This window comes from Meleagris gallopavo, chromosome 20 (genome assembly GCF_000146605.3).
Source record: "Meleagris gallopavo isolate NT-WF06-2002-E0010 breed Aviagen turkey brand Nicholas breeding stock chromosome 20, Turkey_5.1, whole genome shotgun sequence".
Taxonomy (NCBI): Eukaryota; Metazoa; Chordata; class Aves; order Galliformes; family Phasianidae; genus Meleagris; species Meleagris gallopavo.
The window spans coordinates 5,906,551-5,975,661 of record NC_015030.2 but is presented as its reverse complement, the minus strand read 5'-3'; the positions used below and the strand labels follow the sequence as shown (position 1 = coordinate 5,975,661).

Genomic DNA, 69,111 nt, shown 5'->3' with positions numbered 1-69,111 from the left:
GCAAGAAAAGAAAAGAAAAGAAAAACAAAAAAAACCCTGACACAGTGCTTTTACTTGAAACGGATCTGAAAATTCCAGGAAGAGTGAGCTACAGCCTTTTGTATGGGTGATGGAATTCTTCTAAAGTTGTCTCTGACAGCTTGAATTCTTTTGTAGTCTGTGCTTTCTGGTGTATTGGCATCTGTAAAATGAATTTAGGAAAGAGAAGTAGAGAGGAAAGTGATTTTTGGAAAGGCAGCCACTACAAGTGCACAGTGTATGCTGGAATATTTGAAAATAGATGCACGTCTTCCTGCTGTACTTGGCATCATTAAGGATATCCAAGTTCCAGACGCCTGCCTTGATGATTGGGGTGCATGCCTACAGCCTGGGATGGGGTAACACACATGGCCAGCACGTTGTTGTGCATCTTCATCCTGTTCCTTATGAATTTGACTTTGGATCTTCAGTTAAACCACCAGTGTAATCTGAAATTAATATTTATTCAGTAGTTAATGGAGATGACCATCTTTTGGCTGAAGTCGTTACCTGAGTATTCGTAATGACATTACTAATGTAATGTAGTGATAATAATGGATTGGTCATTACAAAGCAATATTTAAAGAAATATCAATTCTGTCCAGTCTGGGTGCTATTAGGAATTAACGGTCGTTATGTGACTGATACAGCTGCCTATTGGTTACCATAAATTCCAACAATCCTGGAAATAACAAGAGGTTGACAAGCTATACTTTAGGGGCTGATTTGTATTTGTAGGAGTATTTATTTGTATTGCTGGAATCTTCTCAGAGATCTGAGTCTAATTATTGAAGAGAATTCCCTACAAATACAAATACAAAAAAAAAGCAAAATTAAACAGCAACTTCTCACTGCAATTTTTAATCTGTTGGATGTGAATGTTGAGGGTTGAGGAGGGAGAAAGGAACTGGATCCAAGTCACCAATATGCCATTGGTAACATTAGAGAGACAAAGCTAGTTTTCCTACTCAAGTCAGTCAGGTGGGTGACAGTGTGTGTTTGTATGCATGTATGTACATGTGTGTATATGTATTATTGCCCTCTAATGGATAGAATCTGAATGGCTCAGCTGTGCGTGCTTGTATGCGTTCCTGTAGCAAAACATTACTTTCAGGTTGTCTGGTATTTCCCACCCTAGAAGAATCTTGTAATTTGTTCTGATACATCTTTTGCAGGCAATGTTCCTTTAGTTTGTGAAAATAATTTGAAATTCAGCAGAAAGTCCCACAGTTCAGAGAAGGGCCTTTATTCTCTGAAGTTTTATTTAAGTTCTATTTCAGCCGAAGTACCACTGCTTAGAATTTGCCATCTTCTTTTCTTTAGTTTATTTATTTGTTTTCCGTGGTGTTAAAATAGTAACTGAATACGAACAGAAAGTGCAGGTTGGCTGGAAACTGGGTTTACAATTGTTTGTACTGAAACTTGGCCACTTCTGCACGTTCTTTATAGCAAAGCCCTAACACAGTTGTATTTTTTCCTAGCAGGACTGTTTTCATTCAATAAATATATTTGGGAGAATGGAATTTTCAAATTATGTTGCTTCTCTCTGAAGCCATAGACTTCTTTTTCAAAACTCCCAGCTCTTGCTTTTGCAGTGGGTAGCTCGATCTTGTTTTAGGTATTTGATGAAACATTGTGTTACCAAGAGCTTTCTTTGCCTCCATCGATTCTCACAAAGCTCTGCTAAGATATAGTACCCCCAGTGTTGCTATACATCAAGCTTTAGTTGAGTCCTTCATACTTCTATTACTTTATTATCTGATTAATAGCCGAGTCCAGCTTAGAGCAACAGAAAGAACAGTACATTAATCGAGTTCCCTTGTAGTGACTGCGTTTTCCTATGAATGACTTCCACAAGGTGAGAGATACAGTGAGAGGTGTGCTGTCCTAGCTTTCTCTGTGCATCCCCAGGGTTGGATGCTTCCCTTTGCCTGTACCAGCCCAGCTCACAGGCAGGCTTTGTCAGAGACTGCAGCAGTGAGCTGAGAGACTGCTCCTGGGAGCAAGGTAAATGGTTGCAGGTTTGGGGCTGCTGCAGTTTACATTCATGGTGAAAATAGGAAAAAAAAAAACCAACAAAACGCACATTTTGTCAGAGAGCTGAAAGAGCATCTTCTCAGCCCAAGACTGGAGACCTTATCTGCATTTATAAATATTGGTGTTTTTCTTCTGAACGTGTTTCCTAGCAATACGTGTTTTTTTGTTTGTTTTCAGAAGAGTTGTTTGCACTTACAATGCACTGGCAGCCATTGTTTGTATTGTTTAGGATCAAATGAGGGATTTTTCTGAATGTTATTTTGATTTGGTTTGATGACATTGTTTGCCAGTGAATTATGAAAGCTGTGATTGTTTGGTGCACAAGAAGGGCATAATGCGTTCCTCGGTCACATGCTTGCTTAATGCATGCACATTGTGATGGCAGTGGTAATAGCACCATTAAAGAACAAAAGGTAGCAACACATAGTAGCTCTGTATCTGGCCAATCCCCTCAAATTACCATAAATATTTGAGCAATCTGAATAGTTTTAGACTCTGTAGTAAAGCTTTCCTGTTCTTATCTGGCACCGAAGGAATGTGGAATAAAGTATTCCTTTAACCAAGTATAAAAATATGTATGCTATGCAGTTATAATCATATGTCATTAATCAGAAAATACTGCAGTAACTCTGACAAATTAAAAACACAAGGATGTGTCTGCAAGGGCTTTTTCAGTCATTAAAAAGCTGCTTCACCTCTCAGGCAAACTATTTAATGGCAACTTCTTGCTCAGTGTACTGACATCTTCAAAGGCTCTGACATCTGTCGGCCTTTGAACTACCATTAAAAATATTATCCCATTTCCATTCTTTTATGCCCATTTTTAATTATAGCCCTTCTTTCAAGTTAGGAACATGGTTGGTTTAAATGATGCTGTCCTTTCGTTTTCAGCCACCCAGCTGCGGTTTGAATAAATTGATGTAGAATCAAAGGCGGGACTTTAAAGGGAAAAGGTTTGATGGACTTGGACTCCGAACCAGATGAGGTTTTATGATGAAAAGGGTTTAATCCCAGCACAGGCATCGCTTCTATCAGTCGAGCAGTACAAAGCGATTCATATATATAGGTTCATGAGAAATGATCTATTTTTTTTTTAAACAGCACAGATCTCTTCAGGACTTGCAAATGTGGCATTAGCTAATATTCAGAGAGCTGATTTCCTTTCATCCACCAGAAGCTTATGATTATAGTACAGTTCTCGAATTGGAAATGAGAGCTGCAACACAGATTTAAAGCTATGCTGTCTGATTTGTATTCAATATACATGTCACTGCGGGACAAGCCAGTCTAGGCCGAGCTGGTTCAATAAAAGGAAAAACAGTTTCAGCATCTGCAATTCTTGGGGGGGAAGGTACCAATTAATTCTTACCTGCCCTACCCAAGTATTGTGTCGGATACTTAGCTTTCTGCTGTCTCTAAAACTGTGCAAGCAAACCCTTGCGACAATATTTCTTCGGCATCTTTTGCATCAGATGTTGAGAGCGAGTGCGTAGCATTAATCAGTAATGGCTTCTAATGCAGTCATTTACATGGGAGGCAACGTTTCCTCCCGTTCATGAGTTTCAAGAAGGCTTAGCAGAGACAGCTTTGCTAGTCCTTTATAGCAGTAGCCCTTATTAATGCAGTAATTAGGCGTGCATATGGAGAAATCTGAAATCTCTCAAAAAATTAATCAGGTGCTATTTGTCAAAAATACTGTCTCTTGGTACCAGAGAAATAATCTCTCTAATAGTTCCCTGATCTTTGTGCTTATGTTAGCTGAAGTGGGTGCATAGGCACGATTTCTTACATCTCAGCAATCAGATTGCATCCTTCAAAACAATGCTTCTTTCCAGAAAAGTAAAAGCAGTAGATTTCAAAAGTCATCAAATTATGTCCTCTTAAGAGCCCGGGCTTCATTGCTGTATAGAAGGACTGCTGCTGCTTCTGGTCAGCAGCTCCCTGCAGCCATCATTCCCTGCCAGGATTTGCAGTTTAGGGGTAATGCATTGGTTTTGATCTTCTGATCTCATAATGCCATTTAGAGCATGTTTTGTGTTGTTTTTTATGGGGGTGGTGGGAAGTGATGGTGTTGGTAAGTAAATATCAGCATGGAGCTGTATAAATGGCTACATTCAGTAGGTTATTTTATTTTCACATTAAATTTTCACATTTAGTACGTATTTAGATTTTTATCTTTAAACGTGTGTTTATGAAAAGAACAGCAGATTCAAAACAGTGGCATAAATAAGTCTGAAGGCATTCTGGCCCCGGGATGCAGTGGCCTGTTTGTCATTCAGAAAAGGGAAGTGGCATCAACTGAAGTCAAGGACAGAGAAGGATGAAAAGGATAGAGATCAATGTAAAAGTGCCAGAGGAAGATACTGAGCCAAAAATACTCTCAGTTTCAAGAAAGAAATGTTATGCACACAGACTTTATTTATTTTGTACAGATCATCCTGTGATTGATCTTGTCTTTCTGAACTGGGAGCTGTAGCACCATGCTTCCAAAAGGTCTCTGAACTCAGAACAGCCACTGCAGGGTTGCTGGGAATGGTGCAGCCTGCACTTGAGGATGAAGGTGCAGAGTGGGAGCCTGGAAGCAGTGCGGGCTGTGTGCTGTGCACCAAGGACACCAGAGGTGCTGGCAGCTGCTGCCCTTGGCTCTAGCCTGACATCTGGGTTGGAGTGCAGACTTGCTTCTCTAGCACTTTCATCTTCCTGTGGATCTGAGAAATTTAGCTGTTTGATGTAAGGATTGACTCTAAAGATAATCAGCTTGAAGATGTTTCTTCCAATGTGGTACTGATTTGAAAAAGGAGAAAGTCAAAATCAGCACTCAGATGTGTAATTTGGTGTCTTATTTATGTAAGCAGCTAATATACAGATAAGAGTTTACAACTACTGGTTAATTAGCAGAAATACAACTATTGTTACTGCCTTGCAGGAATGTCTTTGTGGGTTTATTTTGAAAGTGAGAAGCTGATCAGGTCTTTAAAGCCTAAACCTGTAAATAACAATTCAAAAAAATAAAATAAGAAATTCTGAAGCTACTGGATTTCAGGATTTCTGTCCACACATATATTCACTCGTGAGATTCAGACTGAGGACTTCAAGCTCGGTTAAAGATTGTCATCTTCATCTCCAGTATAGCAGTATGACATCAGTAGTGTGAAAGTGCATTAGATTCTTTAACAGAACAGAATAGTGTGCACAGACTTGTGCATTTAAGTCATCTTTAGACCAGAGGACAGCAGTGTTTGGCTCCTTAATTGACTTACTGTGATTATGTTGGAGTTTGGAAAAATTTATTTCTCCTTCGTTAAGAGTCAGGCCAGGACTTGGGCAGGATCATGTACTTTGAGTCTTCCTCGTGTCCTTCAGATTCCCATTGGGATGGACGTGGTGGTGAACATGGTCTAGTGTCCATGTTGTATTTCTACAGATATTCAGATGGGGGAAATGGGAATCCTCTTATGTAAAACAGCTTATTGCTTAGGTTTTTTAGTCTGTATCTTGCCTTATGTTTGTTCTGTTAAATTTTCAAACTAATGCCCTTTCCATTGCAGTCACCATAAAAGGCCCTGTGGGATGTGCAGGGTAACATTTCTGGTATGCTCTAAAGATGTGTGTGTTTTGAATGATAATTTGAACAAATGCAGCCAAAAGAGAAATGAGTGACTGCTTTCCTGTTTTCATTTTCCAACTTTCAGTGAAATTTTTTCATTAGTTGACAGGGTGAAGACATTTCTCCTAGACAATATGGTCTGTACCTCTCCTGGGGACAAATTAGGAATTATGTGTTTAATTTTGCTGCTTCATGGAGATGAATGTCTGTATTAATCCTTAAATCGGTAATGCATCATGTCTGCATTTAAATCAGAATTGCATGTTCAAGAAATGCTAATGCTTTTAAATTTAATACATGGAAATTTAGATGCAAATGTTTTTTGAAAGTTTTATCTAAGAGTATTTCTGTGTCCAGCTTCTCCCATCACAGTGATGGGTAGTTCTTCCCAGTCCACTGCAAAAATCTTTGCCTCTGTTCTCGTTTTTTGACTCACAAATCTGTTCCAAGTCACATACATTAAATCAGGTCATAAGAAACTCATCTGAAAGCAGTCTTCCAGGCAAGATGACCAAGTCTTTTACAGATCTTCAACTGTTAAATAGAAAAACTAGCATTTATCTCAGTTTCAACTCATTGACTAATCTCTTCCATCACCAGTGCACCGTATTGTTTAGCTCCACTCTCATCTTTTCCCCACGTAGGCCTGTTCTTCCATTTGGCTGAAAATCGTCTTAATAGGAAAGTACTGGCAATAACCAACCTACATGAAGTTCTGCTTTCTAGATGCTGTTAACTAAATTCGAATCGAATGTACTTATCTAAATGAAGAAATCAAAATAAGCTCCGTTAATTTGAAGCTCTTTGTGAAAGTGTGAAATGGATGTCTGATTTTCTTTCACTCTTTCTCTCCTTCCTCGCCTCTCTCCTCCCTCTTTTCTTATTATTTTTTTTTTAAGCCCAATAGTTTGTAGCTTAAATCCCATGGACATTTACTGGGATTTAGGCAGCCAACTGACATCTTTAAAAGTCCCGATCTATTTCAGTGCACTTCGTTGGGAAATAAAGATTGAAATTTGTATTTTTGCTGGATACCACATCACAGCAGATCATGAAAATGTGCAACTCCTTTCTCACATGTAGTCATAGATGTGGAAATAGGAACGTTGCCAATGTGTTCAATGCAACTGTTCCTACCGTTATTGGGATGCCACTGCCTTCATATTTCTTTTCAATCTCCCAAAATATATGGCAAAGTCGGTGAAGAGTTTGGAGTTTAAATTGCATATGGAAATGTTGTCTAAGCACATTTCTTTATAGGAATGACATGGATAGATTCTTTTTCATTATTTTTTATTGAAAACAGAGCTGAGCAGAAAGTAACTTCTCTTTATTGTTCTTCATGAGTCAACACTTGTTGGCTTAATCTGTAGAACAAGAGGAAACAAGATAGAGCAAGTACCATACGAAGAAATGAAATGTAGTCTGAAGAGATGCTGGACTTTTCTTAGGACTGACAAGCTCAGAAGTTGGGGGAAAAATGAAATTAGCCACAGTTTGAAAGTGGAGTGATGTTTTGCCTCCAGCAGCACTGTATGGCTATGAGAGTGCTACACCTGCCCCCAGCCCTAAAATACTACTGAGCTGGGTACAAAACAGGTAAGGTTGGTAGGAATGTACTTTGATCACATTCACAAATACTGGGCATTGTTCAGAGCATACGCAATATTGAAACAGTGCAAGTAAAGAATCTTACAAAGGAGTCTTGATGTTTAAAAGCACCTTAATGCTGTTAAAATTAATAGAATAAATATGCAAGGCAGCAGCTCAACACTTCACTTGGCAAGTCCTAGTGGGTGTTTTCAAAAGAGATGTCAGAGGTACATATGCAAAGGTGAGAAAAGCTGGGATTGTGTTGAGATGGAGTTGCTGTACCTTTGCATAAGCCCTGTAATACAAGGACTGAGATTTTACACAGCTGAATAGCAAACGTTTTACTGTTAGTGTTATGGTTGCCATCTGCACTGCTTCTGCATAAGGGGTTTTTTTTGACACCGAACATGCATCTGGTTCATTTTAGAGCTGCTACTCTTTGTATGCTGGGCAGCTTAGTGAGTACAACTATGATTTGCATAACGTTTTTCCTACAAGAAATACCTAAAATTGCTATAATGCAGTCTGATCTATAATCTGTGAGCATCTGATTTATGAATGTATTCATCACTTCATTCCCTCACTGAAATGCATTCCTCTACAAAGATGTCTTCTATTTAACTAATTGTGCAACAGCAGCAGTGTTATGGACAGACTTTTTTCCCCCCAAGGATGAGGAAACTTGGCTATGCATTTTAATGTATGCTTATGTAGCATTTTGTGCAGCTCTTTTGTATTGAAGTTCTACTTTTGCTGATGTTTTAGTGTTCCCAGCAAGAAGTAGGCTTGTGATCAGGATTAGGTGCAATACAATCAATATATTTCAGTGATTTTTTTTTTCCTTAAGGACAACTTGCTTTTTGGAAAATGATATCAGCAGTCTGAGGGGGTGAAGCCTACCTGTCGGTCATTGAACTGTTGGTCATTCTCACTTCATTTTACACCATTTTATTTATCTGTTTCCTTAATTACCACTTTTATGAGTCTGTGTGTTCTTACCCAAAGGCATTTAAACTTGACAGTGTAATAGATTGTGCTGTGAAAGCTAAATAGCTGTTTATTACTTATCCCTGCTAATTTGGGCTTTCCCACATCATTACCATGTGATAATGTCCATGATATTTCTGGAAGTAGCTTTCTGTACAAACCACTGCCTTTCTCACACTGCATTCAACCTTTCTTCCTGACCAAGAAATACAGCAAGAATGCATTAAATCATTTTTCACTTATAAAGTAATAATGGCAGAAATTTAACCATAATTAGCCATGCATTATTATGTTAATCGCTTGTGTATTACTTTGAATCTGCCATCTTGGTTCTACTTCCTTGCCTTTCCCTTTGTCCCTCTTATCACTTCCTTAATTTAATTTGTTTTTCACTTGAGAAAATGATGCTTGCTAGTGTTGATGCTCAGAGGTGTTTTATTTAGAAAATTACATTAAAAACTTGAGATTCAGTATTTTAATGGTTTGTGAATGATCAAAAATAGTTGTAGGGTGTAGATTTGGACTTCGTGTTTCTTCAGATTTGGATTGTAGCTTAAACAAAAAGAATTGCGGTGTACGTGTTGAGTCACTGTTGTGTCAGAAAGGAGCCACCAGCTTATCTGCAAGCTGGCTAACTTCTCCTGGCTGGGAGGAGGGCAGATGTGCTGGCCCAGGACTCAGGATGCTATGTGGACAAAAGGAGCAGAGAGCCACTGGGTTTGTACCTGGCCCTGAGAAACTGCTCTTTGTTGCCCAATTCCTTTATCTCTTAATGGTAAAAATCGTATGGATGGTTCCCAAAAAACAGAGATCAAGTGTAAATCTGATTCTTGCTGAGACTGCAATAGCAAGACTCATTAATTTAAACCAATTTTGTTTTGAACACAAACCAACGTTACGCATCTTTGAAGTTCTTATGGCTGTATTTTTTTCTTAGCTTAGAGCTGTAAACGAATATTATTTGTTTACTTTTTAGTACTCTTTTATGTTAGATACCCTGCTTTTTTTGTGGTGATAGAGAAACTTGTTCTGCTTCTCAGCACTTTACAAAGCTTTGTTTATTAATAAGAAACTTAAAGTACTTCAGATTCCCCATTTCCAACAGATAATCTGTTCTAAGTCATTTTACACTGAATGTGTCACCAGTTGCTCTGCTGACTCGAAGGGGATTCTTCTCCCACCTCTTCTGGAATGCTACGCTATAAAAGGGAGTCATTGTCACCACTGAATAACTCTCTGCTGCTTTGTTCCTTATTTTCCTTTTAATTCTTCTTCATCATCAAAGTGAGGTTTGTTTTTACTGCAGACTTCCTTTCCCTTACTGGACTGATGTCCTTTCAAAAATAATCCACTATCCAATAACAAATGTTATGTATACCTCATCCATCTCTGTCACATCGAGCCAGCATAACAAGACACAAAGAAACAAATCTCCCTTTCAGTGGGTACAGCTGGTGGTTTCATACGGTGTGCTGCTCAATGAGTGCACCAATTTTAGTGTTCTTCCAGGTGAGAAAATGCTGAGCAAGTGTTGGCTCACAGAAGCAGAAAGTGCATATTAGCTATTAAAGTAGGGTTGTTACTTGTGGACTAATATTTTAGGTTATAATCCTTAAAAGGATCGTGCTGATCATCAGCTGAGTCCATGGAATTGCTCAGATGTTTGTTTTCTTCTTTTAAGTTGCATCCAAGCAAAATTAAACACAGCAAAATAGAGAGCTGTGCACTCATCTCCAGCTGAAGCCAGGTGAGCCCACTGCAGAACACATTTGAAACTCAGCCTGAAGAGTTACTGTGATCCACTTGAAAAATGCAGGAGTCTTTAAAAGGAATGCACTATTTCAGCTGCCTGAGTACACTCAGCAGTGAGGAGCAATAACAGTTCCTATGGCTTTGTCTGCTGGGGGGAAGCTGCTGAAGCAACTCCTACATCACTTTAGATCTGAGCCACTGGGAATAAGGCTGAGTTTTATCTTAACTCCACGTTTCCCTGGTTTCGTGAGTTCAAACACTGTTGAGGGCATTTCAAAGTTATGTGTGGTGGTGGGCTAGATGTGGTTTGCTGTGTCATCCGGCGAGAGGGAGACAGTGAAGTCTGTGTGTTCCATCTCTGAGTGTGAAAGATTCAACCATGCTGCAGTTTCTTCCTTAGAAACTGATCCAAGTAAATGCTTCATTGGGCTGAAATAGAAGCTCTTGAAAAAATAAAAGGAATCCCCTATCAGTACAAGCTGGAGTATGTAAGGGAGGAAGGAGCACAGCCCTGCCAGCCAGAAAGGACGTCATGGGGGTACTGATGGGTGGCAGAAGAAGCTGTTTTACAGTAAGGATGATGAAACACTGGCACAGGTTGCCCAGATTTGTGATGGGTGCCCCGTCCCTGGAGACACTCAGCTCGGGTTGAATGAGGCTCTGAGCACCTGATGGAGCTGTAGGTGTCCCTGATCACATCGGGGGATTTGGACCAGATGGCCTTTAAGGATCCCTTCCAACTCAAACCACTTTATGATTCCATAATATATCTTCTTTTAATTGGAGTGTACTCATTCAGTTTATTTCTCGTCTCTGTGGCATGTAACTGAACTGAGTTTCAAACTTCAGCAACAGATTTTAATTTGAACTTTTTGCCAGCTTTATATTTTCTTATGCAATTTACTTTTTAAAATTAAGAGCACATGTTTTCCTTCCAAATAACGTGCAGTACATTTATTGACATTTTAAATAGGCAAAAGTGAGTGAGCAACCTTTTTTTCTTTCAAGTCTACTTTTTCCCTACAGGCAAATTGCTGTGGGCTTTTGACTCACTCTTTTTATGACGCTATTTTAGCACAGATATTCTTAGCTAGAATTCTAAGTTATCCCTTTGAAACAGGAATAGAAATCACCATCTCAGCTAGCAGTTTCTTCAGCTATAGGACTGTTACACATGCATGTGTGTACATACATACAGTGTGCCATAAAAATTCATGTGAAACCTCTACCTGTCATACAGTTGACTTTAAATACCTGTATTCCTGTTCCACCTGGGATATTCTGTGGGCTGGTGTTTTCTTTCAATTTGTTTTCCTTGATGTTGATGAAGTCATTGTACAGAATGCATGTATTGTCTGGACCATGCAACAGTTTGGTTTGCGTTGTTCACAAACATAGATTTGAGCATCCAGAAGAATTTAATTAGTGATGTTGAGAAGTGGGATTCAGTTTTACAAGCAGTCTAAACAAGCATCGTACAATCTCACCTATGAGAAGTGATATTTTATAATTGAATCTTTTGTGGTTCTTTTTCCCCCAAAATTAATGAAGAAAACCAAACCAAAATAACAATAACGACAAAATTCCTAGCAGCAGCAAAAAAACCTTACAGTTTTTCTGAAGTTTTATATTTCATGGATTTTCCACTGAAAATTATGTCATCTTGTGTTGTACTTTTTTTTCTGCTAATACTAATTTGCCCACATTTAAGTCTAATAATACTTTATTAAACCTGACAAGTGGAATAGCAGAATCCTAGTGATGGAAAGTTTGGGATTCATTTCCTGTAGCAGTTTTAAGATATCCGTGTCCCAGAAAGTTGTTTTCTGTCGCAAGTTGTTCGGGTGTAAGCTGCTTCTGCCAGCGACTTTGTTTATGGGAAAGAAATCTGGCTGTGAGAACCAGACTTATTTTAAGGTAATTGACAAGAACTGTGTCTGTGATCCCCAATGTAAGCTTTTCCCAGTCACTTTGGGGAGATTAGATGTCTCTTAACATCATCTTACTAGCAGTGAAGTTGCTCCAAAAGGACTCCCATAATCATATTAGTTTCGCTGCCATCACCCCGTCTTCAGATTCTTTCTTCTTTCTTAATAGAACCAAATCTGCTTTTGCCATCTATTAGGTCCAACATTAATGCTCTTTTGCATGTTAATTACTCTTACTTTACCTATAACATTCAGCTCAGTCTTGTGGCTCCCCAGTTTTGAATCTGGAAGCTTGGTGTCATTGCTTTCTCCATGTGGGAGTAGAAAATGCTGCATTGTGTTATTTAATTTTCCAGTGTCTTTATATAGGAATTATTGAGTATGAAATGGAGTAAATAACTCAGGCGTTCACTCATTTATCCTGGTTCATCATGTGATTTATGAATGATTTTTCCTTGTATTCTGAGTGAGCTTTGGCATGTTATCCTAAATATTTGAGCAAATTTCTTAGGAATCTTCTGAGTGATGTAATATCACAAAGTTTCTTTTACAGAGATGCAAGTTTGAAGAAGACTTTTTAAAACAAAGCGAGGATGGGAAATAATCTCTCAAGAAGAATAATTGTTACTGTTCCAGGCAAGGCTTCCATGGGAATGGCCATTAAAAAACTGAATGCTACATTTGTCACAACATACCATCCTCTAGAAATTGTAGCTGCTGTCTTCATCAGCGTAGCTCTTCTCTCCTTAAGTAAAAGGCGCTCACTCAAACATTTTGTTATGGTCTTGGGGTATACCGCTTCTCTGAAAGAACTGTTCTCTATTTCAGGTTATCCGTGATCTGGAAAACCAAATCCACAAGCTGAGGGAAGAGCTCATTCAGGTGAAAGCTCAGCAGAAGCAGCAGCTGATGGAGCTGAGCCTTCAGGGGGAGGAAGAAAGGCAGAGGGCAGCGCGAGATCGCAAGGCGGCGGTCAGTCAGCTGAAAGCAGAGACCGAAAGGATGGTGCTGGACCTGAAAAAGGTGCATGCTGCAGAGACAGAGAAGGCCTTGGACAAGGTAAGGAAATCATCTAGGGCTGCTTCTTGTGGCACAGCAAGTGGGGAGTGATCGCCTCAGAAGTCAGATAACCACAGGTGTACTGGTGTAAAAAGGTGTATGGGTCACTTGAGTTGAAAGATAACAAGGTAGTGTGCTGTGCTGCTGCATCGAGTGCCAGAATCACTGGGTGAGTATGGGAAGTTTTGTGATTCTGTAGTGAAAGTGTTCTGTCTGAAGATACGATGGCAGCAGTCACACTGTGGCTGTTACTCACCTTCTGGCTGCTCTGTGAGCAGGAAGGCCATGACATTAAAGTCCAGATGATTGCAAAGGGAAACCCAGCTGAGGACTAGGCTGGTTGCTTTAACTTCATTGGATTAGAGAGAGCAGAAAGGGCAGCTCTGTCTAACCACAATTTTTCTCCCTCCAAATGCTCCATCCCTGAAGGTGCTCAAGGTAGGATGGATGGGGCTCTGGCCAGCATCATCGAGTGGGTGGCAACCAGCCCATGTCAGGGGACTGGAACCGGGTGGGCCTTGAGGTCCCTTCCAACTTGAGCCATTTTATGAAAATAAGGGGAATTTGGGCTAAAATTGCAGGGAAGTAAGGTATAGTTGCTAACAGTGTCTGGACTACTTTTGTCTGTGTGCATCAGATGAGCAAGTGCTGTGTGAAAGATTTGAAAATAGAAATTAATGTTTCAGCTTCATCAAGGCTTCCATCCTTGTTCTGTTCAAAGGGGTCACTGCATATCAGTGCATTGATGGCTTCCTGGCAAACCCTACTTCACCAGCTTCTGAACTGAAGTGTTTTACTACAGGAGGGATGATATGAACTAAAACACATTAGTTTTTCTTCAAAGACTGAACTAAAAAAGCCTACCTAATATTAGTGGTAGACTAAGGGGTATGTGTAAGCAGATAATTGTTGAAGTATCTTTTATATTTGTTAATGTTATGAGTGATATATTTTATTGCCCACTGATGTACAGCGGCACAAATTAACAATCTGCATATATATACTGTCTGAATGGCCTTTGTGAAAGTGACATTTCATTTACCTGCGTCAGGTTCTTGGTCTGTAATTTTAAACAGCATTGGGAGGATTATGTTGGAAATCAGCCAGCCTGAAGCCATTAAAATGGCTGTGATCAACAATTCAGAATCTTTTCTGAATGTAAGGAAAGCTCCGCTTGGCATAATTATTTAAAGCCAAGGTCACACAAAGTATTTAAACCTTTGAAATTCATCATTAAAGGATTAATTTTAACTCAGGAAGACATTGTCATTTTTGCTTAAAAATGGAATTTGAATCTCAATTCTTTTCTTTCTTTGATCTTTTTTTACATGTGTAGTATAGCAAAAGAAAAGTTAACTTCTTTACATCCTCAAATTAAAGTTACAAATAATCCTTCATAGGGAAATATCTTTAATAGTCTTGAATTGTCATTTCTGTCAGAAATATATATTTTTTGAATTTGTTGGATTTTTTTCCCATTTTTCCAAATAAAATTGCTAATTTTAAGTCTTTATTAACTGCTATTAATTTAACCAACTCTCTCTCTCTTCCTTTTTTTTACCTCTAATCAGAAGAGCACACGTTGAGTAGAGAATAAGGGGGGGAAAAATCTGTTAGAAAGTCTTTCATAGACATGAAGAAATACCTTGCATTGCCTTTGTATCTCCCTCTAATGTTCTTCACTTCTGTTTTCCAAATGCAGAGCTGTAGAAATGGGCCACAAAATCCAAAAGTCAGAATAGCTAAATGGGTGCACTCTATTTAAAGGTCAAAAGTAACAATTTCAGCTAACTTACTTTCAAATCTTGAGCCTATTAAAACCCTTAGAATTTTAGATAGGGATTTTGTCTGAGGGAGGAAAAAGAATAAAGCACCTTAATTGCAGCATGAATCTTGAAGCTCGTTTTTAAAACAAGCAAGTCTCATTCCCCTGAAATGTAGGACAACATGGGAGAAAGTTTTGTCCTCCAAACGTAATTCTTTTTGCCAAGTCTTTAAAGAGTGTTTAAAAATCCAAGAGGAAGCAGGATTTCACTGTTTAGGCTTTGAAATAGTCATATGGATGTCCAGATTTCTGAAGGTCAGTTCATTCCCATGTGAAGGAGCTCGTTCCTTCTGGAACTGTTCTGTGAGTAATACTGATTCTTGTGTGTATTGCTTCATGAAATTGTGAAGAATTGTTTAAAAAAAAAAGAAAAACTGGCTAAAACTATAGTGGAAAAAAAAAGAGTACAAGGAGACATAGGAATCCTATGGTATTGCCCTCCCCACAGCCCTGATGCAGTGGGGATGGGAGGGAGGGCAGTGGGGAGAAGAGTTTGAAGAACTAATTTTTATTGCAAGCACACTGGGCATTTAAATATCTGTTGGTATTTGTAGACAGCTCTTCCATGTTTATGTAAGCAGTGTTCTTTACTGGGACCTTTGAAGTAGGGATTTTAAGCAGCAGAAAAGATGAAAAGTTGTTTACTGTAGAATTTTGGTTAATTCTGTTGGTGATTATGGCATACGATGCTGGAAGTTACCCCATAAAAGTAGTGTTGAACCTGTGATTCCAAAACCAACTATCTTTTGACAGTTATTCTATCTCTCCATCAGTAGGGAATGGTGAGTGGGAAAAAATATTTAACAAATTTCCAAATGATGCTGTGTAACCCATGCTATAGGAAAAGTAAATAAATGTATCCATTGTTGTGGAAGCAATTATAAAGGGAACAGGCCGTAACTTTCCAGGGACCCCCTCTGGGGCAGGCAGCATTTTCACTTAAACACCTCCTTGCACAAAAGTGAGCCACAGCTGACCAAAACAATGGACATTATAAATGGTGTTGAACCTGGTTTGGACAAATTGTGGCATTTCTGAAGTTTCCCTATGCTGATCACCATCCCATGAGCTCTTTGACCTCTGGAGAAGGTGGTGAGGGCTCTGCCTCAATGGGAATCAGCACAGAAGCTGTTGTGCCCCTGGGCTGCACTTGCCCTTGCTCACAGGTTGAAAGGGCTCAGGTCCAGCCTCTGGGGAAGGGGCACAGACACTCCCACCCCAGCACTTACATTCCTGGGGAGCATCTGCCCAGGACTCAGGTGTTGGAGAAGCCCTTATGTTATTTGTTGTTGGTTGTATGTAGTATGGTATGCTTCCATGTGCACAGTTTCATGCTGTTCTATCAAACTGGATGTGTTTGTGCTTTTCCTTGATTGGGTCTCACCACGTCTGAAGTCTCCCATGTTCATTTTGCATCTGCATCCTTCCTGGTGGTGTAAGCAGTATAGCTAAGGATATGGATATTCACAGGTCCGACGGGCATTTTGCATCGTTCCTATGTCTCCTTCCCTCAAAGAGCTGTGGTGTTGTTTCCTCCAGAAGGGGACAACAGGGCAGGAACTCCTTCCATTGATCTGTCCTCATTTTGTAAGCAGGGCTCTTGCCATCAGCCTGTGTGTGTGTGATATGGCAATAGGGCTGTGCTGCTGTAGGGCAGCATGGCACTTTGCTTTCAGCCTGGCTAGGTTGGGTGCCACAGCCAACGGTAGTCCTCGTATTGCTGACCTGTAAGATGTAATAAGATGTAACATGTCTATTGTGTTAGAACACAGAACCTCTTTATCAGATGTGGATAATAAGCAGTAATGTCCTTAAGGTCCGATAAGCTGCGCTGGACATTTGTGAGTCAGACAAATTGAAGATGATAGCATGGAGAATCTGAAGCTACTTATCATGTTCTTAGGACTTCTGCGCTTTCATAATATCTGTTATCTGTCTCTGACATAAAAATTACTTGACAGTTTCTCCAAATTATTTCTTGTATATTAGCTAAGGATTCTTAAATACCGATTCAGAGGAACACTTGCACTCAATCATAGTGATTTTGATTTGCTTTTAAAGCTGTCAACATATAGATTTAATTTGCTTAAATTTCATTATATCAACTTGATTATAGCGATTTCAGATACGGTGGTGATTTTTTTTTTCTATTTGAAGTCATACCTCATTACAATGAAATGAAACAAATTATTTAAGAATAAAAGAATAAACAGACACACTACTGCACTGAGGCTCCAGTAATGACTTTTCAGCAGCAGGGAGTCAGGTGTGTTAGAGGTTGCATCAGCAGCACTTGCAGCACCAGCACTGATGAGCCAGGTGGAACAAACCCTACAAAGCCTATGAACATTGTCAGGTTTGCCAGAAATTACTGAAAGAAAGAGACAAACTGCATTTCTAAGTGTGTGCAGATGTGAAGCTTGGCTAACACAACTGTTTGTAACATTCGTCTGTGGTATTTTCTTGGCAAAGCAAATGAGCATTCAGAAAGCATGACCCTAGCAGATCAGTAGACATGCTAACAATGCTCAAAGGAAGCAACCTTGGAACGCTGAAAGTATCTCATAAAAAAGCTCTCTGAGCAGTGTACATGACTAAACTGGAGCGGGAGAAAAGACTTTTTTTTCCTCTAGATAATTTTCAACATTTAGCTTTTTACTGACTTTTTTTCTGTAGTTAAATAGAGACTTTTTTGACTCATCCTATTAAACCTTTATGCGGGTTCCAGGAACATCTAATTCTTTTTCAGTGCTGCTTTTCTGTGGAGAAGTAATTTACATTTTTGTGCATTGACTAAAAAAAAGGAAAGTCCAGCACTTGAGTTACTTGGCTGCAATTCTTCTGTTAGGATACTTTTGTGAATTTCACAGATAGGAGCCCAGGAAAGTGTGCAGCCTGGCCAGGGCTGTGCAGACCACTCTGGTAGGTTTTAATGGTCTAGCAGTTACCTGTGCTCTGAGAGTTCTGTTACTTTAAATAAAATCTGACTGTTACCATGTTTTTTGGTCTATACCTGTTATAATCTACCTACATCTGGTGCTGAGTCTGTGTGAAGCTAAAATGCCTGTGAGATTTGAAGGTGAAAATTTGGAAGGTTAAATATTTAAAAGAATACGCATTAATATATCCTCTTAATTAGGAATTACTTCCTTAATTAGGGATAACTATTCTATATAATAGTTATGTTATTATGTTTTTGTAGCAGGGACTTTTTTGAGGAAAAAAAAATACAGGTGGTGTCCTATAATTGGATGCTCTTTTCTTGAAGAAGTTCTATGGCTTACAATGAAGGTACTGGTAATGTGCCCTAGAGACCATTTCAGCTCTTCTTTTATCATCAAGCTTCATGATGCTGGATTCAATAGCAGCCAAGCACAGCCCTCAGCTGCCATCCAACTGGACGTAACATTGGAACATTGGACACACATTCATACTGTGTACGTAGGAATATCTTTAATTCACAGTATCCGTGTTGGTACTATCGTCAGTGCTCATAAAGGTGTTGGACTGTTCAGCCCTGGCAAATAAATAGAAGGTGAAGGAAAACAATACAACATCTACAACGTCTTCAAGGAGATTACAGAGATCCTCTAAGAGATGTCCCATTAGAAGTATTGAGTTTCCCCTAAGTGACTATTTCTGCTCATAAAAAATAAGCATTGCATGCTTTCCATTAACTTACATTGTTTAATACAATCTCTGTAGATGCTGTTCTTCTTTGCTACTATACATTTCATTAACTACCCAAAATGGTGCCCTTTGCATCTATGACCTGATGGGAGCTGGACATCTCTGCAGCAGTTCTGTAGGTTCCTGCTTATGCTTTTTTGTGTGACTTAACTGTTAGATTTATCAGTCAGATTTATCAGTTTAACTTACAGTTGCCTACTCTCTGGTATACTAGCTGATTGAAATGTGAGACTTTGTTTTGTTGTCCTTTTTTTTTTTTCCTTTTTTTTAAATAGCTTTGCCAATTCACTCTTATTTAGATTTGTTGAATGAATGCCATCTGGTCTGGGTGCCTAGACATGGCAGTCAACGCAAGCCAAAGCAAATGTTACCCCATGAAATGTATCTGCTTAGGTCAGCATCTACATCAAACTTACTCATTATAGCTTTATTTGGAAGAAGGGTTCCATTATTAGGACCAAAATAACATAAAATATTTCTATTGCATATTGAAATTTTGGTACAATTTGAAGACATTGTTTATGTTTATTTGCTCTTTCTTCATCTGTCTATAATAGAGCAAAACTACAAGTGGCCTTTTTGTTTGTTTTTCCTTTTTGTAGAGAAAGAAGTATTTAGAAATTAGGGAAGGGATAAAAGCACTGCTATGAGTCCTTCAGAGTCTTTAACGTAAAGAAACAAAAGTGTTCCAGAATGACTTGCTTACAGCTGTAGAACATGTCACAGAGTAATACCCACCTTCATTAAATGGGTGAGAAAGAATTCTAATTGTTTTGAAGTTCTTGTGATCAGTCTGCATATGCTTCATTGTAACACGATACTAAAGTGCCTCAATTATGATTTGTATATTTTGGTGCCAGAAGGTTTTTTTCTTATGCTAAATTATTAAGTTCTGTCAGCTGCTGGGCTGTCATATAGAGATACAGTAAATCACATTATATTTTGTCATGGATTACACAGAGCAATAAATTTGGGAACAGAGATCAAAGTAGTTTCACAATCACATCTGAGTGTAGGAGGGGTGTTTAACTTGTAGAAAATCTGATTTAGGTGAAACTGTTGCAGTTCTTGTGTGAATTTGAAATGAATTTGGGTGTCTGGTTGAAAATGAATAAGGTACAAATCCCCAGGAGTTCTCCTGTATTGAGTTCACAAGAGTGAATTCTGACCTACAGCTGCAGGACGAAGAGCAGATAAATAATTAAACATTGGGCACATTAAGTGCCTCACAGTGTCTTATTTATGCTTTTAATTGCCTTTATGATTGAGCAATCCTGTTTTTAATTGGAACTTTTCTGGACTTGGGTACACTTAGTCATTGCTACAGAAATGCTTTCTGGCTCCGTGAAGTTGTAGTGCTCTTCTTGGAAAGCTTTGTTGTATTGAAAACTACAAAAAATAACCCCACATAATCTTGCTGAGGAACACTGATTCCTTCACATCATAGATTTGTTAGAGGATTTTGCCTTACTTTGAATGTTTGTCTTTCCTGCAGCAGAAGCTTGACTTCTCTTGGGCTGTCATCTGATGACATAACTTGGTAATGCCAAGTCTGTCCTTTTGTTACCAGTTTTTCCTTCTATTTATTTAACCAGATTTTCTCCCAATGTGATACTTGGGATCTTTTTTTGTAGTCCTGATCTTTTTATTAATTGCTTGTTATTGCTATAAATTTCAATTTAGAAAAGCAAACACAAATCTAAAAAATAAAAGCCACGTTCTTACTCTGTGTGGTCCTTTCAGGAGCCTTCTGGTCTCTCCTTGGTAAAAGGTAAGGAACACAGACTTGGCTGATACCAAACAATAAAGTGCATGAGCCTTAGAAATCTCTGAAATCTGGTGAAATTTTGTGTTATAAAGCTTGAAACCAAGTCAACTCCTGGATCATCTTGGTGCTGTTGCCCATGAGTTGTGGAAGAAGCATTAGCTTTGACTTGAACCATCAAAGAATATTTAGCAGCCTATCCCATCATGATTTTACTGGGTGTCAGCAGTTTGTGTACCAAAACCATCTGGGCCTGAGTGGATATAAAGTACTAAATAACCAATGCTCTGGATATAGCTTAAATAATCATTTAAATTTAGTTAGACAAGGAGAAAAACACAAAATATTTTAAAACGGCAGTTCAGGAATGTATAGAAGTTCAGAGCTGAGGGAAAACTATTCTTCATGTAGCACTAGGTGGGGAGTTTTTCATTCTCAACATCTTCACTAGGTGTGCTCGGCTCATCTGATTTGAATGCCATCACACAGCAGCCATCTGCCTCCAGGCTCCTCTGGCAAAATGTCACAGTACCTTCAGATTAAGATAGCATTTGCCATCTGTCCTGCAAATGCCTGACACGTGCATCAGTGCTGTCTTCTTATCAAGTGTATTTAAGGTATGGGATGATTTCGTATGGCAAGACTGAAGTATTAACCTGGTTGTAAAACCTTGCGTTGTATACAAGGCTTGTGTCTTGGGCCAAATCATGGAGCAGCCGTTAGGTAAGGTGCCAGGCTCACTGCAGCGTTGAATAGAAGTTGGTGCTAGTGGAGATGGAAATATTTAGATAGTAAATCTAAATACCTATTCACTTAGGTGAAGGTAGTAGTTGTATTCTAGTATGAGGATTGGATAATTCAGCATCGCACACCATGCAGTGGGAGTCTCACAGAAGAATTATTGGAAGAGTTAAATGGGTGTATTTAATTTCATTACTTAATTTCAGAATAATTAGAAGTACAACATTGGTTCAAATGAAAGGACTGGAAAAAAGAGTTTTCCCAAGGCACAAAGTGCCCAAGCAGTTTTTTAGTAGGGCCCCATTAAGCACAGAATTGCAATACGCTGCAGAAAGGCAATTCTCCATACATGTGGAGGGTCAAACCCATTTCTATTCATTCTTTTTTATTTTTTTGGAATGAAAAGTTCTTAGCACATGAATGAGAGCGCACTTGGTTTTTTCCCTTAAGATGCATGTTTTAAAAAAAAAAAAGAAGAGAAAGATTTACAGACCTACAAAAGTGGAACGTAAAATAGAAAATTAATAGGATTTGTGGGACAGATTGGGATTTCTATCATTCATTTTGAAAACCCTTGAAGTCATTTGGTACTTGACTAATTCTGTTAACATCATTTTGAATATTGAACTACTTTTAATAGTCTTTTTGGGAACTCAAATTACATATTTCAACTGGTATTCTGTTTTCACTGTTACACAGAGATTCAGCTTTCCATTTGTTATCTGACTGGTGGAGAGAGTGGCAGAAACAGAAAGGGTTTGGACAAAGGAGGCCATTCACTGTCATTACTGGAGGCACATAAAGAAAATACAAGTTTCAGACTCTGAAATCTTTATGTACAATCAAATGAATTTTAAATGGGATCTGCTGATCTCTGAAGTTTAAGCAGACGGTGTACACTGTTTTAACATCATTTGCTACATTTTGTCATTATTCAGATCATTTTCTTTTGACATCTGTCAAATGACACAATCTTGATTTTTGGTGCTTTAGCATAATGCTGTCACACTAACAGAGAAATATTCCAGAATCTGGAATGGTGTATTGCTGGTTGGGCTTTTTTTATGTGTGTCTGTGTGTTTTTTAAGGTAAATGGGCCCCATTTACATTTGTTCTTTGATGTTAAATTCTTTGCTGCACATCAGAGAACAGTTGCTTCTTCCCTGGAGCAAATTTTCTTTCTTCTTCTTCCCCCACCCTTTGATTTTTCTTTTTTTCCTCCAGTTTCCTTACAGTTTTATCTTACTAATTATGGAGGATCAGGTTATATATGGCCATCATTTAGCTAGTTGCAGGCATTTTGAGAAGTGCTTATTCCATAGCTGGTACCCTAAACAGATTTCTTAACTCTGCTTCTCTGGTAGCGAGTATGGGTGTTGTTTTGTATTGCTGAAATTGAAATCACATTGAAACACTACAGAATCCATTGCAAGACTGTGATGGATTCACACAGATGTGAACAGGATGGCACTGTGTCAGATCTGTCTGTGTTTGGGTTGCAGCAGTCAAGAGTTCGTATCAATTTTGTAGCACGACAGAAATCCTATTTCAAACTTTCCATCCAAAAATCGTCATTTTGGAGCTGAAAGATTTGCACAGATTTGTACCACTCTAAAATTAATAATCATATATGAACAGCTACGTTGTTGATAACCACTCGAGGCAGCCCAGATGTCAGCAGAACGCGTTGTCCTCATGCATGCACACCTTGCAGTGCCATGGGAGCAGCATCCCTGCACCTCCCCATCAGCTTTCAGCAGGTGCTTGGCTGTAGTGTGTTCAAACAAAGGTCATGTTCTATGGAATGGAACTGCATCTAAAAGCTTCCTATACATCTTACACCCTAAAAACTGCACGTGAAACTCTGTGTGTGAGCCGTGCCACAGTCTGTGTGTCCTTTGCCACAGTTTGGAGTACAGTCATATCGTGGTAGAAACTTTGCTACTTTATTCTTAGTAATGTGGCAAAAATGAAAGTCAGATGGAGTCAGAATGGCACCCATTAGTTCAGATATCACATCTGTATTTCCAGTGCTGTTTTTAACGCTTATGTGAAATATTTGGTTGAAGTCGGTGCAATTTTGCTCGGCAACCACAATAGGATGCTTTAAGGCTTCTTATAGAATTATGGTTGGTTTTTAAAACCAATTAACTGTAACCAGGACATAATCTTTTTAATGCACAAGTCCTCACTCTGTAATATAAAGTAACTGCATGTAAAATTGTCATAATCAGATAATTTTAGCTAAAACGTGTATTAACTGTGTGAAACTAAACAGAAGTTAATTTTTTGAATCGGTGGGATTCCTCTATGGCTTATCCAATTTAAACCTTTTTATTATAGAAATGGATATTACAATTGATATTTCTGACAAGTTTTTGCCAAGCATGAATTTCAACAGCTACCTCTCACACACGGAAAACTAATTTAAGACCATTAACTATATTTGCAGTGCTGCCCATTGCTATAAAAAGAGTTAGACTTTAATGAATACTGGCTGACCCTCCGAGTGTTCACCTTCCAGTTGGCTTCTTATTCATTATGTTTCTGAAATAGCATGTAACCTGAAAGTGAGGAAATGCCCTTCAAGTAGTACAGAGGCAGCGTGTGCTTTGTGCAATGCACGAGATGAGCAGCCTGGGAGAAAAGAAGCCCAGGAAACTGCTGCTTGTGTACATTGTGCCATTTTAAACCTTCTCATTTGTCAAGATAAATGTAATATAAATCCACAGCTATGTGTATTTACTTTGCTGTAAGTCTTTTCTGACAGAAAAAGTAAGTAAAAAGCCCTTCTCTTTTTTATGTGGCTTCATGTGCCCAGGGGTGTAGGTTTATGCTTCCCCAGGCTGCAAAGCAACAGCTGATAGTCTGGAAATGTGTTAAATGTGCTTTAGCTGCAGGTTTGAAAAAGGGAAACGTTCTGTGATTCTGCAGTAAGAGAACACAATGGAAAAGAGTGTTTGTGTGCATGGCCATGAATTAGATCTTTTCAGCTGACCATTGGATACAAGTAGGAGAAACTGCCTTCTGCTGAGCATCGCAGTGCCATCTGTGCAGTTTGTGATGGTGCAGGAGCTGTGAGGTGTTATGGATCTGGGGAGAAAAGCTGCAGTCAGCAGTGGCCATAGGGGCTGGGTGGGCAGTTTCAGACAGCTAGGGCTGGTCTAAATGCACATTTGCCATCTCCAGGGGAGTTTTGGTACCTCTGGAAATCAAGCCCCTCAAATAAGGATGCAAATAAATGCAAGTGTTTGTTGTTGACTTGGAGAAAATGTACTGGTATTTTGCAGGTTGGTATTTGTTGAAGCCATTGCAAAATAAAACGCTGTAATTGCGTTTAGATGAACTTGTCGGATGTACTTTGTCTTCAGAGAGGAGGAAAACACTGAAACTCAGCATCTCCTTTGTATCCCCTCTGTCATGACTGTCTCAGGTTGTCCTGGTTCTGTGCAGTATGAACAAAGGAGTTTTGCTTTGTTTCTGAAAGCTGTAGGTTTGTTTTGGTTCTTTATTGAGATTTCTTCAGGAGGTTTTCAAGCTGCTTCTGTGGGAGATGGAGACTTTTACCCCAGGCATGCTGAGAGAGAGCAGCTGCAATGTGATCTGTGCAGTGCTTTGCTGGCTGGTAGCTCTGCCTTTCTGGGAGCAGCAGAAATTTAATCTATTGCAGACATTTATTTTTTTACTTTTTTTCCTAAACTGACACTTTCAGTCACTTTAGGATTTACCAACACTGCACATCATAGCCTGGATAAGAGTGCAGTGGAAGGAGTTAACGTGGGTGAGCCTGAGCACAAGGAGAAGTGTAGCACGGAGCTGACACAGCTCCTCCTGTGTTATTGCTCTCCTTATCATGCAGCCCTCACTGTGCTTTCCATGGCAGATATAAAAAAGGTGGAACTTTCTTTGTCTGATGCTCCAGAATCCTTATGTATGTTGTTTTAAACCAATGTGTGGTGCCACTATCTCTACTTACTAACTAACAAAACAACAACTTACTAATAACTAACAACAAAAAAGTGTTCTTGAAATACTTAATAATTGATTTTGATTAACCATTTATTAATACTGACTAACGCATGAAATATGAAGACTTCCATATGTTTCATAATCTCAGAATTTGAAGGGATTCAAGGCCTTAAATTGCAGCATTGTGTAAACTCACAGATTATGTTTAACTGGCTGTAATAGACTTGCACTAAGCTGCACCACGGAGCTGCATGATGCAGAGGATCTGAGCCTTGTCATGCTCTCCTGTAGCCCTTTGAAAACACTGTCTGCAATTTTAAGCCTCTACGTTTAAAGTCCACTAAAATCAGTATCAGCATTAGCTTGACCAAAGGGCCTCATGCTTGCAGAACCCAAGCTTAGCCTTACAGCTGGACCGACCCATGTGGGACAGAGAGGCTTTGAGGCCCTTTGGTGGCTGTGGTCCCCAACCTATGGGGCTGGCACATGAAACGGAGGGGACAGATCAAAGGTTGGAACACGGGATCGCATTTGTTTTTGAAAACTTAATCAGCTTAAATTTGTTTCAGAACTCTGCTTCGCAATGTTCCATCCCCTAAGAAAGTGTTTTCTTTAGGCATTTCTCCTCAGATTGTAGAGCCAAGAACATGAGAGCGCTGAGGAGTTCATGGGAGGGCAGTGATGTGATGCTGTGATGCAGTGGGACCTTGGAAGAGAAATGGGAATTAGAGTTGTGTCCTGAAATTAAACTGAAAATATGTTTTACTTATTGTTATCTAATTATTATGGAAAAGAAAGTATTTGAGGGAAACCCTTACAAGCTGTTTTCCCCCAGAAGTAAGGAAGCATATCCTTACTGGACTCCACTGTGCCTTGTTTTCAGTGGGTTTTGTTCTTAATCATTGAGCTGTGAATCACAGAATCACAGAATGGCCGAGTTGGAAGGGAGCTCAAGGATCATGAATCTCCAACCCCCTGCCACAGGCAGGGCCACCAATCTCCCCATTTAATACCAGCCCAGGCTGCCCAGGGCCCCATCCAACAAAAAGAAAAGCCAGGAGCAGGAAGGAGCTGTGGCCAAGGAGAGCCCACTTGGGCTGACATGCAGTTTGATCACAGCCTGGAACAAAGCAGGGGAGCTGGACTGGGGAAAAGGAAGCCATGATGTTGGGCTGCCCCGCATAGTCTGCTTGGTGCTGTACCCCTCTACAGCCTGTGCTGGGGCTTTTTCCTTCCGTCTTTCCTTCCTTTACAGTTGCATCACCCCAATAAACCGGTGGCTGTGTTCCTTCCTCCCCTTGCCACATGAATGCGCACTCTTCTCTCTCTCCCCCTTTTTTTAATTCCTCAGAACTCTTTATGTTTTTCTAATAATTGGCAGCAGAGGTACAATTTCTCCCCTCTTTCAAGCGATGAATAGCTGGCCCCAGATCAAAGGCGAGCCCTCGCGGTTTGCTGGCTGCCGCAGAAGGGCGTGGGGCTGGCGTGGGTCCCGGCTGGTGATGGGCACGGCGGCTCGGTGCCCGGGGGGGCTGCCAGCAGCACGCTGCTCACCCCAGCTCATCGGGTGCCTCTGTCTGTGTGTGTGTTTCAGGCCAACGGCCGACTGAAGCAGATGGAGAAGGAGTGCAGCCAGAAGCTGGCCAAGTCCTCGCAGGTAGGTGACGAGAAGACAGGAGCTTCCCATGAGCTCATTTGATTTGGAGACCTGATGAAAAGTGTAATTACTTCTGCTCTTAAGTGTAGGTCTTTATGATCAGGAGAAGCTGTAACCGTTTCCCAAATCAAATATACAGAGTCGTCCTTAAGATTTTAACCTTAGGAAAAGACAGAGACGTACAACTCGCTGTAAAAGATTTTATTTTTTGTTTTCTTCCATCTTTTGAGAACCCCCGGAGGATTGAGCCCTCTGTCTGGGAAATGCAGCCCCAGCAGCAGCCCCTGTAAGCAGCACAGCCCATGGAGCCCAGAGCCCTGCAGATACCAGAGCTGTATCTTTGTCACCAGGTGGGCTTTGCCCACAAGGCCCATGTTAGGGCTGCAGTTCCAGATGGGCATTCTGCTGGTTAGTATTGCTCTTACCCAATTTTTGTTCTGAGGGTGATGAGGCACTGGCACACACTGCCCAAAGAGGAGGTGGTGCCCATCCCTGGAGACGCTCAGGTCAGGCTGGATGGGCTCTGAGCGCCTGATAGAGCCGTGGGTGTCCCTGTTCGTGGCAGAGCAGTTGGACTAGATGCCCTTCCAACTCAAACGATTCAGTGAATCTAATTCAGCATTTTTGCCCAGAATAACATTTGGGAGAATGCAGTATCCTGAAAGCAAACAGTTTTTACATTGACTTTTTTCATTCTTTAGTGTAGTCTTTAGAACATGAAAGGTGAAAATGTGTGCTGAATTTGCATACATGCTTTAAAAAGCTAAGACAGGATGATTTCTAAATATTTCAGCTTTCAGTTTGATTGACAGGCAGTACTGAACTGTGAAAAATGATGGAGATGCAACCAGAAGTTAATCTTTTAATAATAAGAAAATTGCCACGAGGATTTACATGGAGGTGTCATTCTTTTCATTCCTCCCAACCTCAGCACAGTGCCTTCCTGTTACTTTCAAAGGCGTTTTCAGCAGTAGCAATAGCAGTCTACTCCTCTATTAAAATCAATAAAAGCACTATAAAGAAGAGTTTAGAACCCTCCAAACTAGAGAGGAGATCAATGACACAATGAGAAGAAATTGCAAAATCTAAAGTTTGCAAAACACTTCAAAATTTGTAAAGCTCTCGATTTCTACTTTTCAGCTACCTTTGGTAAAGCTTTAGAAAGAATAAGACTTGAAATGATGGGTCTGAATAGCAGAAAATTTGTGAAACCCAAAAAGTAACATCATGTGTGTCAGACCTTAAGGAAGAGTTCCTTGTCATTGCTAACTCGAATTTACCTTTGGTTTGTCACTTTTGTACCATTATCAGCTTCTCTGTGCCAGACATACTGGCTGAACAAAGTGGGTCTTGATCCATTTGTTAAAGACAGATGGACTAATTCAAGCATATCTCAATTTTTAAACAAGGGGCAAGAGAAATGGCTTTAATTGTTACAGTGGGAACACCTATGTAGCACAGTGCAAAGCAATAAATATCTAGTCTAAATGTCATAATAAATTTTGTCAGACTGAAATTTATTGGCCTGTAGAGTAGTCTCAAAATGGAAAAACTTGGAGGCATGTTTTTTTTAAGGTAGGCATTGCTGTAGCTAACACACACTGTTCTCTTTATTGGGGAGAGATGGACCCAGCAACCAGACCTGGCATTCCTCTGTGCTTTCTGGGGCAGACACAACACATACATCATATGTCAGGGCTATTTGGCACAATGAAGACGTTTTACTCTCATGTCTGAATTTCTTTACTTTTGTGGGTTTGAATCAAATCCCTAGTGTTTCTTGAGCATAGTCTTTTTTTTGCTCAGTATTAATAATGGGTCAATTGCAACTTTTCTTGTGGTCACGTTGCTGACAACATCCGTCTAATCTCATGCTCTGTGGCCTCTTGGAGCATTCACTTTTAACACCCACAGAAAGAAGATATTTCAAGAAATTTCCTCTGAAGCTTATGCAAAGTAAACAGATTTTTTTCTCCGAAAAGCACTGCATAAAGCAAATCTTTCTCCATCAATTCGTGCTGAAATTCCCTAGCATGTGTTTTAGAATTCCTATGCTAGCCCAGCATCTCAGCCCAGTAAAAACTTCAAATTTCACTTCTGTTATATTAATGGGTTATTTTATCTTTTTTTTTAAGTGACAAAACAAAATATACATAAATCTAGGAGATATCCATGTACGTTTTACTCAGGATCTGCTTTGCTCTGTAGGATCTTCAGGGCCAGTAAGACATAGAGAAATAAATTAAAGTTTTAAATCCTTTTCCTCTTCCCTGATGGTTCTAATACCATCACTTGTGGAATATTACTTATTACATCAGTTCCATCCCATTAGTAGTTGTTTTGCAACAGCTTTTTTCTTCCAAAATAATGGTGGCCTTAGTATAGTTCAGTGCTCTGTGGCGACGAGGAGCACTGCAAACTCATCTGAGTGCCCCACTGTTCCCTCCCTGGCTGCCTGTCTTGGAGCTGTTCTCATCTCCAGCAGTTGAACCTTGAGTCTGGATACGTACATTAAAGTCAGTGGCTCTCCCATGTGGTGCAGTGATGACTTCCCTGTCAGCATAACATTCTGTAAATAAGCCTGAAGGATCTGATGTAGTTATGACTTTCCACGGTGATTTAAAAAAGGAAAATAGTGAAACAAGTGCATTTCAACAAATTGGGAGTGAATGATGTAAGAAGAGTACTGCAAGGTCCTGGGTGTTCAATCAGGTCCTGCTGCATTGCCGAGCAGAGTGCATTCAGCAGCTCTGAAATGCCACCATGAAATTCAGCATTTCATCCCAGGAGGTGAACGTGGGCTCTATGGAGCTGGAAGGTATAACTGTAGGAAATGAACACAATTATCTTCCTGCAAATTTTCCACACTCATTTCGGGGCAGTGGAAAACTGCAAACTTCCTATATTTTGAAGATCACAGATATGCTTTGTTCTCATGAGTAAATATTTTGGAATGTCATAGTGGAAAACTCTTCCAAATACTTTGTGTTCAGCAGTTTTTGTTATTTGTAGCCTCACTATCTTCCTTTCCTCTGTATGACATTTCCTGCTTGCCAGTGTGCAATGTGTTAATTGAGAATATTTGGTTTGTGCAGCAATATGCCAATGCCATGCTCTTACCAAGCATAAAAACATGCAAAGTACATGCCTGTTATTGAAGAGAGATTTAGCATGCTGTTTTCTTTTTAGATCATAGCTGAACTTAAGACAACCATTTCCTCTCTGACAGAAGAGAACAGCCGGCAGCAGCTCGCTGCAGAACAGCGGCTCCAGGAAGTTGTACAACAGTTTGAAGATAAGAAGCAGCAGCTGATTACAGATAATAACAGAGCAATCAAGGTAATCTGGGGATTTTAGTCACTGATGCCACTAGCTGGGTTGGTGTAATTAACTGCACTGTTCTGCAGTGGGCAGATGAACGCAGGTATCTTTTCCTGCTAACACGGCACTGACTGATTCCATTCACTGGACTTTGGTCAGAAGTTGGGGTTTGGCAAGTCTAACCCATCCACTTCAGTCAAATGCTTGAAGCTTTCCTTTTCTCCTGATGTTAACTCAGGTATTGTAACAGGTTTCAGCACGTTCATATGGTGCATCACAGCAGCTTCCTTTTGGTTTTCACAAGAAGATGGCAGCGTTTGCGATTAAGGACACAATGAAGGAAAGCATGTTTTTAGTACTGTGAGGGGAATCAAGTTTGTTATTATCATCATTACCATTTCTCCATATTTTGTTTTGCATCAGAGTTGCATTCTCTGGCCCTTTATAAGCTTCTTTACAGAAGCATTAAGGGACTGCTGGTGTGAGTGTCCGGACTGTGTTCCTTGCTGCTCACACACCTTGCCTCCAGTCAGCTGCAGAGGACTCTTTTTAGATGTCTTTCCTCTCAGAGTAGTAAAGAGCAAAGGAAGATTCTTTGAAAAGCTGTAATCTGCTGGGCTTGACAGCTAAAGCACTTCATTAAAAATGGTGTAGTAGGAGAAAATGCTTTTTTTCTTAGTAAGGGCGTTTGCCAAACAAAGAATGATGCTGTTAAATCTAGGAACTCATGAAAAAACAACTCCTATAGTTCTTCTGACTTCTTGAGCTGAAAAGAAATGGTGGCAATTTTACATGTTGGAACTGTCTGGTGTTCACGTAGGCTACAATTAATGTTGTCTTCTAAATTTGAGTGGTTTGCATAATGAAATTAGGTTGACATTACTATTTCATTATTTGGAGAGTGCTTTTTTTCCTTTTACCGTGAACTATTTAATGATGTTTTTCTCTTCATTTGTGTGTGTATCTTGAGGAGCAGAATTTTCTTTCTGATCATTCTTTAGTCTATTCTGTCAAAGGTATGCATATATAACCCTTGGTTTTAATTTTTTATCCAAGTTGGACCAATGGAGGTAGGTTTTATTTTCTTTGGGATCTGCAAATAGGATACTGTTAAGTCCCATTATTTTGGAGTACAGTTGGGATGATCCCACTTATGAACATGCATTATTAGTTCCCCAGCATTCCAGTGGCCAACTGGGTGTACAAAAGCACTGTGACAGTGGAGCATCCTTCCAGTATTCCAATGTATTCCAGTCAGGAATACACTGAGATTCACCAGTTGTCATGCATTCTACCTTCAGAAGTTATAGCTTTGTAAAACATGTTTGAGACTGCTTGGCAGCTTCTTTTCTTCACACCTGGTGCTCGTGCTACTACTGGATTTATAGATTCACAAAAGTTACTTTTAATGGAAGCAATTCAGCTATTAGTAACAGCAGCTTTTGAACACTAATGGTTATGGATTCTATGAAATCCTTCTCCGTGTAAATGTGTTTTCTGCCATTATAGACTTAATTTAGACATCATGACTCAGAATATAATGAAATACATACAAACCAAAGGGGAATTGTGCACGGTGTTGCTGAGCTGTGTCCTGGTGAATTTTTGGCCCTGGTGTTGTGTTCTCTAAGATTTGGTCAACATGGGGAAGAAATTGCAGGAGATGTTATACTTAGAGATCTGGAACTTTTGTTCAGTATCATTAAGGTTGTAGTTGAAAAAAATCTTCCTTTGAAACCACTGATTTATTGGAAATGAATTGAAAGCCAGATATCTGAGCAGAAAATTCTTAGGAAGATGAACTGCTGCATATACTTCTACAAAAGTAAAGAGATGTTTTTAATATTCAATCACTTTGTATTTTTAAGAACCACACATACTTTCTAGACAAGCATATGCAGAAATACTTTGCTTTATGTTAGCCTGAGGCAAAAAAAACTGTTCCTGGTGAAGTGGAATCCTAGATGTACTGGGGATAGGGAAAGGAATCTATCCCAGGGTAAGCTGAAGACCATGAGAGTTGATTGAAGAAACATTTTAAAGACAAAGCAATTCTTAATATGTTATAAGCTTTACAGAGGACTTAATACAAGCTATTGAAAAGACTATCACTGAAAAACAGGCAATTGCTAAATATAACGTTGATTTAAGCTAACACTGAGGAACAGATTGCAATATACTTTATACGGTATTGGGTGACTTCCTGTAAGGCCTTCCACTTATTATTCTTTTCAAAGGGAGAAATATATTTTTACAGAAACCAACTGGCTCTCAGAGAAGTTCCACGTTTAGTCAGTAAAGTGATATCCAGATGTGGATGCCATTGTACATGATTTTGATGTTAATGCAAATTCCTGACTCTCTTCTAGTTTTCTAAGTCCTTATTATTTCATGATTGCATCCATCTCCTCAGTCTTGATTTTTCTTAATAGTATCTTAAGCATTAGCAAAAAAAGAATAAAAGAAACTTAAGAACATTTCGCTTCTTTTGACAACCTAAAAGCCCAATCTGAGCAACACTTTTAGTCTTCAGATGGCCTCAATTTGGGTCAGTTTGAGACATGCTTAAAGCACTTGGCATTCTGTATTGCAGTGTGATTTGTCTGGCCTAGGGCAAGCCAAGCTTCGTGCTGTCAGACTCATACAGTCAGGGTAGAAGCTTGGCTGGTGAACTTCCTTTCTTGTGGCTTAGGAGGTATCCACTTCGGATACCACCAAATTGCAACATCCAGCAGTAAGCATCCAAGTTGCAGTGATCTGACACAGTGCTGAGCAATGAGGTGACTGCTATTGCTGCCTCCTTCTGCTGGTGAATGTGAGCCTGCAGGGATTACGACAGGGGATGGCCCCAGGAGCACGGCTCCGTGCTGTGCACATCTCTTGGCTTTGAACTTTCCAGTGGGCCTGGTGTGGGGCAAAGCCAGCAATGCTCACCTGGTCTCGGTGCCATGCTGCTCCCCTAATGTGCTTACACATCAAAGATTAGGAACCACTGGATTAGTTGAGAGCACAGTTATATTAATGCCCTGCAGATGGTTGGAAAAGCTTCATAAGTTGTAGTGTCTGTTAACCTGTTTGTGATGCTTTATGCAGGGATTTTGGAAGGTTTTGGATGCTGAACTCCTGAGAATGTCTATGCGGGAGTTCTGTTGGTGATGTAAGTGCTGTGTAAACTTATTAAGGCTAAATTTAAACTAGCTGTCTTACATTCTGATTGCAATCTAGCCACAGCAGCCCAGAGCTCAGCACTGTCAAATGGTCAGAACGCTTACCTAACTGTTCTGATGCTGTTAGCAGTGGTTTCTGCCTGGATCCAGCTCTAGCATGTAGCTGATTGCATTGTAGAGAAACCTGCAGGTGATTTGTGAAACCCTAGCCTCTTTTTTTTTTTTTCTTTTTTTTCTTTTTCTGAAATTCTTTTGGATTCTGGGATTGAAAATGGTGCAGAGCTGCAAAACAGTCAGAATGTTTTAATGCAGAATTAGATGGCCAAGTGTGGACTCCACATCAAAAAGCAGTTTGTGGAAAGAAATGGATGATGGAGAGCATGCAGCGACAAACCCACAACAGAAAGGGAAGAGAATGATGCTTTTTTGCCAGAAGAACCACATTTGTTATTTGGCTCTTACTATTTATTCTAGAATTCTGTTATATCCCCTGAATTAACACCAAAATTTCATTAGCAAAACATGTTTTGAAGATGATATATTTCAACACTTTGTGTATCAGCCAAATCATGATCAGATTAATTCTGTTAACAAAAAGAACATAAAAGATTTCTAGGAAAGAATGTCATACAATAATGTTCTTCTTCAAGTGAAGAAGTTTGGAACAGTTGTTTTTCTTCGTTATGTTTTAAAATGTTGAGGGGAAAAAATCAAAAGTGTGACTTATAGCCATAGCAGCACAAAGGAGAAAACTTCTGGTTTGAACTTGTCCAGACTAATGTGGGCACTGAGTACTCTCAACAGGATCATATATGTGTTAGATGCTGCCCTATCTTGGAGCAAGAAAATAATTTCCTCTGTGCAAACGCTTGGCTGAGGCTTTATCAACACGGTGACATTTCTGAGTGCAGTTATCAGAAAATACTCTGCTGTCACTGTCCCTGTATGAGGTACCCCGCTTGTAATCCCCCTTCCCTTTCACCTTTGGTTCCAGCTAAAAGTAAAGCAAATAATTTTAAGCCTTGGGTTGTTTAAAGCATTCAGAACATTTCTTCAAGGGTACCTGATATCTTTGTTTCCAAAAAGTAGTTGTCAAAATATACTGGTGGTGTTTGCAAATCCCTCTGAACGCGGTATAGGAAAGAAACGATGTTTTTAAAAATGTTTTGAATAAACTCCTTTTAGTTATATTTTAATATCAGCCATGTTTATTAGCAAATTCCACTTGTAATTACAAATAATATTTGGTATTAAAAGAAAAAGCATGTCAGAACTGTGGGAACATGAGCTGAGTGATGGGAGTCCTGCAGAAATGTTTAGCCTGTTGTCCTGAAAGTACCTTTTGGAACGCTGGAATTACTTTGTATTTCCCAATGATGTTTTTAATAAGAAAAATTACAGTTTCTAGATTTTAAAGTCCCAGGCAAAGCTAGCAGTCAGCGTTTTAGGTGTCTTATTAGTGCTTCCGAAGGGAGAAGATGCATCAGAGAGCATGCAATGTAAATAGACCTGGTGTACTGTACAGAAAAGAAGCATTTTTGGTTCTGTCTTAGAAATGAGACAGCACAGTGTAGAGCCTTCACTCTGCCTGGGTTTGTGGCAGAGCTGGAAATTACCTCCAGCTCCTGAGCTCTGGTCAGGGGTGCATCCATCCCTTCTGCAAGGAGCTCGGGATCCAAGCAGTAACAGGGTTAGGGTTGGATTAGGGTCCAAGCAGTAAGAGAACTGCAGTGCTGCGTGGTTGGAGTGGCTCTTGGCAGTGAGGGAGCCCAGTGTGAGGCCACATCTAACAGCACACTTGCAGTCTGGTCAGACCCCTGTGAGAGCCCAGCCAGTTCCGCTCTTTACTTTTTTGTTAAAGCTTCTGACAAGTTTCCAAGCTGTGGCAAATAAAGGGGGAGTGATTTACATGTTCAGCATTTTCTTTGTGTGTACAGCAGAAGGACTGTACTAACTAGCTGCTCAGAAAGCTCTGGCCATGTGTAACTGATAGCACTGGAAGCATTAATAGGAAAAAAAAGCCCGGCAGGCTAACAACTAGAACCTAAAACTTCGGCTAAAGTGAGGGTGTATTATTTCAGTGACTTTTTGGCAATGAGTCTTGACTTGCTCTCTTCTCCACCTTACACTGGTGCATTAATGGTAGCTTTTATAATGTAGACTGCTGTTGAATAGCTGCACGAAGAGCTTTAGCCAGTAAGATGCATTATTTTTTAGTAAATCTTATTGTAATGTTTATCTTACCTTCTATGATTTTTTAGCGTATCAATGCCTGTAAAAAGGAGATGAGCATTTCACTGTTGAAACTGACACTGGCTCGTGTCGTACAAGACATCTGGTCAGAACATGCATTGCAATTTGGGATGGTTCCGTGACCACAGACATGCCAAATTCTGCCAGTCGTTGGGGATCTTCAGAGATGTGTTTGTCACCAAGTTCTCCAGAGGGGTCTCAAATCCCCCTAATTGCCTTTGTGGCAAAGCATTTGCATCCTAAACCATTTGGTGTGGTGAAATAAAGAGTTTTAAGGGACTATCTTGATGTTAAATACATTTAGTCATTCTTCATGGGTCTCTACTTCTTTGTTGCTGGCTTTAGTCTGTAATAATAGTCATAATTCTGCAGTGTCTTTATTAGTGGGGAATTACAAGGCGCCAACATAGAAATTTTTGTACCTTAGCATTGTAAAGTAGTCGTGAAAATTTACCGTGCAAATAACATTATCTTGCTCTTAATTTCCTATATCCCATTTGATCAGCAGGGGAACTCCAAACAGATAGGCAAATGAAATCTGCAGGGCGTTTCTGCTTTAGATTTCTCTTTTACACGGGGTCCAAGCTCAGAAGTACCTTCTTGTTGGTTTTTGTTGATGTGAACATTAGTTTGACCCAAATTTATGCTGCAAGAGAAATGAGGGTTTAGCCCCAAGCCTATTGGCTGTTGCTTACATTCTGTCTCATGATTCCCTTACATGGCTGTCTTTAAAAAGGCTGTATCAACACAATCATGAATGGTAATGGTAATAAAAAAAAGGCTTATTTTGTGTTATGGTTAATCAGCTATTAATAGCAACCAACATTTTAAAAAGTCCTCTCTCCTTTTCATAATCATATCTGTTTTTCTGCTGCCACAAATTATTTCATTGTATGAGGCACAGTACCTTCTCTTCAAAATTACAGGGTTTCAGATGTTTAGCCAATCAGGCAAGCTGAGTGGCTGAGCATCTGCAAGTACTTTATAATATCTTTGACATGCTTTGTGAGACAAAGAATTGAGTCATCTTTTTTTCCCGCAGCAAGCTTTGCACTCTGGCATTTTTCTCCACTTTTCATGTCTCAACACATTGAAGAACTTACCATGGCCAACAGCAAAATCAGACTTACAGGTTTTATAAAAGCCTAGAACCGGTGCTTGCCTCGTCTCTGAACTGCAGTCCAATTCTGTTGGGCAGGTTTAGAAGTTTGGATTTTTCCTACATTTTCATTGTTGTCCTCGGTGTTTTTCTTTCTCTGCAGAAGAAACTCCGCTGCCTGAGTGCTCTTTGTTCTCTCTCAGCCCTAAAGGGAGGCTGCATTTCATCTGTCAGTCCCCAAATTACAGAATTAAAGATGCCATAAATGCATGATAAAATATGAACTCTCATGTAGTGAAGCTATCGGTTTCTTCTAGCAAGGTAGACTACTATAATTTTTCTTTGGAAGAAAGATTTCAAAACAACCCATAAAATCACTGCTTTTAACTGCCAGAACTGGAGTTAAAACATGAGTGGGGTCCCTGTCTATTAGAAGGATGCAGAGAAAGCACTCTTAATGATGAGCATTAAATACTGACAACGTGAGCCTATGCTGGTAATGAAGATGAGCAGACAGGGTTTTTCTCTGCAATGTAAGAAATTGGAAATGAGCTTTTTTGAGGCTGTCTCGACAATTGCAGTTTATTGTGCTATTGCTTTTCAAAGATGCTTTACTCTCCAAAAAGCAGAGGGACTTTTATGAGGAGGAGAGAGCGGAGCTTAGAGAGGCAGAGCTGGGGAGAGATCCAAAGCTATGGGACACACTGCGTGGGAGATGAGCCCATGCTCAAATCCCTGGGACTTCGCTGAGAGGAAAAATAAAAAAGATAAAGATACAAACAAGTGTCTAACGTCCTCCAAACACAGGGCATCTGCAAAGCAGTCTGTGCATAGGACTGTGTAGACTTTCCAAAGGCTGTTCTTTGTTCCAGTTCCAGTGAGTTCCTGGAACACAGCCTCCTTCCCTGCTCCTGGAACAGCCTTGACTGCAGGGCTTCTCCAGCCGTGTAGGTGGAAACACAATATGTGTGAACTATATATTCAACCAACAAAAGATTGCTGGGGAAAAATGGCATCTTCAAAGCAAACCTTCCATAGTCCACAAACATTTATTACTCTGTAGTAAAGGTTTTAAAACCTGGCACAGTAACATGCATAGCAGGGTTTGGCAAACAGAGATCTGGGGATGTGGACCCAGTCTACTTATCAGCGTGTATTTCCCTAAGATATCTCTCTTATGGTGTGGCTGATCCCAGGAGTGAGATAAAATAGCAGCAGATTGCATTAGCTTATTCAAGCATGCCGACACGATTTCTAGTATTTGTGTAAACTTTCTTTTTTTTTTTTTTCTTTCAAAACTGTATGTTCTAATATAGTTTGCTATCATTTCTGTGCTAAATGTGGTGCTAGCTGCTCCAGGGATATCAGCAGGAGAAGAGCCACCGAGGATTTCAGCCTTATACGTTAAAATCTTCTTGCCAAAATTATTATTGACTTTAGAGATCTTCAGATTCCATTGAAAATTTTCTGCTGGCTCTCCACTTTTACATGCAGCTCTGTAACTTTAGCAGATCACATATCAGCATATTTTTAAAAATGACTTGCAAACACTTTGGAGTGGCAGATCACAGGAAAACAGCAATGTGCCTGTTAAACTTATCAACTTTTTGCACAGTAGTTGAGCCTTTCTTAAAAGTTACAAGAGAAAGCTGGTGAATCTGAGGCTGCATGGGAGAAGTGCCTGTATTTAGGGGCAGGGCAGCAGTGGAATCGAGGGGTCAGTAGCACTCTCACCATTTTTGGAAAATAGCGCATCTTCTAGAAAGCGATATTTTTCCTACAAATGAAAATACCTAGCTTCCTTAGCAGTAAAGGATTATTACAAAGGAAGACTAAAGGAAAGCAGCCAAAGCTGCCATATTTCTGCCACTTTCTTGCATCAGTGGAGTCGAGAAGAAAGGAACTTACCAAGTTACAGTACTGTGCTTGAAAAAGAAAAAAGTGGGTGAGGACTTTTATCTGTGTATTCAGTAGATCAGATGGCAAACTCACCCAGACAGCCTAGCAGGGGAGCAGCTTCTGCTCTTCTCAGTCAGCCCTGCATGATGTGAAGCAGCACCAAGTACATCAAAAGCTACAAATATGCATTGGGAGTAAAGTTTGGGGGTTTTAAAAACATCTGTCTAATTAGCATGGCTTCTATATTTGCAAGTTCTGGCTCTGACTTTCTCACAGTTCCAAGCTGAGCAGAAGTGGCTTTTTCATCTCACGAACTCGTGTAAGAGGTTAGACCTAAAAATACTGTCACCAAACTTGACCCTTCTGATCCTAGATATAATCCTATCTCATTTCCTTCTTGTATCAATCACTCTTTTGTGCCCTGATAGAAATGCACACTCGAGCAGCTAGCCAATTTTCTTCTGGAAAAAGAAAAAAAATGCAGATCATTTTAATTGAATGTTATTATCAGCCAGTTCTTGTGGTTTGACATGGATTCAAAATGAAGCAGTTCATCTGCTTAAAGAATGCATAGGCACTAGTATAACAACTTCAATAAGTTTTTGGATGCCTTCATCCTAAAGAAAATTTGACCTGTCCTTTAGTGGAAATTTTTTGTGCAATTGGCTGCCAAAATAGCACTAGAGCCCCAAAACTGAATAAAATTCTCTGTATCAAATTTTGCCTTCTTTCTCATTAAAATTTATACAGTAAACACTTTCATTTAGACCTGGTTCACCTTGCTGCCTTGCATTTCAAAGAGACTGCCTCAATGTCTTCGTATAGTGTACGAGAACATAAGGCAAAACAATAAGTTAGTTTCATTGAAAAGATGCATTCTTCTTTGAGCCTTTTGCATGTGGATTCTGCATTTAGAGCACATGCTCCATCTTGCATTGGGGTTTGGGATCCTTCCCTAGGAGTGGAGTATTGTCCCTGCTTCATGCACTGCCTACATTGTGCTCATTCTCTTCATTTATTAATAGAATTCAGTGCAGTATTTTATTTGTTAACCCTTGCAAACATGCATGAAGGAGGCTGTAGATTTGATGCTGAAGCTTGCAGAGAAGACTGGGAACTTCAAGGCTGAAGCTTCTCCGTAAACTCATCTCTAGACTTGTGTCTTTGACCTCTTCCAAATGCCTTTGGTCCTCCACTGAGAAAACCACCTCACGAAGCTTAAAGAACTCACCTGTTTTCTTCTTCAGGGTTCTATTAGGTTTATTCTCAAGCATATGGAATGAGTGTTGCTTGCAGGATAAGCTTAGGACTCTCAGTGAGCTTCTTGGCAAAAGTTCCCTATGCAACTGCCAGATAAGAAAGGATTGGAAAAGGAGTAAAGCAGAGATTCGTCAAGCGCAACAAAACCCATAGTCCTCTGACACAACCACTTTTTAACTACTTCTGTTACTAAAGCTGTTTCTGCTTACTTTTAGTTCAGATTTTCAAGGCACTAAAGTCAATAACTTCATCTGTCAATGTGTTAATGATTACAGAACCAAATTGGTCAGCACTGGTGGTGTTTGTGAGTGATCTAATCCGTTAATGGAACCAAACAATAGTGGTAAAGGTACCTGCTGGAACTGCCTTCATGAACGTTGGCCAACCAATCGTGAGAATCCCAAATTTGAATTTCTAATGTGTCTCCTACCTTTGGCACCTCAAGAGAGCTATATCCTCAGTGAAAAGAGCAGATTGCCAATTATGAAGAATTCATTAAGATTTGTTGAAGTTCAAAGCAAAAAGGCCAGTTCCTCACAGGTCAGGGCAACTCTTGTAGTGGTTCCTCCTTTGCCTCCAGCAGCAGCTCTTCTTCAGAACCTGTTTAGTTTTCTGCCAGCTCTGTTGGCAGGTGAAGAGAGCCCCACATCACATCTCCTTGCGAGTAGTTTTGTGCTGGAAGCCTATGCCCTGAATGTGCCGTTTTCCTGGCCCAGCATGGCATGAGATCTACATTTCAAAACTTGTCCATGTCAGCCTTAGAAGACAAAACCTTCAGTGCACCCTTTCACTCTGTTTTTTTGAGTTCTTCCATCAAGTCACAGCTCAGTTTCGCACCGGATTTGATCTCTCTTTAGAATATCAGGAAGAAATAACTCCTGCTGTGTAGAAAGGGAGGAAAGCATCCTGGGCCACATTCAGGTCATTTGTGATTCAAAACTGAAGGCCTTGTCTACTTTCTACATCACTGAGTGCCCATAAGTAGTCTTCAGTGTTCCATCTCGACCCTCTTACTGCTGTTATCTGTGTGATTCTCTTCTCACTCCCCATCCTTTCCACCAGCAGAGCCTAAAATGGAGGAGACACAGAGAGGATGTGCTTGGTTGGGCAGGAGGATGCCTATGAGCACCTGTCCTGCACCCAGCACTGCTGCTCCACTCCCAGCTTGCTATGGGAGAGAGCTTGGGAGTGCAAATGGGAGAAAGCTGAACGTGAAAAGGGAGTTTGTTTACTTACAGGAAACGTGGGAGTGGCTACGTGAAACTGTACAAAGAAAAATTTGGGCTACCAAATGTGAGATACCTGCAGACCAAGTCAAACTTCTGCAAGTAGCTTAGAGTAGAAATCTAAAATACGTATTTTGAATATGATTTATTTAATAATGATTTATTTTAGGGGCATCTGTCTGCCTTCAGATGCTTATGCTGTGTATAGTGCCTTTTCCTTTCTCCTATGCTCTACCAAGTCTCCTCTCCATCCTGAGCCACATGAAATGTGCTTCCAAACCAGGTTTGGCACTGCTGTGAACTCATTTGCCAACACCTGTGTCTAATAATCCAGCCTCCCTCAATATGTGTGAAGGCTGTCATGCCTCCTCCTCTGCAGAGGACAAGCTTATTGCTGCCTCCTTATCAGATCCCAAAGTATCGGAATTCTTAGTTCTTCCATGCCACGTCCTGTGTTGTTTTCCTCACAGTTTATGTCTCGTGTGATAAGGAATAGTTTTCTGAGTGTGCCTGAGGTAGCTGGAAAGCTGTGCTCGCTCTGCTATGCAGGTCTAATGAGGGACGTTAGTATGTAACAGCACAAATGAGAAACCGGTGGTGCTTCAGAACTTTATCTGTTTTCTGTTATTTTTAATGCTTTTGCATTTTAAAAATGTCATCTATATAAGAATATTTGGAACTACTTACACGTAAAGAAAATATGGAAAAATGAAAAGAGCCTGCCTTGCTTGTAGGCTTGCCAAGCAGGCTTGGCAGCTCTCGCTCTGCACTGATGGAGCATCGCTCAGCCGTCTGAGCTCCTGCAGCATTCCCTACCTGTACAGCAGCACTTCTAAAACCAGGAGAAGATTGGCTTGGGATATTGTCCTTGCTCAGAGCTTTCTGGGTGATGAGTGAAGTGTCCTACAGGGTGTGATAGTTATCAAAGACTTAAACAAGAAAAAGAAGCTAAATCAAAACTCCCTAGAAATCAGATCTTCCTTGTCATGACTGCAATAAGAGTTCTGGGCATTCAACAAAGAACATATCTTGAAGTCAAAAATAGCTGTGGCGTGTCTTTTCCCTTTCTCACCCTCTTCCAAGTTGACTTGCATATAAATTGCATCTAATTTGTCACTGGTAGCGGTGAAATTATCAGCATCAAAGCATCGATTGCAGGGTCCTGTTGTAAGTGCTGCAGCAGAGCTTCCTGCCCAGGGGTCTGCTCTGCCCACAGCGCGTTCTGCACGTTTTCTTATAGACCAAACAGCTCTGACAAGCAACTGCTTTTAAGGGAAGTGCAGCCACTGAGTTTAAGCTGCCCTCATGCTTTATTTTTTATCGGTGATTCCAGTTCAACAAAAAAGATGACTTTAGAGCTAAAGAAGTACAGTTCTAGGTGCTCCCAGAAAAGAGTTGTGCAAAAGATAGAGTCAAATACTTTAAATAGAAAGCTAGCAGAAACATTTGAATGGGTTGTAGAGCCTGGCGTTGTTCTTTGCTGTGTGCATATGTGTTTTTCTATCTAAAATATTTAGTGCAAATGTTCCAGAGCTCTAAAATGGAGGACGAAAAACTTCCAAAGAAACTGGGATAGATCTAACCCCTGTCTGATTCTTTGGAAAAAAGATGAGTGTAAAGGATTTTCGAGATGTTTAGAATCATTGGTATTATGACAGCACGCATCTCTGTCATAACATTACATGATTAACGAGATCAGAAACATTCTGGGATGTTCTGATCTGTTCTACTAATGCATCTTTTAAAAGTATAAAGTCAGCCCTCTGTAAAATAAATACTTGAAAAGCAGTTTTTGTTTTCCTCAGGCTGGTGAGATTAGAGTTTCGTAATCTGTTTGACCAGCTGCAGAGGATGTTCTTTTTCATTTTTTCTTTTTAAGTAAATGAGCTTCATCTCAACAAGACTAAAAAAACATCCAGCTTCAGAAATGCTCAGTTTTCCCTCATATATTTAAATGTGAGCAATTGCACTGTCATGTCTTGTTGCAAATGCAATTGGGATGGAGGTCATTAATAACTTTTCAAGACTTGGAATGAAGGAATTTCCAAGTTTCCAAGGGTACGTCCTCCCTAGTCAGAAACTTCCAGTTTTTGAATTAGAAACATAATCTGAGAAGATGCTGCCTTTCCCACCTTGCCTGCATGGGGTGTGCAGGCATGCAGGCGTCAGGCCAGCTCCTGCTCAGTTCACAAAGCAGTGCTTTGCTTGGCGAGTTAATATTTTTGATTAAGGTTACTTTGAAGGATGTAAAGACATTATTAGCTTTCTTCTGCGTGTGAGTATATACGGGGATGTGTATAATTTTCCATAGCGGGGAGAATTCCAGCAGTATCAGGCAGTCTGGTAGTTCATTGCACAACATGAATGGCTTTCTTTTGTTCATGCCGGGAATCAGATTAGCCCGTTGATTGGAAATAACTGAGCCTTTCATATTTTCTTTTTAAGAGAGCATAGCAGAATGTTTTGCAAAGCCCGTTACCAGTGTTTATGTTAGCAGGTTTTTGTGCATGGGGGACAAGGAATGTGTTTGGAAGGAGACCTTTGTAGAGCACCAGGGGTCCGCTGGGACCCCAGTTGTGTCTCCAGGTGTAACATTTCAGGACACTCACTTAAAGTGGCAGTTTGGTGATAAACGGGGTTGGGAACGGAGCGCCCGGCGGCGAGGAGATTGCCCTGTTCAGCTGCTGATTGATAAATATGCTTTATTGGGAGTCAGATGTTCAGGAAATTCTGCTCGATCCCCTGATGTTTGTTTTTGTGGAGCTGTTGGTAAGAATAGAGAGAGCAGCAAAACCAGATGTTTTACTTGTCCGTTTGTATCCACAATAGCAATTTTTCACTAGCAGAGCATCTCCACCAATGTGACGTTTTGGACATTCTTATGACATACCATCAAAGAATCAAGGAGTTGCCTGAAAACACAAAAGCCAGCATCAGGTCTTCCCAGGAAACTCGCTCAGTGCGTGGCAGACTCCTCTGTGCCATTGCCTTTTATTGCAGAGTTTTTAATAAAAAGCAAATGAGATGAGAATTGCTGGGGGCTCAGTGAGGTGCAGCTCTGCCTGCTCCGCGCTGCCGTTCGTCAGGCAGTGACCTGATTGGGAACGCTTCCTTTTGGTTTATAGTCTCCAAATCAGACTGAAAGGTTGACATGAAAAGTACCTGAAGTATTTTCTGTGTGCTCTGAGGCTGATAACAAACTTTGCAGTTCCGGTTTTAATAACGAAGGGGGGAGCTAAACTTCAAAAGATTTGTGATGAATGTTTTTTGACAATGCGTCAGCTGAACATTAGGCAGAATCTTGGTAAATCCCCTCATAAGTGGTTTAAAATGGAGTTTTGAACTTTTCCTTCATAACCGTATGCTTAAGATGTCATGGTATCTTTGGGTTTAAAAGATTTGTTCCATCAGTGTATGTGAACTGTTGGTGTTTCTGTCTGCACCTCGGAGAGCGGAAAGGGGAAAAGGTGCCATGGATCCGAGGGGTTGCAGGGAAGGACCAAAGGAACAGAGGGCTCCTGGTAAACACTATGGGAAAGGTCCCAGCTGACAACTATCCTAATGACTTCACTGCAACAACCTGAGGACAGACAGCAATGCTTGCACATGGCAACCACTCGTTGGGTTGTGTGGTTCATGAGAACAGCAAATGAAAGCGTTTACTGCTGCTCTCTGAGCCTCCTCCGTCCCCTCTCCTGTCACCTGTGCCACTCAAAACAAAGCCAAAACAATTCCTTCCCTGGCTCCTTGGAACACAATGCTGAACTTTACAGCGCATCCTGCTCTTTTCCTTGAACTGCTATCTTTGCTGGACTTGCTGTGCCCTATGACATCCTTTGCATTTCAGATGAATTCTGTTTATAGTGCAATGCAGTGAAGTCCTGACTCAGCAAAATGCTTTGGTCCTTGCCTAATTTTAAGCCCACAAATAGCTCTGTTGGTGCTGTCAGTGTGTAGGGGGTGTACGTCTGAGGACACTGCAGAAAAGTGGTCTAAAAATTTTGGTCAGCTACAAAAATATTTGCAGAAAATGACAAAAACACACCAATGTCTTAAAGGAACAGAAGAGGAAAGAATCCACGTGTTGACAGAACTAACAGTACTCTGGGAATCTCCAGAATTCCCAGATCTAGGTGGGTGTTAAGGGACTGCTCGGGAGCTTGTGTGAATGATCTGCTCAACAGGCAAAGTCTAAAATACACTGCCAGTCAACTCCTCCAAATAGATCATGAAAAATTAAAGCAGTGTAGCGTTAGGCCCAACCACACAGGGAAAAAATGTTTGAATAGACACTTCTTGTAGTTAAGTGACCTACTTGCAAAATTTTTCACTGCTACTAGAGAGGCTTAATTTTGTTCCTGGAGCCAAATTTTTCTCTTCCTTCCTGAACCCCTCTCTTTCTTCCCACGCTACCTCAAGGGAAGAACTTCTTGTACTTCACAACGGCATCTCCTACTGGCAAAGCACAGAAGCAATGGAGACAAACTAGAAGTGGCTGCTTGACGTGCCGAAATGTGCAGAGCCTACAGCTGTGCTTTGCAAGATCTCCACTCCCATTCTGAAGTGTCAGCAAAGTGGGCCACGTTTCCAAATTTCTTCAGTATATGGCAGTTCACGTTCTTCCAAGTGGGAGCTGCTGACTTTGCCTTGGAAAATTACACCTTGTACCTGATTCCTAAACAAAGGAACTTTTTTTTCTCTCATAACAATTAGTAGAAAATGGTCAACCAGCTCATTTGGGGACACTTTTTACAAGGAGCTAACAGTTACATTTTCATTCCAAGTTGTAATTCACGTTCACTGTTCATGAAATGGTGTTTAGTGGTTGACATCATACACTAGGCATGAAGGCTCCCAGGTCTGCAGCTCTGTTGTGTAGTAGGATGTGGACAAATCGGTCTTTGCAGGACTTCTCCCTTCTCCACCCACTTCTCCCATTCGCTTATTAGCAGCTTCACCCTAATGAAGCTGAACGTATGGTAGGAGGCTAGAAGGTCCCTGGAAGGAATGTGCTCAAGAAAGTTTAAATATTGCTTATGGTGTTTTAATTTCTATTCCTGGGGAGCAATAAAGCATAAATTTTCTGTACAGTCATAATAGCAATTGTAATGTTACCTGTAGGATGGAAAAATAATTTGAGTTATTAAATGCTGTAGCTATTTTCAGTACAAAATAATAGATTCTATTTTTCTGTTGCAGCAATGTTGGCTCCCTGCATATAGGTTGTGGAGAACTTTGTTTGCAAAAACAAAGCTATTGTTTTAACAAAAACCACAGAATTTTTGCCTTTCATATTGAATCAGTAGCATAATGAGTAGTGGAGCAATAGTTCAACATCAAAGGAGACTTTTTGGATATATAGTGTGTTGCAGCAACAGTGAAAAAGTTCCCACCAGAAAGGAATTTTTCCATATGCAAACAGCAAACATATGTATTAGGTTAAAGCCATCAGATTTCTCTTGCTTTCCACCAAAACCTTCAGAAGACTCAAGTACAGAGATTTTCAAACACACTGGAATGCAGCGTGGGGAGCAAGCACAGCGAGGTATGGAGCAGTGCACCAAACTCTGCTGAGTACCAGCAAGCACTGATGATACACCAACAATTTGGCTCCAACATCAGTGTTTTGCTTCTTAAAAATACGCTTTTTTGCTCTGATTGGTGGAGCAATATTGGTGATCTTCACAGATACGTTTCAGTATTTACCCTTAGCAGGAATAAACCCAGACATACTTGCTGGTCTCCATCAAGTATTTTGAAGAGAAATAACAATTACTTTAAAAAATGTGAGTAGAGAATGTGAGTTAGAAAATAAATGCCTAACAGTAATTCCAATGGGTTACTTGGCCTGCTTTCTTTAATTAAGGGTTGTGTTTGACACTGTAAATTGGGAGGCCACATGGTACAAAGTTCTTCCCAGACAGCCCATACCTACAGCTGCATGAAGAGAGAAAGGTGCTCAACACTGAGCATTTCTACAACATAATTGCAAAGCATCTCCACATATACTTCTGAAACTAAATTTGCTTTATTTTTTATTACCATTCACAGAGTTTTCTTTACGCTTCCAGAGGTAGGTTTTCTTCTTATGATCGGGGAGAGAAAACACATCAATGGATGTAATTTAAATTTAGAAGGCACTTAGAGGGGCCTTATATTCAGAATTATTGTTGGCACATGTTTTGAGGATGTAAAGTGGAAGCCTTCTTCTGTGGGCATTAGCTAGGAGATAATTAAATCTACTGTAGGTAATTATGGTAGCTTTTATTACTGCATCTTTCATTAACTAATTATATTAATTTAGTAATGTTTGAAAAATTCTTTGAAGATGAAAAGTGTTAACTATTACTATCTTTAGCAGAAGGTTTGCTAAATACTGAGGTCTTTTCTTGATACGGATGCACATCTGCAAGTGCAGAGTTGCTGTCAGAGCCAGTAAATGACATTGGTACGTCAAGAAGAGACTGCTGTTACATGGTGCAACCTGATGGCAAAGCGCTCTGGCTTTACTGCTGATATGTTTTGTTTCAAAGTGAAAATATATTGGTTTTTTAACAATTTTTAGGAGATTTTCCTTCTAAGTACCTCTTCTTTATTCAGCCTTCAGTAGCAGAGAGAGGAATCTACTGTCATTGTGATCATAGGGTGATGGGAGCACGAATAGTGCCCTGCTGGCACTCAAGAGCTCACCAAATGTAGGAAATGATTTTAGGTCAAAGGAAAAGAAATATCACTGTGCAGCACCTCCACAGTAATGATTGATACCGAGTAACTCCACATCACTGTGATTTTTGTTTATGTAAGTCTTCCAGAACTGAGTTTTCTTCCAGGGAATCCAACACTTCTCTTTTAAGATATCCTGTGATTAAAGGATAATCAAATCGGTTTTCAGATATTAAAGACTAAATCCTTTGAATATTCCCATTTCATACTTGTTCATGTGATTTGTAGAAATCTTTCTCTTACCAGCTTTTAGTTGATTCAGATTAAGCCTTGTAACTAATGCCAAAAATGTATTCCTGCCTTGAAAAGGGATTTTGTAATGCTGGCATCACACCCTTTGTCTCTGTGGCTCCCTGTCAAAACCACGTGCTTTACAAATTTAGGGTTTTTAAAGAAACACTTTGCAGCCACAATCTGGCACCCAGAGCTGGGCTGAGTCCCTCTGCTCCAGTGCACCATCCCAGCACCTCTGGAGCTGCACAGGCCAAGCTCTGCTTCTCCCTGTCTGCCCACCATTTTGCTGGTGATAACCAAGCCACCAAGTGCCTTCCAGGAGAAGAAGCTTGAGTGTTTACTGCTCCTTTCATATCAGTCAGTAACCAAGAATGTCCTGGACTGCTGTGACAGCCCTGCTCCCATCCACCAGCTCCACTTGAGATCCTGAAGTCTGACAGCAATATTTCAGTGGCAAGTTCTCAAACCCATCACTCTTCCACCCTTCTTGTGTCACTCAAAGTCATGTGTGATCAAAACATTTACATTATGAATTTATTTTAGGATCCTTTCCATTTTTTATAAATAAATCAAATGAATGTTCCTTTTATACAGCTGTAATTCACCCACATTGTTGCAGTAGAGCTTATTATCTCATTTACATTTTTAAGTGCTTTTCAAAGTGTAGGATATCTGGGCTGGAAAGCAAAACATTTCATTTCTTTGTTCTCAGGCCAACACAAAGCACTTCCAAGGTCAGGTATGGTGTAGACTTTCAACAACAAACATGTTTACATAGCATTTGAAAGCCAGTTTAACTGAAAGAAAAAAAAACCAACTGTCTTTGTAACTGTGATGTAAGTCAACGTAGCAAAGCTGAGAGAAGGGGATTCATTTTGTCCTTGGAAAAACTGAGCTTAATAAGTTTGGTTTTGTTTTCCATTCGGGAAATACTGCCTGTGACCCTCAGAAATTGGCCAGCGATTTTTACTTCTTTTCTGTGCCTTTTTCTTCATCTCAACAGTTGCTAAACATAAGCACTGTTTTTCTTTGGGCAAAATCTGACACTTTGAAGCTGTGCATTTTGAAACCAAACCAATCCTTTGTTTCGTTTTCCAACAGAGATGTTCTCTGTTGCACCTGGGGTAAGTCCTCTGCTGTTTGTAAGAGCATTCCGCATGCTGAAAACTTATCTGCCAGACGCAGACAAGATGTGATGGTGCTGGATAGCTTCAGAAATCGCTACCAGCATTCAGGCTCTGACCACTGCCTATGAAGCGTTTTGACAATAGAGAGAATTTTCAGTGTGATCTTCAAAAAGGCACATTATTCATGACAGCCATCACGGTTCCTCCTAGAAAATTACAATCATGGGCAGCAATCTTACTTGGTTCTAATTATTATCTTTAGAGATAATCACATGCAGGAATCTACAGCAACGATGAGATCTTGATGTTACTTTTTTTTTTTTTCCATGTGGCTTTGATCAAATTCTGATCTTTTGGTTTTGCTTTTTTGTCTTCGTGCTGATAGGAAGGCTGAAATATCCAGATGAGCGTTACGTCTAGGACATCCTTCATAAACAAAACCACTTTCTGCAAAGAGAGTGGTAGCAGAGCCTGTGTGCAAAGCATTAAAGTTTACCAACGATAGTCAAAAAATGGTAAAGCCATTTGTGGTTCATCACAAGTCTTTTCTTATTCAGTTCCAATACCAGTTGTGATTGGAAAAGCCTGCAAACTCATACAATATATTGGGTTAGACAATTGATGAATGGATAATAATATACTTTGTTACTCTTATATGCTATGGTTAAAAAACGAACAACCAAAAAATGCCCTTATTTCTAAATTGTGCTTGTTTAATACATTGTCTGCCCCTTTAATGGAACAAAATGTGTGCTCCATGCTGACAAATACTATCTAGAGTAGGTGGATTTCACAAAAACTCTGTGTCGTCTGAACTTCCCTAATTAAATTACTTTATGATGCATGACAAACCCACAGATTTAAAGGAACCTCTCATTTTGTGCTCTGCAGAGTATGTTTGTCTGTTGCAGAAAGTAAAAATGGGGAAATTAGGGAGTGGAACAGCACTGTGCTGATTCTTTGCCACAACGTGGTTGTTGTCTTTAACAGGAGCTCTTTGAGATCCCATTTTGTATTCGATACTTGCAGGGTTTTTTTGATGGAATGGAGCGATAGAAATTCATTCTCTGAGACAAAGGCACGCATGTATGCTCGTATGTGTGTGTGTGCTATCCCTCGATCTTCTTCAAAGTCATGTGAAAGTCAAACTTGCTCTTCAGTGCTAGGAGGGAATCCTCAGCCCTCACCTTGCCAAGCTGTTTGGGTTGTATGAGCTGATCACGTGGAAGCAGCAGAAGGCAGATTGTACTTTGTAGCTTGGCCAGGTGTGCTCTGTGAGTGTTCCTGAGAGGTGCTGGTCGTGCCTGGACGCTTTGGTGTTATGGGAAGACTGTTATCAAGTTAATTGGGCCTTTAGTGATCTTTGGTACATGGCCCTGCTCGTTCTGTGTTGCATTTCCACACTGCATGGATCTTTGTAGGTTTCACATCAAACTTGTTTGTGTTTTAAGTTACAATAGTAGAGGTACAAAAAGAAAATAATGAGCCTGCAGTTCACATGTTAAGTTTCATTATAATAATGCAAATTACTGGCACTGCAAGGCTTGTTGAGTATCAAGAGTTGAGTTGAGATACATGTTCAAGACTGGATTTTGGCATTTCTCAGAAGTGATGATAGCATAAAAGTCCCTGGGCAGATTTTAAGTTCATGCTTGGGTCTGGTTACATTTTTTGGCATTAGAACATGTAACAAACAGCCTTATAACTATAAGACTTTAAAGTTAATGCCTGGCATCACTTCAAAACAATGTGCAAAATCTATCATAAGTAGTCCTCTTATCTTATCTTATCTCCATAGCAATTTTATCCTGTAAATGATTTGAGAGCGCAGGGTTTCAGTGCTGTGGAAAAGAACAAGGGTTTTGCTGTTCAGTCTTTGTACCCCTGGTCCTGTTAACGGTGCTGGTTTACTCCTGGGTGTCCCATGTCGAGGAGGCAGCTCTCACTGTGCCGTGTGTTCTGCAGGACACGTGGGGTCACACTGGTCCCCACTGCAGCAACAAGTTCCCGGTGCTCCTCCAAACCCCGGTGTCCCTATGGCCATTCCCCAGGGCCAGCCCCTGCTCGGGTCCTGGCTGCCCCACGCCTTTCAGCTGATGGACAGCTCTGCCCCGATTTTCTGCCGTACAAAAGATAGCTCAAAGTATTCCTTTTCTGCTGCCACAGCTGCCTCTGTGCCGATGTCAATCTCACATCCACATTGTGCGCTTTGCTTCAAGTCAGCACTTGCAGCTAACAATGCCTTTATTCAAGCTGACAACATAACTAAGCTTTTAGTAAGTGTGTAAGTAAATGTTAAGTGTGTATTCAAACATCCAACAATGGCTAGGAAACTTTAAAAAAATATCTTTGAAACCTGGTATTGTTTGTTTGGTGTGTATCTGTTAGAAATAACACAGACTATCAGCTCCTTGGGGCATGACTTCTCCTTTGTTAAGCACATAACAAAAAGATCAAGGCTGCTAGGGACGGCCATAATAAAAATAAATATATAAGAGGAACAATAATGACAAAATAAAGTTGTCGATGCGTTTTATGAGTGAGGTTTAGAAGTGATCGTTCCTGAACTAAATAAAGACTGGATTGTTGTGGTAAAGGGACACGATTGTAATATCCTCTTATTTATTGCCTTTGATGCTGTGTCTGTAGGTCCCGTGCTGAATTCACCCCAGGGCAGGACGGAGCCCCGTGTCTCAGTGAGCGTCCCATGGCAGTAGCATGGAATGCATTTCCACTCAAATTCCAGACATAGATTTCCAGAGAGGATTGTTACTCAGGTTTAAAGGAAAGGTTATTGGTGCGCTGCAAAAGTGTTCCCAGGAAGCACAGGTTGTATAAATAGCATAATAGATGGTGGTGAAGCACTGGCACTGCTCAGAGCTGTTGGTGCCCCATCCCTGGAGGTGCCCGAGGCCATGGAGGGGGTTGGAACTGGATGATATTTAAGGTCCTTAAGCCATTCCATGTTTCTATGAGCCAGCGTCAAAGCACATTGCCTTTCAGTTTTTTGGGGGGTTTCTCACGTGTTCTGCACCCACTGGTGTTGTTTCAGGCCCTACAAGATGAAGCGGAGCGTTCCCGCAGCCAGGCACGGGCTGCAGAGAAGAAGCTGCAGCGCAGGGAGCTGGAGACCCACGAGCAGGTATGGGGCTGCCCCTGGGCAGGGAGCTGCGATGGAGAACGACAAGATCTTGCTTCAAAGCAAAAGCACATATTTTCCTGCAAAATTTTCAGCTAGCTTTCTTTTCTGTTTTTGTTAATAAAAGGGAATTAAACTGTCTGAACCCTACAGGCAAATACTTACCTCTTGCTCTCTATTTCAGGTTGGTATTTCAACTATCCAAGCTGTTAAATGATGCATTTATTTTAAAGTGACTATACTGCTATAACAGAGGGCTCCAAGACTATTCTAAGCCCTTGTTTGATGCTTGTATTGAGAGAATTATAATTGGACAATGACTGAAATAAAAAATAATCTTTACTGCTGATCTCATGCATCTATCATCCTAGTATGTTGTCTGTAAACAGTTCCACGTGATTAATGCTGCTAAAATTAATGCAGACACTTCCAGTGAAATCAGAGATGTAGTGTGCTTCAAGCAAAATAGTGTATGTAATTTACAGAGTAGTATTGAAACAAGAAAGCCTACGATCTGCATTTAAACCAGATTGACGTATTCAGGAAAACACACAGGCTGTGGATATCTGAATTGGAAAAGGGTTTACAGATCTCTGGTGCAAATGCAGTTTTGCAGCACTTCAGAACTTTATATGGTGATGAGCAACCAGTATCCACCATGTTCAGGTTAGGCTGGATGGGCTCTGAGCGCTGATGGAGCTGTGGGTGTCACTGCTCACTGCAGGGATTTGGACCAGATGGCCTTTAGGGGTCCCTTCCAACTCAAACCATTCTAGCAGCTGCTGGGCCAGTTTCATCCCTAACTGAAGGGCTCATGGCACTGGGGGAACTTGTGCAGTCAGGCAATGGCCTGCAAGCACTGCATTTTGGCTTCAGTCTCTTGGAAATGAAGGAAGACGTGTTATTTGGTGCATGGTTGTCTCTCTCAGAGAACAGCATTGGCCTGAACACAGTGATGACAATTCTCTTATGTATTTCCCACTGTAATGGTGTGGCCAGGCTACCTGTAAGCCTGTTCATCAGGCTTTAACAGCAGCTAACAACTTGTCAGCCCATTGGGGAGCTGAAGGATATAAGGCACGAACTCAGAACTCGCTTTCTGCTTTTACAAAATATTGTCTGAACCAGAATTGCATAAAACATCAAAATTTGCATTGGCACTGTCACAAAGGCTACTTTTCTGAGCTTTTACATGTCTATAAATAAGGAGGAGAGAGGGTTAAACAGCTTCTGTTTTTCATTAAAAAGAAAAATCTTGTGTTTTGATTCTTTAACAACAACAAACAAATGAATGAGACATGAAAAAACATTTTGTTGCGCTTTTAATTAAAACTAAAAAGCTGTTTCTCGTTACGGCTTGTTGGGTGGTATCAGCTCTTCATGTTTGCCTTCTTTCAGTGCAATGTCCTTAGAACTCAGCAGTGACTGACAGGTCCACAGGGCTCAGCTCTTCATTCCAGGAACCTTCTGCTGATTGCACAGAGTTAACCTTTACTATAATTATCCAGAGGGACAGAGTCAGCTTAGTGACATAAACTGTCGTGTAAATAACATTGTTGTGTTTCCAGTACTTTTATATTTAAGCCCCCAGGAATTCCCACTTGGATTAACCTAAATCATTTATCTTCTCCATGGTGATTCTCCTGTCTCTGCTAAGCGTGGCCCTCCAGGCAGTGGTGCACATGGTCAGTAACACTGCTGCTTGACTGCAGTCTCAGCATTGTGTATTATCATCTCTCTTCACGTTGCAGTGATCTATGTCTTTCAAAAATTAGATGCCTGACTTCCCAAGACATATAGAACTGCATTCATGGAGTATGGCAAGCTAGCTGTAAATGGAGTAAAACTCACCTTCGTATAACCTGTGTGTATGTAGGTTTATGGTGTATTGTCCCAAGGCAGTGGAAGCAGTCTGAGAAGGTTCCTAAGAAACGTGGGTGCAACCCAACCTTTTCCTTGCAAAGCAATGCTGAAGTTTCTTCTGTCTCAGGAATCTGAAAACCTGGGAACTGATCCCATGTAGATTACATCCTGCACTGCACTGTTGTGGTGCTGGTTGTCTCTGATCTGTGCGTGGATCTAATACAAGGCAACATTTCTGACAGGAAACAATTTGGAATTCTATTCATTCCTCAGTCTAACTGTAGAGCAGGATTGGGTATGATATTTCTAATTAAAGATAATACAGGGGAAAAAAAAGATTTCCGTGTTCATGAACAATCAAGCTAACATCGCGATAAGTATTCAAACCATAGGAATGCGCCTCCAAACAGTCAAGTCACAATTACAGCCTTAAAGGATAGAGCTTCTCTGAAGACAGAAAATCAGTTATGTCCAATTAATGAACGTTACTGAGGAATTGAAGGAGAATGCCAATACAGATTTCCAGCTCTTTACTTTCTTTTTTTTCTCAAATAGATTATTAAAAAGGGAGAAAGGAGTTATCTGAATAAAAGTGTTGTAGAAGTATTTGGAATAGAACAGAGCAGCTTAGTTTGTTAAGTGGATTTCACTTGCATTCCAATGAAAACAGGAGTGTTCATCGTAAAAGAGCTATGATTCAAAAGCATTCAGCAAGTATTCAGTTTTAATATTTATCATTCTGACTTGCTCATTTTTTTATGACTGCTGGATATTTACCACATTCAGCCTAACTTACTGTTTCCATGCCAACTAAATCTGTTTGTTCTCAGATGAAGGCCGTGATGCATCATTTTGAAATTTCAGCTGCTGTGTAGCACAGGGAACTTCTAACATTTGCCACACCTTATCTTTGATGGCAATTGTGCTATTGTCTGCAGATTTGGGGAGCTATGAGTAAAGGAACAGTGAGACAGCGATGAGCAAGATATGCCTACATCCAGGGTATGTGTCCCAAACGGTTCTTAGCACAACGAAGGCTGGAAGACCTGAGTAATATCCTTTTTCTTCAGGGCTTTTTGTCCATGTTTATTTTCAGGTTTGTTTTAAAGATATCACAGAGTTTTAAATGCAGTCAGATGAATTCACAGCAAGTCTTTGCCCCTACTTCCATTGTCTGGGTCTGCCTTTACAGCTCCACCATGGCTGCTCCCACAGCTTTGCCAGAGCTTGATATATGTTCTAGAAAAGTGACATGGAAGCAGTGGAACTTCCTCCCCCCTGGCCTTGGTGAATGCTGCAAGAAGTCTGCTTCCAAAGCAGCCTCTTCCTTGTCCCAAGGAAACTGATGTATACTTCCTTATACCTTTCATGGAGATAGATGTGCCTGTAGCTGCATGGCAGTGTTGACTGAGGCATGATAAAATTAGTGCTGTTATTACTTGGAGCCAGATTCTACCATTTTTATCTTGGCTCATACCTACCATATGTGCAATTCCATTGATGCACTCATTAATCAATAGTGCCCCCAAATTTAAGACTGAGATGGTTACAATAAATCAGAACTTTGCATTTGTCATAGTCAGTGGGTTCTTTCAGCATTTTAACAACCTACCATGAAAGAAATGCAGAATTAAACAGAATATAGTAAATTATACTGTAAACATGACATTTTAGAGCAGAAGGAGGAAGAAGCTGAGATTCAAGCACAGAAAAGCAGATTTTCAGGTGGGATTTGAAAGGAGCTGGAAATCAATGGAGTTGAAAGTTACCGGAGCTCCATACGGCAGAAACTGCAGGAGAGAAGGCTCTCACCATCTGTGAGCCTGTCAAAGGAAAGAGAGGAAGACCGTGATGATGTTTGTATGGAAGTCAGTGATCAAACATGAGCTTTGGTCATCAGACACAACTGGAAAATACACGACCGTATACCTACTACATAGGTCTGGATGAATCTTCGGAATGAAGTGGCCAGTTGGAGAAAGGCAGTGAAACAGAAAGTAGGGAACAGACAACTGAATGAAACAAGAGAATTTTTAACAAACAAGATTAGAAATATACCCCAGCATGCAGGAATTAGAGAGGTTTTTAAAATGTCAGTTTTCTAGCTCTTTGTCTTTAATGCAGGGAACACCAAAAGGAGAAGTGGCACTGCATGGAGGAGCCAGCTGGGTGACACCAGTGGTCAGTGAGCTATCCTATTCATTTCTTTCAGCTGGTGAGGTGCCTGAATGGAGCTAAAAAGGACAGAAAAGAAGTCTAGTTTTATGCAGATATTTATCACCGCCTACATTTTAAATTATTATTTTCTTTGCAATTGAATCAGCACCGATCCTGTCTTTAAAAGTACATCAGGGATGTAGAGCCGTGGTTACCACCCATGCTCAAAGTTTATGGACTCTTTCTGACCATAAATCTAGCAGCTTCTTTTCCAGTTGAGATGCTGGTTCCATTCTTGTTCTTGACAGAGGGGAAATGGTGATACTAAGTGTAGCTTCTGATTATTATCTACAAAGATTTGTTTGTTCACACAGACAGTGTGAGAATGCTGAGCTTCGTCCTGCCTGCTGCTGAGCTTTGTCAGCCCTTGCTGTCACTGGGGAGCCTTGGCACCTCTGCGTAACAGACCCTGAACCTTTGACTTGCTGATCCACCCCAGGGTGGAAGGGATTATGTGGAAGGTAACACATACTGGAATGTATGAGATACATAAATACTTTCCCATGGTGGTGTCAAAGATGCTTACAGCTTTATTTCAGACTTAATTATCTTGATAGCATATTAGAAATTCCCTACCCTCGACAGAGCCGTAAATGAGTACCATGTGTCTTCAGCCTTGGCCCAGCTTTAATTCCTGGGCTGGTTCAGTTTTCTGTTCTTATGCAGCAAGTGTTGTCAGCTGGGCTCCCTTTGCCCCATGGAGTGGAGCATCCCCACTGCAAAGGAGCAGTGCTGGCAGGGGCCGAAGAAAACATTGCTCAGGAGCAAGGCTGGCATCTGGATGAGTCATCGGGAAGGAGGGGAAGACGGGTCAAGGATCCTCCAAATCCCAACTGAAACAATAGAGGAGCCCTTAAGAGGGGGTGGCTGAGAGAGCAGAGTGAATTTTCTAGCCACAGCATTCCTGGTTGTTCCATGGTGTTGACAGTGAAAGCTTTTATTCCTCTCCAGCTCGCGTAATCCCAAGAATGCTATTCTTGCCATATGCAGCCCACTGGATTTTTTTCAAGTTTTGCCTGACTTCCCTTCCTCTGCAGTTATGAATCATATGGACTTGTATTGCTTAACTACAAACAGAGCATTTTCCAGGTGGGAGATCTTGGGTAAGAAAAGAAAGATATTGAAATACAAACCAGCAAAGTGCAAGGCCTCTTGGGTGCAGGTTGGAAGGAGCTGACTGAGCTGCTCACAGGAGGTCCCTGCAGCTCAGTAACACATCAAGGCAAATCTGTTTTGGATGCTCCAGTGGTTTACTAGCTAAAAACTGATAAACAAAGTGGACAGCTGTGCCACCAATTTATGCTTTTTTGGGTCTGTCAGAATAGAGTAGGTTCTCCAACGCTATTTTTGCTCAGTGGAGAGCAGGGTTGTGTACACTTGACAAAATAACTGGCTCTGGCTCCGCTGATCACACTCAGTTACCATTTGCAGCCGTGCTGTGTTTGTGCAATTTATAGCGTTCATTACTTTCCTTAAGAACTTGAGAACATTTGTATCAAATTGCATAATATTTCTTTAAACCTGTAGGAACTGTATTTCGACAGACAATTCTCAGTTCACATGCCTGAAGTAAGAGAGGTCATAGAAAAGCAGCGGATTTTCTTATTTGGCTGCTTTGTGAAAGGATGAATGGTGAGGCCTTGTTCTTTACTGAACAAAAAAATGATACATAATTTGATTATTCATTAGAAAAAAGGGTTTGAAAAGATTTCCAGTTGTAATTATTCTTTTACAAGAGAACCATGAGAGACCTGAACCTTCAGGAAGCTGCAGGTTTTGGTGGGTTTGGTTCCTTGGCCATAGAGCTGGGCCAGCTGTCCCCATGGGGCTGGTGGAGGAAGGTGCCCATGTGGGTTCTCAGCACTTCTGTGGGATTAGAGCTTTATTAACTGAGAGTTTGGGAGTGCTGAGAAGCAGAGGAGTCACTGCAATTAGGAAGAAGAGAACCAAGCTGCGATTAATTGTTACTTTGATATTCTCTGGGTTGTTTGTCTTTTTGTGTGTTTTTTAATTGGGATGGCATCGTAGTAATTTGTCCTTCTCTTGGCCTCTTCAGACTGCTTTCAGAAAATTATTTCAGCCATCTTCACATCACCTGAATGAAGCTGACCTACGCAGTATTATTATTATCCTCATTTAGAAGGCTGAGACTTCAGTCTGAGATGAAATGGTTTGCCTAAGGCTGAAGGAGTTATTTTTACCTTGTTGGTACCCTAACCTGTCTTCAGATTTATTACAACACATCTTTCATGTCTTCTCACAGAGATTTGTACTGTTGAACAGATGCATAAACTTTTTAGAGACTTCTCTTTTAAGCAGCATTATGACATCTTTTTAAGCCACGTTGTTTGAATAACGCAGGAAAGGACTTGAGAGAGGCAGGAAATAACTTATCTCATCTTACTCCTCTGAAATGCAGAGAAAATTTGATAATAATTACATGATCCTAATTATGCCTTTTGGTCACTATCGTAGTATTTCCTGGCACGTGGAATTATTATCCTTTACAAATGTTACAAACAGGCAGAAATTGAGATAGTAAAAACCCACAAAACCTGAGTTAAGTGAACTGCCTTTCGATTCTTATCTGACATACACTAAATGTTGACTTCATGCCCTTCAAGACAAGATATTCTTTTAAGGAACTTGAACAACTCATCTCTGGTCCCCTCATTTGCTTTGGCAATGTGTACTTCACTGTTTCATTAGCATTTTCCTTATGCTCCTCTGGTTTGAATCAAGTAATTACAATTGGGAGATCTGGAGAAGATTGCAGTGTTTTTGTTTTTTTAATGGTTTGAGAAGGGGATGTTGCACTATCTAGAGCCCCAGGGCCACTGGAAGGCAAACTCAGCATTGCAGACCTCTTGAAAGAAAAGGGAGAGCTGGCTCTGAGCAACCTGCCTAAGATACAGGGGCGTTGTGGCTGTATAGCAAAGCATAGAAGAGAAGCAGAATAGCCTCTGCTTTACAGGCTGTTCTGAGTACATGGGCAGAAGTACACCTGGTCATCCTGAAGCTGCTGCATTTCTCCTGGTTGTGCATAGGATATTGCTTTTTGAAGGAGAAGAGTGGCTACGGTGTGACCAGGTCATAATTGTGTGAATATTTGCCTCATCTTGATTCTAACTTATTGTGACTGACCATAGGTTACCTCTTTCTGGCAACTTCTGCTTTTGGTTCTTTCTCCTGACGCCAGAGATGATTGATGATAAAACCTTAAACCTCATATCCTAACCACCAACCTGAATAAACAAAGAACAGCGTGGCAGCTTCATATTAAAAGCTATAAAACCTTCCTGGGGGTTCGTGGATTAAAGCAGCTCACCAAAATGAACCTACAGCTTTCTCAGGACTGAATAACAACGAACCCAACAGTAACTGAAATAGAGCTGTCCTCATCCAGCAGATAAGGCCCTCCTGAGGGCTGAAGAATTGCAATTTTAAACATCTCTCAAGAGTGCAAGAGGAGACACAGTGCTCGAGGATCCTAGGGCTGCAGCTTGAAGCTATAAAAGAACAAGAAAGCCTTTAAGGCACACACATGCACACACAAAATCCCTGCAAGCATCAGTTTCCTTGGGTCAGAAATCAGTGTTAAAAAATAAAAACCTCCCCTCATTAAAATTAGCATATATTAGCCCACTGTGTGTCATTGTTCAGTTATAAGAAGTGATTCGGGTTTTTGCCATGCACTATTTTAATCTCTGGGGTCAATAAGCCTTGATAGTAACTTCAGCCAAAAATCTCAGCATGTTCTTTATCATAATGTGACAGGAAACAGCTGGGATCTTATTTTCATCTCACTGTGATGCAATTATGAGCGAGCACAGTTGAAAGCAACGTATTTTGTCTTAAGAAACAAACAAAATGCAGTTGTATCCCAAAGAACAGTTTTCACTGCAAGAAAAATGTTCATCTTCTTTCTGAAATAGAGTAAGAGATCAACTCCAAGAAATCCTTCTGCTACCAGGGCTAGGTTCTCATTTTGTCTTTCAGGAGACCCAGACTACACAGCTGTACTTTCAAGCCCTGCACGTGTTCCTTCCTGACTTTCCAAGAAACACCTTCATCAAAGGGGAGCGATCCCCTGGGTGCTTTGCAGAGTTAATAGCAAACGTTAAAGAGCATTGTGAAAGCACGTCTTTAGAGGACACTTGCAGATTAAACTATTAAAAACAGCGACCTGGTTGCAAGTTGCACAATTAGATCATTATTATTTCACTCACAGAGCTGTATTCAGCTTTTTGTTGCATCTTACAGCGAGGGACTCTTGCACCCAAAGAAGCTGCTGGGAGCCCGGGCTCAGCTCCTCACATCCTCAGTGCTCTACATGGAGCTGTGGTGCGAGTGTGACTGCATCAAGGTCCCCACCCAAATGAGCAGTTGGCTCAGAAAATATTTATGCTGGCAAAGCACCTATCCATAACTTTGTAAGCCTTTACAGAACGACTAGCACAAGTTTATCCGAGTAACTTTAAGAAACATAAATTTTGATCACTGGTTTATAAACAAGCAGAGTTCAGACAAGGTTTCCTGTCTTGCAGATCTTTTTCCTGTTATTTCTTTATATTTGCATAGTGGCATCAGTTGCAGTTCACAAGGAAAGCCTCTAATTGCCTATTTGCATAGAGATTTGGAGATTTCTGCGTGTCAGAATGACTCATAGGCAAAATTTTCCTGAAGTTTCATCAGATTGTTTTATTCCTTTTATATCGATAATTGCACTATGCATAATGCATAGTTTGGCATGCTCTGAGTTTTGCACAAGGTGGTAATTGGCACATTGTTCCGTGACCTTGCGTTCAGTCCCCACGTGTGCAAGCACGTGTGCTGCTTGTGGGATGGAGCTGGGAGGCTGAGGCTTTGACTTGTGCTTCCAATGCAAGCTAAGAAAATTTTGCTAAAATAGAATCAGCACAAAATGGTGTTGCTCTGTAAATGCATTAGATAAGAAAGAATCAATCTGAAAGTTTAAAAATATTTCCTGAATTAATCTGATATTGAACCCCCTTTTATCCTTTATTCACATATTCGGCTGCTAATCCAGAAAAAAACACCTAAGTACTTGCTTAATTTGAATTAAGCAGTTAATCCTATTGGAACTTAAGTATAGATGTGAGGCCCTGATTCAGCAAAGTAATAAAGTGTGCAGCAGTTCTGGGAGACTTGGTGGGCAAAGCCAGGAGAGACTCCCAGGACTCGTTTGTCAAGATTCAGCAAATCCAGGTGCACTGGGAGTTGCAAAGCACAGCCCTTCCAGTTGATCTGTCCTCGTGTAACAGCACTTCATGCTGTACTCAACGTCTGTTGGGTAAGGTTATGGACTAAAACCTTCTTTAGAAATGATTTTTACGTGAACATCTGGTGTCACAACGTGTCTAAGTAGCTGGAAGCTACTGGATGACATCTCATAACTGCACAGTAAAGCAAGCTAACATTTCTGCCTATTGTTTCCTTGCAAATTTCTAATGTGTTTAAAAACCATCTGGATGTGGTGCTCAGGGACATGATTTAAGAGTGGGCTGTTAGGGTTGTATGGTTAGGTTGAGGTTGGACTTTATCCAATCTGAGCAGTTCTATGATTCTGTGTGCTTATCCACTTGATAGTTCACTTCTGAACACAATAATGTTGATGTTATGGGGAGAAAGTTAATTGTACAAATGATGATATTAGTATTTTACATGAAATGGGCCAAGTTTTCTTGTCAGGTGGCCTTATCCAGTTACTTGCAACAAGTTAAAAAAACACTAGAGAAACTACTTTAACTTAGTTGATAAAGTGCAATTGAACCATGAACTGTGAAAAGGGCAAAGAACAATTTGTGGATTTTGTCTATAATAACTTTAAAGCAAGTTTTGAAATACTTACACTGGTATTAGCAGGCCATTCAGCCATATGCCTATATCCCCGTTGAGATAGATTTAGGAAACTAGTATTATTACTTCTGACCATCACCCGACAATTGTATTATTACTATTGTTTCCTTTCCATAACTATTTCCTTTTCATGTTTTCTTTTTCCTTTCTTCCTCTTTTATACATCTTTGGTTCTTTACAGGTCTCTGCTGATCTTTCTTCTTTCCTTTCCATTGATACAGTAATTCTGAGTTTACTTGGACTCCAAACTGAACAAAAGAAGCAAAAATAAAGTTACTCTCTAACCTTCAGAGTAGCCCTATTTATATATTTTTCTGTTCCTATACAGGTGACCCATATACGACAAGAATATGAAACTAAACTCAAAAGTCTAATGCCAGCATCTTTGAGGCAGGAACTTGAAGACACCATTGTATCTTTAAAATCTCAGGTAAATATTTATTATTTATCTTCAATTTTGGGGGGCTGGATAAAAACAATCTTGTCTAGGCAAGAAATTAGGCTATCTACAATTTAGCTAACATATTGAATAAATTTCAAAACCAGATTATGGCAGTGCTCCCAATCTTCTCAGTCACGTCCCCCACTTTCTTCACTTTGAGAGCTATCATATTGTATCTTCAGATGCCATATTTTGCTTCACTTCTGTAATGCTTTGTCTTAAATCCTGCAAAACACTAGCACATCTAGAGCAATACAGAACCGATATTTTTAATGTGTAATAGACACAAAACTGGCTAATAGAAATATCAGAATGTCATTGTAAATAAGGAACTACTAATGAACTTGGTATATTTCTAGTATTGAGTTCCCAAAGAGGTCTTTGGTGATGTTCTATTCAGTGAATGAGGAGCTGGAAGAAAGTTCTTCAGACATTTTTGTCATTGCCTGAACTCACAGACACAGAAAGGTCTGAGGAAGGATAAGTAATAATAAAGAGAAGTGATCATAGATGTGGGATAGTGGTAATCCAAATAAAACAGTCAGTGTTGGCAGATGGCCCCATGCAGAACTCTGGGATCTGTCCTGGCGACGGGAAGGGAAGAAATGAAGAAGTCTATGGCAGTGCTGGAGGTGCCTCAGGCTGCCCAGGGCTCCAGGAGCAGCAATGGCCCTGAGGACACAGCCTGCAAGTGTAGGCTTGACACAGCATTTTTCAAGCTGGTATAAATCTACAAGCTCTCCATTTCTCTTCCTTATACAGTCCCTCTATGGAGATGCCTGGTAATTAAATGTATTTGCTTTAGTGATCTTACTTTTCCTTCCTCCCTTCCTTCTTTCCTTCTTTCCTTCTTTTTTTTTCTTTTCTGTAAATGTAGAAGGGTATTTATGTTGCATTTTTTCCAAGCATGAGATGTTTCCCATGGCAAAATTTGCCTTTAACAGAAGTAGGAAATGTTCACAGGGGAAAGTTTCAAATTCCTATGTGTTGCTAATGACACAACTTTAATACTATGGTTATAGACACTCTGCTTATATGTCAAGGGATTCCTGATGGAAGTGATGCTCTTTCTCACTCAAATATTTATGGGAAATAAAGAATTAAGGATTAACTGGGGACATCAATTTCCACTTGATAGTAAAAAGCTATTTTTAAAGCGTTGTTGACCATTAGCACTGTCTGGCAGGAAGCATTGCACTGCAGCTAATGTAAGAATACTACATCTTTTAATGAGTTTTAAAAAAGGAGAAGTAAAATCTGATATCCACCTGCAAGGCTTTTGTAAGCAGCAGTGCATTTCAAAAGAGTAAAAGTAACTGCCCACACTAAAAGCTGGGTGTCATCCCAGAAATACATAGCTGCTGGCTGCATTGCCATTGGTACACTGCAGCCACAGACCACTCAGTAAGCAGGGCTCCTTCCTGAAGCACAGGTGTGCTGGTCTTTGAAAATTGTTGGAATTCCTGTTTCAAAACATCAGACAAGAAGGGCAGCAGAATCTCTGCACCTGTCAGGATTATTTATTGTTGGAGGGGGATGAAGAGGACAGGCTTGGTATAAGCACCAAGCAGCGATAAAAATAAACAGAAGGAAAATAACGTGTGCTTGGGCAACATTTTCAATAAATACCACTAAAAATAATGATCAGTTCTTGGTGAGTTCTCCAAAAGTGGCCACTGTATTGATAAACATTAATTTTCATACCCTACAAGAGCAGGTGAGTATCACAAGAACAGAAGTGTGGGGATCAGAACTCAGGTTTCGTACAGGCACTGGGGTACAGCTGGAGCCCCCAGCCCCTTGCATAATCCATATGCTGCCACAAGCTGAATGTAAAAACTGTTTTGACTCTTTTCTTAAAGTGGGTAGCATGCAGCAGGTGGTGTGCTGGGGATATACCTGACAATCTGCTGTGGAGTATTATCATTCATTCTAATATGCAGCTAAAGCATTATTGCATTTTATTTAGGCAGAATAGACAAGAAAAACACCTTTGTGAAATGAGTGTGAACTTATTTATTAGAATTTTGTACAGCATTTTCATGTGGGATGTATTTTGCAGGTAAATATTCTGCAGAAAAGAGCCTCTGTCCAGCAGGAAGAGCTGAACTCCTACCCCACCAGGAGGTATGGGACTTTCTTTCATCGATTTATACCGTTTCACACCTGTGGATTTCAATTATTGAAGTTTTACAGCTTAATTAAAACACTCAAATACGGTTGCAGTTTTAAAAGATCCTTATTTTCAGTAAACAAGGGCCTGAGAATTTTCCCAGTGCTTAGTCAGTACTATTAGAGCAAGATTAGAGAACACGCAGGTGCACTGCAAGTCTGGGCTTTGCCTCCATGTTCATGATGAGACAGAGTCTCAGTGCACAGCTGCAGCTCTGCGGTGATGCCACCTCCTTTTAAGATAGAAAACAGTGATGCAATGAATAATATTACAGATCACATCTTCAAAGTACCGGATCTTCATGAGCCTGGGCTTTTCTCAAACGTTTACACCCTCCAATATAAATTATGGCAAGTGCTGCAGCAATAAAAAGACTTGCCGTGCCTTTAGAGTAAGTGATTCACATGGATAGGTGAGTAAGAGGAAACTTCCTAGTAAAGTCTTTTTATATTTATAGCCTTTGATGATACTTTCATATCTCACATGAGGAACTCTGCAAATAAAAGTGTATGCTTGTAAAAACAGCGTAAAAATCTGTAAGATATTTAAATGTTTGTAAAAATGTTAGCAGCGTGGAAGTTGTCTGAAAATGCTATTTTTTTTTATTTTTTTTCTTAACAAGAATTTGCTAAAGCTGAAAGCTAAAAATATCATTAATTTTTGGTAACCTGTCCAGAGTAGGCAACTTTGTAGGTGAATACAAAGCTGTGATGTAGTCTGTAGGCTCTCTGCAATAAGAGCAGAAGCACTGCAAACAGATGCATCTTATCTCAAACTTTTCTGAATCAGTGTCTTCACAGTTAGGAAAATAGCTAGTTGAAAAGATGAAGTTTTCCTTCTGATCAGACTTTTTTCCCAACTCTGTGTTCACACTGAATTTTGTTTTACTGACCTGTGCTGACTGAACTAGTGCTTTTTTGGCTGACACTGATCAGTGTCAGTGAAGGACAACTTCAGTCTGTCTTTGCCCATGGCTGCAGATGTGGTCATGGCTGCTGTAGCCAGGCTGCTGTCACAGGGCCCCACTGCAGACTGTTGCATTTTGTAATAAAAATACTAAGACATAACTAACGAGAGTGTCTTAATTTTCAGGTAGCTGCTGGAGCTGTTGGATTTCTTTGATCGCCAAATGGACTGCTTTCAATAGGTTTGAAGATTTGGCTCTTGTAAATTAAAATGCAAAGATCAGTGGCTGTTTTATTAGCACACAAAATGCAATGAAATTCATGAAAACATATCCATTGCTCGTGCCAGATTTTTTTTTTAGTTGTACCTTGCTTCCTTCCATTATTTTTTTATCATCATCTCATCACAGACTTACACTTCCAATATACTGTGTTGACTCTGCTTGCTTTCCAAGAGGAAGTTTCCTCTACTAACATTTTGTTACTACTTCCTCGTACCATTCTTTTCACTCTTATACATGAAGAAAATCCCATTTTCTATTATTAATGTTCAAGATTTTTTAACAAATTTTGACATCGTTTTGCGTCCATGTGTTTACATAAGATTAAAATATTATTTTGCACTATTTTGTTTTGCCATTATTGTCCTGCTTGGGCATCTCACTCACCTAAATAGTCACAGTGCATAATAGAATTTTGTACGGCTTTTTTAACTGGGGAAAATATATTTTCTGCTGTATTACAACAAAGAAATGTGCATGGCCTGAGTGCTTACGAGGGGGCAGAAATTCCTCTCCCTGAGGTCCAGCGGTAGCATTGGCCGCCACGTGCTGATCTGCAGGGCCTGCAGCAGGAGGCAGCCATCCCACCAGGCCCTGGCTGCCCTTCAGCCCCAGATCCATGAGCACTGATCCCCTCCAGCCCCAGATCCATGAGCACTGATCCCCTCCAGCCCCAGATCCATGAGGAGAGGCCATCCCCTGCTCAGAGCTCCTCGCAGGACGTATGCCCAGCTCTGCCCGGTGCCTCACTGCATGTCAGCCTGGCTTTGGTCTGGGCAGGTTTTCACCTTCCTTGAATCAACAAGTGATCCTTCTAATTATAGATAAGAGGTTGTCGTGGCTCTGATAAGCAAGGAAGTGCTGCGGCAGGTGCCACCAAGCCTCGCCTGGGGCAACAGTGAGTTTCAGGAGAAGGAATTTGTTAGGATGCATAGGGTGAATTGTGGGCAGTAAAATGCAGTGTGTTTGCTCAGGGAGGTGCGTGGCGGCCGTGCTTTGGCTCCACAGAGGGAGCGCTGTGCTTTTACCACTCAGGTGCTGCTTTGTGCCAACAGAGATGCGTCCCTTGTCGTGCATGGGGTGTTGTGGGTTTGTCTGGTGTTGTGCTGGGGCTGTGGGGCTTTTGGAAGCGGGGCAGATCCCCAAGGTGACACAGAGCCACTCCTGAATGCCCTTCCCTATGCAGCTAGCTGAATTCAGGCCTGAATTTCCTTCTTTTTGGTAGAATTGGATGTTGATGATCAAAAAGCCATTTCAGAAAAGTAGATCTTGGTCAATCTCGGAGCTCTGTGAAACTCTCCCAAACCACGTACAGCATGAGGGGCATTGTGAAGGTGCTTATAGACCCGATAAGAACTAAATTCAGTGTTGGTTGGGGCACGTTTGCAGTTGATAATAGTTCTGTGATCACTTTGTAACAGGTAAGGTTGAAGTCTAGAAATGTTCTGCCCTCCAGAACTTGTTCTTTGCCTCTTTTCCCCTGCAGGGCAAGGAGCTGCCAGCGGTCCTGGCAGAGCTGGCTGGCGTATGGTCAGAGCTTCATTTGCATGGGTTGACAATGATGATGTTTATTTATTATTATTACACTGAATTTTGCTGTATGAGAGAGGATAGTTCCACTCTATGTTAAAACACAAGAAAAGTGCACGAGAGCATTTTCCACCAGTATCAAGGGTTAGCCTTATCAAGGTGAAACTTCACTTGGGTGCTGCTCACAGTTCTTGTGTTACATGTAACAGATACACTCATTTCTGGTGCGGTCGGAGGAAAAGGGATACAGCCTCCCTCCTTCTCTCAGCCCTCTGCTTTCTGCTGCAACAGTGCTTTAATTGTTGTGTTGGCAGGGCAGCACAGCAGATACTCTGTGACTTGCCCAAATCTCTGCAATCTGTGGTTTCAGAGTAATGATTTTGCTCTGCAGAAAGAGATTTAATTGTGAAGAAAATAATTGTGATCACTATAGTATATTAAAGTGCTTTATTGAATGTTCTGGAAAACATACACAGCTTTGGTTCTAACGGTGAGCAGTTTTGACAGCATGTATATGCCACTGGACTTTTATTTAATTTTAATTATCTTAATGCACTGGAAATCCTTCCCAAATCACAACATGTACTGGAGGCACTGCACACTACTGAATTATACTTGGTTTCATTCTGAGGGTACAAAGGAAAAGCAAGATGTCAGATATTGTATGAAAAAGTTTCAGAACACAAGGTCATTTTAGCTGAGTCTTTTTTTCCAAGAGACTATCTTTTCTAAGCTTTGATATTTTGCTCAGAAAGGTCATTTCTTTTAAGCCTTTGTCATTAAAGAGGACTTGTTCTCTAAAGTGCACTATCAAAGTGTGCAGAAATTGTGAGTTACTGAAACTAAAATGCATGATCAATTTTAAGTCAGCCAACCAAAGTCCGCCTAAAATTAGATGTGCTCTTGTACCAGTGGCTTCTTTGATAAAGCCAGGGGAAGATATGCAGTTGGTCAATTCAAACCAAGAAAAGAAGATAATTAAATAATACTTTTCCTCTTTGAAATTATTGTTGTGAAAAAGCACTGCAAAAAGTGAACAAGAGTGTGATCCTACAAAAAATTGTCTTTTGTGAGAGAAAGAGTTTGCATGTTGCATTTTGTAATGTTTTACGTAGCAATTACGCAGCTCTGATGTCATCTGAAATTTGCAATAGCATAAACAAATTGAGCCCCTTATCATTTACTTACTTTTCACTGCCATTAGATGACCTCTCCTTCACTGACAGATAAACATGGGAGCAGAGCAGAGTGAATGCGTGGCATCATGCACATGCTGTGCAGTCTAGGGGCAGGCTGGCTCACACAGATGTGGCTGTTTGGTTTGGGGAGAAGGTCTGAAATTGCCTGCCGATTCACCACTCCTCTTCCAGAGCAAGTATTTTTAGAAGGGGATTCCTCAGAAATGGCTCTTTCCCTTTAAATTCAGAGCCTACATAATCTCAGTGAATTTTTGTATAGTCAGGCTCTCATTCTGCATCTAATGGTGTTGGAAAACCAGACCTAAGAAGGCTAATGACTCCATATGGATTTCATGAAAGCCAGGGCCTGAATGTTTGTAAGGCTGTGTTTAATTGTGCTCAGGAATGATGTTACGTCTTCTGAGACTTATCGACACTTGCTTGTCATCTTGTTTATTCATCATTGCTGGATGAAGTCATTGGCTGACTAATTTCGGTATAGATCTGAATCTATAATGAAAACTCTGAACAAAAAACTCTGATTTTAATCAACCGTTTCTCCCCAC

At 40.4% G+C, this 69,111-nt stretch overlaps 1 protein-coding gene across 2 annotated transcripts; it reads left to right on the top strand.

Annotated features, from left to right (window-relative positions):
* The first annotated feature begins 8,914 nt into the window (after positions 1-8,914).
* Positions 8,915-67,389, top strand: LOC104913803 (centrosomal protein of 112 kDa-like). Of its 2 annotated transcripts, XM_019621707.2 has the most exons (8): positions 8,915-8,959; positions 12,751-12,981; positions 26,566-26,628; positions 29,818-29,967; positions 51,990-52,079; positions 62,365-62,466; positions 64,541-64,605; positions 65,744-67,389. In XM_019621707.2, the coding sequence occupies exons 1-8, from the start codon at positions 8,930-8,932 to the stop codon at positions 65,745-65,747; spliced, it is 735 nt and encodes a 244-aa protein (XP_019477252.1). In that variant the 5' UTR covers positions 8,915-8,929; the 3' UTR covers positions 65,748-67,389. The 2 variants fall into 2 exon arrangements, with proteins under 2 accessions (XP_019477252.1, XP_019477254.2); XM_019621709.2 differs by lacking the exons at positions 62,365-62,466; positions 64,541-64,605; positions 65,744-67,389 and adding an exon at positions 52,261-52,751.
* The last annotated feature ends 1,722 nt before the right edge of the window (positions 67,390-69,111 follow it).

What these genes read in the sequence shown, in the direction of transcription:
- LOC104913803 (XM_019621707.2), top strand. Translation starts at nt 8,930, where the DNA reads ATGTGGACAAAAGGAGCAGAGAGCCACTGG. An exon ending in AGCTGGCCAAGTCCTCGCAG is followed by an intron (nt 26,629 to 29,817) that starts GTAGGTGACGAG and finishes TTTTCTTTTTAG; the next exon opens with ATCATAGCTGAACTTAAGAC. An exon ending in ATAATAACAGAGCAATCAAG is followed by an intron (nt 29,968 to 51,989) that starts GTAATCTGGGGA and finishes GTGTTGTTTCAG; the next exon opens with GCCCTACAAGATGAAGCGGA.